This window comes from Tenrec ecaudatus, chromosome 12 (assembly GCF_050624435.1).
Source record: "Tenrec ecaudatus isolate mTenEca1 chromosome 12, mTenEca1.hap1, whole genome shotgun sequence".
Lineage (NCBI taxonomy): Eukaryota > Metazoa > Chordata > Mammalia > Afrosoricida > Tenrecidae > Tenrec > Tenrec ecaudatus.
In genome coordinates this window covers 128,276,938-128,340,327 of record NC_134541.1, presented here as the reverse complement: position 1 = coordinate 128,340,327, position 63,390 = coordinate 128,276,938, and the positions used below count along the sequence as shown (strand labels likewise).

The following is a 63,390-nucleotide window of genomic DNA, read 5'->3' as shown; positions in this document are numbered from 1 at the left end:
ATCAACACATCCACCTCTTTTGCTCAGCTACCGTGGCCTCTTCTGCCCTGCTGCTGGCTCTCTTGGTCTGAAGTCAGATCTGAGGGGATGAGGGCTCCATGCTTGACCCGGTCTTGGAAAAGCTGGTGTTGGATCCCATTAAGTTATCAAAGCAAATTGCCTTGCAGAAGCCCTTAGTTTCGAAACTACCGGTTTTAGGTATTCATTGGAAAACGAATTCCTTGTTGGCAGCATTGAGGCCCTGCCATGGGAAGCTCTCAACTTGTAGGTGGGAATTAGTTGAGTCTCGGGCTTTTGTCCCAGAGGTGATGGTCAAGAGATGAGCACTTCCTGTCTCCCTAGAGACTGTCCGGTTGCCCAACATCCAACAGTCCATCTCACTGCTGGGCCCAGCAGAGTACTGATTGTTGGGTTAGGCACTGGACTGCTGACTGCATGGTCAGAGGCTCGAACCACCAGGTGCTGTGCTGGAGTAAAATGAGGTTGGCTGCTCCCATAATGGTTGATAACCACGGAAACCCTATACAGAGTGGCATGGAATGGGGATGACCATGCCATTGGGTTTGATTGGGTGCCTGGTTTGGTATCCGAAAGAGATGGATTGAACCCTGCTTCGTCCACAGGAATGCATCAGCAACGACTGGCCAGGCCGCCCCTGTGGCCATTTACCTGACACACACTCACACTCTCTCTCTTCTTTCTCTCTCTCTCTCTCTCTACTGCAATCCGGGCCCAGGTCTAGCCCCCAGTCCCTGGCACTACTACCTAGCCAGGCGGCTGCCGCAGTACATCCTCTGCTGCCCCCAGGAGGGCACGGCCCACGCCTGCAGTTGTGCCCCATCAGTCAGCTGCATACGCTCTTGGGGGGAGGGTCGCGGTTTTCCGGGGCTCGGCTGGGTCAACCCTTCCAGCCTGCTCTGCTCTCGTTCGTCCTGGCGTCCCAGCGTGGGCTCCAGCGCCAGCCCATCAGCGAGCCCCCCTAGCTTCTCTCGGCCCCGGGGAAGGGTCCTCCTGTTAGCTGCGAGTCCCCTCGTGGGCCGCAGGCCGCAGTACTGCCCGGGCCACCGTTTTCACGCGCGTGTGTACTTCCACGCAGACGAGTCCACGGGTGTGCGCCGCGGGTGCCCGACGGCTGCAGCCACGCTGTGTAACCAGCCCCCCAACGGAAGAAGGCAGAGCTGACGATCCGGGTCTCCCAGGCCCAGGACCGGCCAGAGGCCCGGATGTGGCAGGGAGGGGATGCGGCGCAGAACGGCGCGGTGGGCCTCCCCCGTCTGGTGGCCTTCCATCCAATTACGGAGCAGTGATACGAGCCAATCACCGGCCAGTCTCCCCATATTCCTCCAATGGCCGGCCTGTTGCTAAGGTTTGGGTTTCTGCTCCAATATCTGGCTGCTCCGCGGCCGCCGCCCTTTCTCCCATCAGGAGGGGGGTGTGGGGGAGCGTTGTCCGCCCTCTGGATTCTGTCTCCGCCCTCGTTTTCCACGGCCCCTTTGTTACCTGCAGTAACCTGTCACAGCTGTAGAGGGCACTACAACGCCTTCCAGAACCTTAATGACAGCTATGGGTGTTGTCCGTTGCCCAGGTCAATGGAAGGAGCGGGGTGGGGGTGTTTTTGTTTTGTTTTTATTGGGAGGAGGTTGGGTGGGAGGCCAGACCCTCTGACTAGTGGTAGCCACAGGCACCTGCCCGTCTCTGCCCGTCAGTTTCCCCTCCTGAACAGTGACCCGATCACCAGTGTCCTGTCCAGTTTTGCAGTTCTCTGATACCCCAGAACCAAATTTAGCTACTGCCTTTGAGTGGATTTGAACTCACAGCGACCCCATAGGGCAGAGCGAAGTCACTCCATAGTGGTCCCAAGGCTGGGACTGTACAGAAGTCACCGCCATGCCATGTCTTTCTCTCACCCAGCTGCTGATGGGTGCCCAGCACGATTCAGGGTCAGCTGTCAGACACTTTAACCACTGCATCACCAGGACCACACACTCAAGGTCACGGAATCCACCCCAATGCACAGTGACCCTATGAAGGGTTTCAGAGCCATCTTCTGCGGAGCCGTTGGTGGGGTTGAACTTTCAACTTTGTCATTTAAACTTTCCCCACAGCTTCAGGGTTCAGTGATTGCAGATGGCTGAGGCAGAAACCGGGCTGCCTTACATACCTTGACCCAGCTTACAAGTTCTAAAGTTGGAGGCAGGGGGAAGAAAGGCCAACCCCTGCCTCTCTGGGGCATTCGAGTCTGGGCGCCAGCCCACTTGTCCAGCCTCAGCTGCCCACACACGCCCAGCGTTGCAGCCCCATCGCCCTCCGGTGTAAGCTGCACCTCTGCCTGCACGCCCTTCTGCCCCCAAGCTCCAGAGGACACTAGAGCTTCACTTCCCATCAACCAGTGGTCACTACAGGCCAGTGACCTTTTCACTGTCCACCATCTTCCTTGGTAGATGTCAGGGACATAAAGAGCTGCCCCCACCCCACCCCTGACCCCCAGTCTCCACTTTGCACTTCCCAGCACCCAGTTATGGAGTCCTGGTGGGTGGGGCAGTGGGCTGCACATTGGGCTGATAGCCACCAGGCCAGCAGTTCCAACCACAGCCGTTCCCAGGGAGAAAGCTGAGACTTTCTACTCCTGTGATGACTTACAATCTCAGAAGCCCATAGGGACACGTCTGCCCTGCGGCCTGGGGGGTCTAGGGACATGGACCCACCGGATGGCTGGGAGCTTTTGAGTGAGTGCATGTCTAGGTGATCGGAGAGACCCAGTGGAGGGAGGGGAGTTGCCCCAGTCGCCAGCCAAACATGGACTTAGAAAATGGGGCTTATCTTCAATATGACAGGACCTGCTGTCTTTCAGCAAAACCGAACCCACTGCCGTCGAATCATAGTGACCCTGTAGGACAGGGTAGAACTGCCCCTGCAGGTTTACCAGACTGTAACTCTCTAAGGGCCTCGCTCGGAGTAGCTGGTGGTTTCAAACTGCTGACCTTGCCAGTAGCAGCCCAAGGAGTAACCAGCACGCCACCAGGGAGGACTCCTCTCGCTCAGCAAGGTCTGTTGTTTTCCACATAAAGGACTGTCCAGTGGCAGAAAACTGAAGAGCCCAGGATTTCTCCCGAGTGCAGGTGTCACTTCCCATGGTGTGGAGTGAGGCTCGGCCCTGCCCTGTGACCTAGTGCTTACCTTTTGGGCTCCGTGGGAGAAAGAAGAGGCTTTCTCCTCTCAGGAAGAGTTAGCGTCTCACCTACCCACCAGGGACAGCAATCCCCGGCCTTACAGGGTCGCCGTGGGTGGGAAGGCAACAGTCGGAATGGCAGTGAGAAAGCGGGTGGGTTGTGCCATGACCAACACGACCGGCTTTGGCTGGGAGCTGATTTTGGCCGTGGTCAGTGACTCCATGTTCAAGTACTTCCTTCCATCACCTTCCTTTCGCAGGTGGGCAGACTGAGACCTCACGACTGGCCTGAGGACCCGCAGGTGGGAAGTGGTGAAGGGGCAGTTGAGCCCAGTCCATGCCCACCAGCATAACCTCTGCTGCCTGTCAGCTGTGGTGGGTGGCTGTGAGCATTCAGCAAGCCACCTTGTGGGGCCCGTCTGTGTTGTGATGGGCAGGTTAACAGGCTCTCGGTATGGGACAGACACGGACGGGCCTCTAAATGTACAGTCGGGTTTGGGCTGAATCCTCCAAGAGGGAATTTCCCAGAAGGCCAGAGGGTGCTCAGAAATAGACCCAGAACCACAAAAAACTTGTCCAATGCCACAGTAGGCCCTGGGTCAGGATGGGGGCCAGTGTTAGATTCTTAGACTGAGTTTCCTGCCCCACTTCCCACCCAGTACACGGCGCAGAGATTCTGGAAGGTTCTGGAGTGGGCAGGCATCAGGTGCCGGTGGAGTTCCTAGAAGAGCACCGGGACAGTGGGTCACGGACTGTCCCTTCTGGACCAGGGAGGCTGAGGGCGCCCTGCAGTGGGGCAGCCTCAGGGCCTGCTTGGTCATGGCTCCAGCCCTCCCAGGGCGGGGCTGGCACAGCATGGGTTCTGATCTGGGCCTGCCACCCCCTGTGGGGACCAGTGACTTGATAGTCCAGAGCCAATTATGTTCCCACCCAGCAGCCACCATCAGGCTGGTCAGGCCTGCACATGAGCTGGTCAGGCCTAGAGAAGAGGGTCTCGGGGGCCCTGACTAGAGCCATGGAAGACACTGGAGAGGAGTACTGTGGGCCCAGGATTCAGAGAGCAATGTGTGTGTGGGGGGGGGGGAGCAGGACTGCTCCAAGAAGGGAGGGGTCTTTTTTTTTTAAACAATTTATTAGGGGCTCATACAACTCTTATCACAGTCCATACATATACATACATCAATTATATAAAGCACATCTGTACATTCTTTTCCCAAAGGGAGGGGTCTTGAAGGGAGGTGCACAGAGGGAGAACTCAGAGAGGACGGGAGAGGGGAGGTCACTGTGGTGGAGGAAAGGGGGCTAAGAAAGGGGGTGAGTGGGACAGGGAGGGAGGGCCAGACAGTTCCAAAGGGGATGGGAGTGGGGAGAAGGCTGGGGAACCTGTGCTCAGAACATCTGTTCACCTGTTGAAGTTCTTGTGTCTCCCTGTCTCCCTGTCCCCCAGTCCCCACCCCAGCCATCTCCCAGAGGGCTTCATGGGCCCAGGGAGGCGGGGCATGTGGGAAGAAAACGGTCATTTAAGTCCACCCTGCGCCCTGGGGCAAGGGGCCAGCCTGTCCCTCATTGGTTCTGCATGGAGTCTTCACAGTGGGGTGCCCCTGGGCCTTGGGTCTCCCATTGTTAGGGGAGCTCTGGGGAGCCTCCAGTCTTGGTTCCCATCCTGCTCGGGACTGACAGCACTGCCTTCCAGTGCCTCTGAGGCCACCCGGGGCCCTCAGAATGGACACTGGGCCCAGAATGGTGCTGCCCTGCCAGGCCCCCACCAGGAGCAGAGTTGCTCCCACCCAGCACTTTCCACTCTTGCCACCTCCCTCCAAGCATCAAGCCGACTCCAGCAGTTTCCCAGACTTCCTCCCACCCACCAGAGCAGCCGTGGGCCACCATCTGGACTGCACAGGGTGGGGGCGTGCCAGACCCCAAGTGTGTCAGGCCAGATTGACTAGAGAAAACCCAAGACCTTCATAGATGTGTAGGAAAGAGCTTTATATCACGGAGGAGTTATATGTCAAGAAGACATCCCAGCCCAGTCCAACTGGAGTCCACAGAAGTCCGATGCTAGTGCGTAAAGCCCTCTTCACTCTCACGCAGCAACGGTGCAGAATGCAGGAAGATCCCAGGCAGTGGGTGCAGTCATGTGGATCCAATGACAACATATCCAGGGCTCTGGCAGCAACCAGGATCAGCCAGCAGGAAGGTGCAGGTAGAGAGAGGGTGGGAGGTTCCCAGGACCCACCTGTGAGAAGGCCACACCTACAAGGAGGCGCCATCAGACGGTGACCTGATTGACAGGTTGAATATCAACCTTACACTTCTGTCTTCAAGTTGACATGAAAGGATGTCATTACTACACCCAGTAAGGGCAGCAGAGGGGCCCAGTTTCCTAAAAGTCCCCGATCTGCCCTCTCCTCTCCGGACTGGGAGTTGGAACGAGCCCTGGCCATACACTGGCCTCGCCTTTGCCCTCAGTCTGACTCGCGAAGGGGAAGGAGGTGAGGGTCATTTGGCTGGTGTGCTTATCCCGCTCCATCCTCCCGCCTGAGGTATCTGCCAATTCTGTTACAGTCCAGAGCGGTCCCTCGCCAAGCCTGGGACTCCCAACCCCTCCCAGCTGTCACCTCTTCCAATGCCAACTAATGGCAGAGCCCACTCTCAGGAAGCCCATGAGAAGTTGACTGACTCATCCTCAGAGGCCTAATTAGATGTACACTCATAGGTACCAAATCACCTGGGATGTGGGGGATGGAGGGAGAAGGGCCCCAGAGCCACCCACTGAGGGTCCAGCCAGAGACAGAGCGCCCCATGGGGGTCTGATGGAGACACGGGAACCCCTGAGGCTGGTGCATGGTCTCAGCTAAAGAAGGGACCAGTATGCACGTTGGGGTTGGGGGCCCCCACTGAGGTCCCTCCACTCAGGGGACATGACCAGTCCTGCCCTGCCCCTGACCTGCTGGGTGACCTTGGAAAGGGCAGTTCCTGTGGGCCTTCCTGGTCCCTCTGCATGGAGAGAGGTTGGGCTGCGTGCCTCACCTCTGGGAGAGACGCCCACCCGGAGAGTCCCACCACAGTAGAACTCTCCAAGCCTGGTTGGCACCCTCTGGGACCCCGCACCTCTGGCTGCCTTACGGAGCCTCCCAAAGCTTAACCTTCAGTCAAAGAAGGTCAAAGAGTCCCCCGGCTTCTCACACCCCTTCTTGTTCCTGCTGGTCCTTCCTGGGCCACCACACAAGGGTCACTTCTGCAAGTCCCTCTGTCCCACCACCAGGAAGCCCCCAAAGATGTCCCTGCTGGTCCCTGGGCTTGTCCTCTGCCTGCCCCTGGCATGGTGGGTGCTGGCCCAGAGCAGCTCCCTGTGGTGAGGGCAGCCTTCACTTTGGGCAGGAAGGGGCTAAGGAGAGACCCAGGGACTAACCTGGGTCCGGGGACAACTTGTGTCCCCACAGGTCTCAGAGGGAGCTGGTTGGGAGAGGTGAGTAACAGTCTCAGGGATTTGCAGTCTTCAAGGGAGCTGACTGGTCAGCCTTCGCCAGGGCATTGCCAGGCCTCAGCAGTGGGCCCACATGCTGGAAGCATCCCGGTCTGGTGGATGACAGCAACCTCTAGGAATTGGATCCACTAAAAAGCAGGGGCAAAGCCTGGCAGGCCCAGAACTGCTCCTGCACCCCAGGAGATAGGCAGGAACATGTGTCTCCTCCCAACATATTTCCCTGAGCCCGGGCAGGCCAGCCAGCCTGCACCCACTGCCACCTTGGTGCTCTGCCCCAGGTCCTGGGCATAAGGTGAGCCCTGGCCTAGGCCAGCCTCCGCTGTCTCTTCGTCTCCTTTCCTAGGGCAGCCCGGGCATCTACCTTGGTGCCCAGCACCTGTTTCCTTGGCAGGGGCTGAGTCCCTCCCTCCCCTCTTCCCTGTGCCCCAGCTTTGGCCCAACTGATGGCCTGAAAGGCCCACATGGCCTCCAAGCTTCTGCCTCTGGATTTTTGCCCATAGGCTTTGCCCCCACGGTGGGCCCCAGGCTCTAGTTACGTCATGCAGTCTGGCCTCGCTGAAGGCCCAATAGGCTTCAGCAGGTAGCAGAGCAAGCTGTGGAACCCAACCCTCCCCCGCCCTCCCCCAACCCCACTTCTGGTTGAAGCACCTTCCCCCCACCACCACCTGGAGGACTTGGGCAGCCCCCTTCTCTTGGAGACTCATTGTTCGTAGCTGTTACTAACAACACCCCAAACTCCCTGCCGACTCGATTCCGACCCGTAGCAACCCGGCAGGACAGAGAAAAACTGCCCCTGTGGGTTTCCGACACTGTGACTATGTTTTAAATGAAAATTTCGTGTGTTTTCAGTGAAAGTTTAAGTCAGCAAATCCAATTTCTATACAACTTGTTCAATGATACGGGTTACAGTTTTGCTTTCAATCTAAAAGAAAGAAGACAACAATAACAGAAATAGAACAAAAAGGAAGAATGGGTCTCAGTTTGCAGGCTAAGACGGTGGAAGCCCCACAACCCATTTGCAGGGTCCCCATGTGGATTTTCAGCCTCCAGGGAACCCCTCTGAGTGCCGCAGAGGGGTGGGGGTATTGCTACCAGATGGAGAGCGTGAAGTGGATTCCGCAGATGTGATTAAGCTCAAATGTAACACCTTATCAGCTGATCCCCTCTTTTAAATACGATTTTCAATTTGGACATATCTTACACATTGCAATATATAGGGTCACATACAATCCTGCTGGTCAGTCCCATCCGGCGGGGTTATACAACCATCAGTGCTGTCCCCCACCCGCCCGCTTCTCCCCTACGGGATCTCCCTTTTGACCCATTGTAAAGTTGCTTCAGGTTTTGGTGTTTTTTCCATTGCGATTTTTCTTTATTTTTGTCTAGTCATTATTGTTTTCGTGCGTTTGTTTGCTTCCTGCTCAGGTTTTGTGTGGTTTTCTGTAAATGAACTACTCCGGGCCTATACCCTAGGTCTATAGAGAGAGTACTGGATTGATAATTACCTAGGGGCATGACAGGGGGGCTGGTGGGGGAAATGAGGAGTTAACAAGGAGTATGCGCAAGCAAAACAAGTTCTCAAATTGATTGTGGTAATGATTGCACAAATCTTTTTTTGGAATTTATGTATTTACTTGAGACATTTAAATATTAGTAAAATAAAATACACATATACGTACATCTAGCCAATAGTTAAGTAATCTACAATACTAAGTAGATATGTAAAAGTTATTTCGCCTCCTGTGAGCATCTAAATTAATAGCGTTTTCAAGAATGTGTTCTTCGACTTCTAACCTCTGCTCTTCTTTAGAATTACCTTTGCTGCAGCCAGGATATGTTCCTTTTTAATTAATCCACACTTAGTCTCACAAGCATTTTTCCTGGACTCCTCGGCTAACCGATGAACAAATACTAAGCAATTCAAACGAATCAGTAAGTCGCCATTCGTCTCCAGCCGTAGGTGAGGCTTCCGCAGCGCGAGGCGCTCTCCTCTTGATCTTTCTCGCCCGCCCACGGGACTGTGCTGGAGGACGCCATGCCTCCTTTCCGGGACGTGCCTGTGGGCAGAGAGCCGATCCTCCCGCCAGCCAAGGTGGGCAGAACGACCTGGGCCCCAGCCTCTTGTCCGGGCTCCAAGACGCGGACCAGACGTTTAAATCCCCAGCCAACGCAGAGTTCCGGGCGCTCTGCAGTCGCATAAATCTTCTTAACATGATGGATTAAATTGTGTGATATGTGACGTATATGCCGATATAACTGTTTGCTTTTATTTAAAGAATAGATGAAAAGGGAAGACATGTGAAATGCTAACCTCACGGTATCTACGTTGATTCACTCGGTCTGAGGGCAGGCCATTTCCCATCCCTGGTCAATGGACCCAGAGGTGCCGTGGAGGCTGAGCCCGGGTGGGATTTGGGGCGTTCACTCTCATCCACGAGGCTGTAAATCTTTTCTGTTCTTCCGGCTCAGATGAACTTTACTGAGAACATATGCAATGACATGCGGTTAAGAAATGTGTACCGGCGTGCTTGACTTCCTCCCCCTGCCTCTGAGAGGCTGTAAATCTATACAGGCGCAAGAAGCGCCCATCTCGCTCCCGCAGCGTAGCTAGCTAGTGGGTTCGAACCGCTGACCTTCGGTCATCAGCCCAAGATGTCACTCTGCACTATGATGCCAGGGCTGCATGTCACCCCTGTGAAGCGGGGATAATTACCCTTCTCCAGATTAACTTGTCGAAAGCTTGGCACCAGCCTCCACGCACTCTGAGGGCACAGGCAGGGAGCATGGGCAGGTGCAAGGTGGGGGCCCTCTGGCAGGTGCAAGGTGGGGCCCTGGGGCTGACAAGGAGAGATGGGGTGAAGGTTGTACGACTGAGTCTCTGGGTGCTGGCTATGGGAGTGGGGGGGGCATGTCTATGTATTTGGGAAGGGTTGGAGGGCATGTAGGGGAGGCAGACTCTGGGGTCTCAGGCCCTGGTGGGAGGAAGGAAGGGTGAGTCAGCTGGGCAGCACCCTGGCCGACAGGCCTAGACACATGCTGCCAGCTGGGCCGGCACAATCCTAGTTCTGCGTGTTTATTTTCCTGTTGGCTGCCTTCCAGGTCCAGTGGAGCCTCTGAAGGCTGAAACCTGCGCTGGCTAGTGCGTGCCCCTCCCAGTGGGGGCATCGCCTCATCAGGCAGCAGGGAGTAGCCAGTGAGAGAAGAGGCTGGCAGGAGTAGGTGTGTGTGTGTGTCTGCCCCTCTCTGGGAAAGCAGGGCTTTGAGAGAATGTGGGCGTGCCCGGCTGCTGCCAGCGCTGGGCCCTTTGTAGATTCAGGCAGAGCTGGGTCTCTCGGTTTCTTAGGGAACTTGAAAATGGTGCTCCTAAAGCCCCAAGCTCTTTTTGTTACCCTCAGCCCCACCCCCACCCCCACGGCCCTCTTGGGGGGTGTTAACAGGTGTCAATAGTGGAGGAAAACCAAACTCACTGCCTTGAAGATTCTGACCCATAGTGACCCCACAGGGCAGGGTAGAACTGCCCCTGTGGGTTTCCCAGGCTGTTAACTTTTTCTGGGAGTAGAAAGCCTCTTCTGTCTCCTGAGGAGTCGTTGGTGGTTTCAAACTGCTGACCTTGCGGTGAACAGCCCAGCATGAAACCCACCACCCCACCAGGGCTCCCCAGGAGGGCCAGGCAGGCAAGAGAAAAGACAGAGGTAAGGTCTCAGTCACGGCAAGCCCTCCTGGGCTGAGCACAAGCCCTGCCTCCTCCCCGGAACTGGAGCCCATTCCCCAGCCCTTCTCTGCAGACTCTCTCCTGTAGGCCTGGGCCTCGGGGGTGGGGTGCTTTGATCAGGCTCCACCCCACCCGATAAAACGTGCTCCTCTGGGAGAAAAGGCCTCTGAGTTCCAGGTCCAGCTCCGACCCCCTTCACTGACCCTAGGCCTGGTGGTTTGGCGGTTCTGTGGGCCTGCGTTTGGAAGCCTGGTCAGCTGGCCCCCTGGCGTCCCCTATCCCGTGCCTGGCAGTTGAGGTGGTAATTGTCTGGTTACAATCATCTGTTGTTAGGGGCCGTCCAGTGGGTTCAACCCCCTGGCGACGTGCACAGCGCCATGCACAGCAGAAGGAAGCCCGCTGGCCTTGAGCTGTCCTCACCATGGCAACCATCACTGCTTCTGAGAGCTGTCCTGGGGGGCTACTGGTTCCGAGTTGGGCTGCTAACCTTAAGGTGAGCGGTTCGAAACCACCAGCCACTCCTCAGGAGAAAGATGGGGCTTTCCACTCCCCCAGAGTCACAGTCTCAGAAACCCACAGGGGCAGTTCAACCCTGTCCTATGGGGTCGCTATGAGTCGGCATCGACTTGATGGCCGTGACTTTGGTTTTGGTGCTAAACGTCACCCTAGCTGGTGCAGGCAGGCAGAGAAGGCAGAGCTGGGTCCTCCCGAGTACCCCTGACGAACATGTGTGTGCGTGTGTGCATGTTTGCGTGTGTGTATGCTTGCGTGCATGTGTGTGTCTGAGTGTGTTGATTGCGCTGGAAGCACGCCCCCACCCCATGGCCAGGCCTCCACAACACCCAGCCAGGCCGCCCCAGGCAGTGAGTGACTTCAGATTTTATTGGAGAAAAACGGAAGGTACACGTATCAAAAGAGTAGATGTGTGGGCAGGGTCAGCTAGTAGCAGCTCCTGGGTCCAGGCGGGGGTGCGCAGCAGGGTAATGACCTTTACTTGGCTCCAGGCTGCTCTGACTTCTCTGCTTCTGGGCCCCGCAGCTGGGCGCGCGACTCGAAGGTGACCGGGATGGTGACCTCGGCCGACTGGATGGCTGGCTTGGGCATCGGGGCCTCCACGGTGAGGGTGCCCTCAGGGGACAGGGAGGAGGAGACCAGGGTGGGGTCCACACCGGGGGGCAGCCTGGACGAGCAGAGAGAGCGGGAGGGCAGGAGTGAGGGAGTGAGCTACGGTGGGCCCCACGTCCTCCCCCCACCCCGCCCCCTGCCCCTCCTGCCGCAGGACTCACGAGTATTTCCGGGTGAAGCACCTGGAGATGAAGCCGTGTTCGTCCTGCCGCTCTTCGTGCTTGCCTGGGGTCGGGGTAGGGGGGTAGGAAGGGACGGTCAGCGGCTGCGGGGGCTCTGGCCAGCCGCCTGCTCCTGAGTGACAGCGGTGGGGGGGGCCCCCTTCCCCAGACCCTTGGAGACCCTAGGAAATTCCCTTGGGGTCTTGGACAGAGGTAAGGGCAGGGGCGTGGTGCACCTGTGCACCTGCGTGTCCCCCCACCCCACCCCACTGCCCCGCACCAGGCCGGGCCAGGGCCAGGGGACGGTCCTCTCGCCCTGGGGTGAGGGTGGGGTACAGGAAGGTCTCCCTCGTTGGGGGGGCGGGGTCGGGAGGATCTCCCCTAACTCCAGCCAGGGCTGATGACCTCTTCCTTTCCATCCGCCCCGCCACCCCCCACCCCCGGACCCTCACCGGAGATCTCCACCACGCCGTCCTTGGTCTTGACCGTCAGCTCCTCGGGGGCGAAGTGGTTGACGTCCAGGGACACCCGCCAGCGGTCAGCCGTGTGGCGGATCTCGGAGACGCCGCTGCTGAGCTGCCGGCTGAGGGCGCGGCCGTAGGCGGGCGCGGCCACGGCCACCGGCGCGGCGCCCTCGAGCGGGGCCGCGGGCAGCGGCCGCACGTAGCCGGGCCAGCCGCTGTGGCCGAGCCACTGCGACCACTCCTCGGGCAGCCGGGGCATCCCGAAGGCCTGGTCGAAGAGGCGGCTGTGCGCCGGGTACCAGTCGCGGAAGGGGTCCCAGCTGGGGTTGCGCAGCAGCGAGAAGGGCACGCGGCGTTCCGTCATGCTGGCGGGCGGGTGCGGTGGCCGGGCGGGTGCGGTGGCCGGGGCGCAGGGAGCGAAGAGTGTGCGGCAGCCGAGCCGGCTCGCCCTTTTATGGGTCGCTGCCCGCGTATTTTTAGCAGGCGGCGTGTCAGGTCTCTATTCAAGGCCATGACGGCCTGGGGGGCTGTCCCTCCCCTTGCATTCCTCCAGCGGGGGCGGGGCGGGGGCCAGGCAAGGAATGCCCTGCCCACGTCTGTCGGTCTGGAACCTTCTCTCATTAAAGACAACAAATGGCTGAGCACCCAAGCTGGCCAGGGGGGGCCCCAAGCGCTGGGCGGCGACCGCAGGACAGCCTCACCATGTTCAGGAGGGCCCAGGCCCCCGAGGCTGGGTTACCTATGGGGCCACACCACTAGCCAGTGGCACTGGAAAAATGTGAACCGAGGCTGGTGTGGACTCTGGTTCTGCCTGAACTGCAAGGTCAGCAGTTTGAAACCACCAGCCGCTCTGCGAGAGAAAAAAACGGGGCTTTCTACTCCCATAGTCACAGTCTCAGAAACTCAAAGGGACAGTTCTACCCTGTCCTCTAGTGTTGGCCTGGACTGGATGCAGTGACTTTATTTTGGGTTGTTTTGGTGGGGTGGGTTTTTTTGGGGCATCAGGCTGCTGCCCTGAATCCAATCAATGGGTGTGAGTTAGGCTCTGGGGCATGTTGATGATGCACCATAAGGGAAGGGGGGCTCAGAATGAGGAACTGATACCAAGGGCTCAAGTAGAAAGAAAATGTTTTGAGAATGATGATGGCAACCAATGTACAAATGTGCTTGATGCAATGGATGGACGGATGGATTGTGATAAGAGCTGTATGAGCCCCCAATAAAATGATTTTTTAAAAATGAGAATGCAAAAAAAATTTAAGAAAGAGAATGCTTATATGAGTGGATTGGAGGAAGGATTCAGTGTTTTAATGCAGATAAAGACTTTAGCCCAGGGCTGGTATGGAATGATAAACCAGAGAGAAACAAGCCCTATTGCCACCAATCATCATCATCGGTGTGGAATGGGAAAAAGGGAAAAGGACAGAGGTTGTGTACAAATCTCTGTTGTTGTTGTAAGGTGTCCTCTGGGTCGGTTCCGAACCATCACAACAGAACAAAACACTGCCCAGGCCTGAGCCGTCCTCCCAAGCGTGCTGATGTTCGAGCCCGTCGATGCTGTCACCGCACTAATCCATCTCGGGGAGCGCCTTCGTTTCCTCTGTCCCCTACGTCACCAAGCACGATGCCCTTCTCCAGGGGACTGCTATCTCCTGACAAGCCCAAAGTACGTGAGATGAGGTCCCACCATCCCTGCCGCTAAGGAACATTTTGTCTGTACCCCTATAAGCCCCAAACACTGTTGGGGAGGGAGCACTGTGGATTTGGCATTCCCCTGTCTCCATAATGGGGCTGCCCAGTTTGCTCTTGGAGAACCATCGCAGAGATGCCTGTCTTTTTAGCCCAGCTGCCCCCCTTCAGGATCTGCAGGAGGGGCACTGACCACAGGGCATCTGGTTAGGTGGTGGACACACTTTGCTCCATCTTCCTCACCCCTCTATCTGACTACTTATGGGGTCCAGGCCCCTTCATACAAGTCTGGGGGAGGGTGCTGCCCCTCCCATCTGAGGTCCAGCCTGGATTCCTGCTTCCCTGACTGACCGTGTCACAGCAACTGAGTGACTGGTCCAGGTGTCCTTGGTGAGAGACAAACCTCTTGTCTCCCTGGGACCCAAGACTCTTAATTTGTGGGGGTGTTTATGCCTTGGGGTCCTCAGAGGCTTCTCTCCTTCTGCCAGTTCTACAGGGTGGGACTCCACCAAGGTCCCTGAGGCTGACCTGACCCTGGCGCCAGCAGGACCTGAGGGGCTGGACGCCAGAACTCCAGCAACACATTTCCAGTCCTCAGATGCCTGTCTGTCTGGCCCAGCTGCCCCCTTTCAGGGAAGAGCCAGGCCGGGGCTCCAAACCCGGAAAGGCCTCTGAGCTCCTAGGATCTGGGGGGCCCAGAGTGAGAGGTGAGCAGGACCCCTCTGCCCCATGTCTCTTGCAGGGACCCTCTCATGAGCCTGTTTGATTTTCGTTGGGAGCACCTTGGACATCCCCAAGGGGCCTCGTCATTCCCAGCCCCACCCAGCCCCTAGCTCTATAAAATCCAGATGAGGTCAGGAGCCAGGGCCGGCCCTTCTCTGCCCCAGCCTGTCTGCCACCCCACCCTCCTGGGAACTGTCAGGTGTGGTCAGGGTGCTGCCTCACCAAACCCAGGCACACCAGGTGGGGGCAGCCTGCTGGCCGCCAGCCCTCTGTTCACACAGTTCCCTTCATCTTCTTGAAAGCAGGGTCCAAGGCGTAGGGGCTCCACCCTGGCTGACCCCGCCAGAGGAAGTTGTGCACCCCACTCTGGGGGCTGAGCAGTCACCCGCTGGCACCACAGAGTCCGTTCACAATCCTCATGTCAATATTCATAACGCCCAGTAGGTCACATGCTGGCTCTCGGTGCTGGGTGAGATGGGGTGGAGGTTAAGAAACTGGGTTTGGGGAGTCAGACAGGACTGGGCTTGATTATGGGCTCTGAAGAGCTCTCAGGGCCCACGCTGCAAAATTGGGGGTGTGGGGGCCGGCGGCAGTACATTTTGCTCTGTGAGGGAGTCTGGTGCCCAGTAAGTGCTCCCAGAAAGGAAAAATCCATACCAAACCCACCCACCGCCCTTGAGTCAATTCCAATTCAGCCACCCGCTCCAGGGTTTCTGAGACTGTGAGCACACCTCTGGCTGGTGGGTTGGGACCACCCTGACCTGGTGGTTAGCAGTCATGGACAGTCCACTGTGCCACTGGGCTTCTGCTACTCAGGAAAGAGGGTCTTTCCGGTTGGATATTTGGATGTAGACGAATTGTCCAAAGGGTTTCCAAAACTCCATGGAAACGTGGGATATGAAGCTGGATAGACAGTGGCTGCCTCAGAGGCTGAGACTTGAGAACTGGGTGAGGCTGGGGCAGCACTGGGCAGCGTTTCCTGCTGGTGAGCCGAGGGTCACTACATCGTTCCTAACAACAGCCAACCTGTGTGCTTCCAGCATCCAGGTAGCTTCCCAGAGTTCCACTGCTGAGAGGAGAAACCTGAGAGTCGAGTAGGACGGGCCCTTGTGTGAGTCCGGGTTCTTTAAGAAACAGATCCACAGAAACTCATGCATAAGAGAGAGTTTTATAGAAAGGGTAAGTGCGCATCAAGAAAACATCCCAATCTAGTGCCGCCCAAGCCCACAAGTCCAACATTAACACATTAACTCCTATGTCCAAAACCAATCCACAAAGTCCTCCTCCATCTCACAAAACAGACACAATGACACTGACTGTAGGAGGAAAGCTGAGTCAGTGAGGGTGTAAGAATCTCAGCACTGGCAGGGGTCTCCACACGGCTGTTCCAGCACCCAGGGCTGCATCGGGGTAGGTCCATGTGGCTTCTCCTCAGGGATGTCTTGCAGGAAGTGAGCCCTGCCAGCTAAAGCAGGGAACTGGCTAAAGCAGCTGCACTCTGATCCGACCATCAGAAAGCAAGAAACCCGAGAACTCAAAAGGCGAGGCTCATTGAGCCATTTATCCCTCCGCCCTTCAATTAACCCCACATGTGTTTATCGGCCAGGTTGGCACAATAAACTAAATACCTCAATTTACCCCTTGCCAACCTGGCACCTTCAGGATTGCAATTAAGCAACATCTACACCTTAATTCTATAATCCTGTGAATATGTTCCCCCACCTATGAAAGCTTGTAAGCCAACCACTTCATGCCTTTATGCCCCCGGTTTTGAGTATCCAATTTAGCCTCCAAGGTGACAGGTGCTAGGGGTAGGGAGGGATTGGAAGTCAGGCCTCTTAGTTCTCCAGTGGAGGGAGTAGTGGGAGGGGGTGGTTTGTGAGTATCCGGAGGCACAGCACAGAGTTTCCTGTGGGCCAGGCTATCTCCCCAGCCTGGCCAAGCCCCCTTCCTTCAGGAGCTTCCATGCCAGCCACGCCTGGCACAGGGCATGGTGGGCAGAACAAGAGCCAAAGGTCCTCTTTTAATTCCCCATCTGCCCAGGAGTTCTCAGATAAGTGGGCACCTCAAATTCCTGAGTCACTTGGCTGCCAGGGGGGGATAAAGACTCCCCCACCCCAGGTCAGAGCCCCCCCCCACTATTGTCTACTGTGTGGGGTCTGGAGAGCAGAGGAACTCCTGCAGCTCTGGGCACGTTTGTCACACCCCCGGCAGGCCTTGGCTGACCGCTCTGAGCCCGCCCCTCCATCCCTCCTTTCCTCCCTCCCTGGCTCAGGTTCAGAGAAAGCTCTGGAGTTATGAGAGGATTCAAGCTATCGGAGCTCCCAGGAGAGACCTGACAGCTGAAGACTGCACACCCACATGCCTGCCAGGAACTAGAGTGCCCGGGGGGTGGGGGTGGGGGAGTGGCAGGCACAGGGCCTTTCTGGAAGCTTCTAGACACTGACCCTCTGAGAGTGTATTTCCCCAAACCCATCTGACCTGCCTCACCGGTAGGCTTCTGGCTTACCTGGGGGGGGGGGGGTCATCCCTCCCCAGCAAGGGGCTGAAGCAGACTTGGGGGTGGGAAGCAGATGGAAGGGCTGGAGAGTCTTCCTCCAGCCTGTCTCCCTGCCCCCCTCCAGACTGGGAGTCTGGGGACTTGAGCTGTCTCCCTGACCTTGGCTGGGGGCCCGCTGCTGTGACTCATTCTCTTCATCCGCAGAATGAGACCATGGGACTGGATGTTCCTTTCCGCAACAACAAGCCGCCTGGGGCCGCCCCCCTGCCCTGCCCTGTCCTGCCCTCCCACAGACTGCCCGGTGCAGGAGGGGAGGGAGGAGACCCGCCCTGGACCTGACAAGCTAGCTGAGCCTGGTGGCTAGCTGGTTCAGGGCGGCTGTGTCTTTAAATCAATGTCAGGCAAGGAAAGGGGGGCTAAGAGCAGAGCTCACCCCCTGAGCCCCAAAGAGAAAGGGTTTAGGCTGAGGTGGGTTTGAGCCTAGGTGAGTTTGTCCGTCCAGCAGCAGGGTGTAAGACCCTGGAGCAGAGGTAGGCAGCCCTGAGGCAGGGACACCTCCATTCCTCAAGCCGCTCCCTAAAAAACCCCTCCTCAGATGGCGGGGTGGTGTGGAGAAGGGAGGGCCCTGCTTATAGACCAGTGTGCTGAATATTTCCTAACTATTCCCGAAGTTAGCAAAGGGCAGGAGGCAGGGACCCTTCCCCTAGGGATGTGGGGGTGGGGGTGGGGGCGGGGGCGGGTGACTCAGAAGCAGAATGATGGCACCTAGTTGGTTGACCTGCCATCTTGCCGCAGGCTGATCTCAGGGCTGGCAGGTGCCTGGTCTCTTTAATCATGCCCCCGCCCCCACATCCTTTTGTGCTTTGGAAGCTGAGCCTTATTTTCTGCTGGAGACAATCAGATCCCAGACCCTTAAGTCAGGTGTTTCCTGGCCTGAGCTGCGGCCTGACCCATTGCCTGGTGGGTCACTGGTGGCCGTGTCTCTACTCCCTCCCACCCCAGTGCACATGAGGAGCAGACCACACCCCCTACCTCACGAAATGTATAGATCACTTATTACCAGCCTGTCAGGATGATGCCTTTGTTTACAAAGGGTAAACAAAGTGTACAGAACATGTGGAAATATCGGACCTGGGGCTCCAAAGGTCCCCGTCCCCCACAGCACGGAAGGACTCTGCCGTCTACCCACTGCGAGCCTGGGAGGGTCCCTTCACTTCTATGAGCCTCGGTTTGTCCCCCTGAGAAGTGGGGAGGTAAGTGGAAGGACCAACCTGCCAGAATGACCCGTCAGACCCCACAGGACATGTGATGGCAGGAGTGTACACGACGCCTGGCTCTGTAGCAGTGGCTGCTGGGAGCGTGGGCTGCTTACCTGTTTGACTTCTCCAAGAAGCAGCTGACGGCCCCACCCCTCATTGACAGCCTGCCCTTGAGAAAACCCATCTCTCAGGTGTAACATGAAGGTGGGACAACATCTAGTTGGGTCTCCTTCTTGCTGTTGCCTGAACAAGTGTCCCCAGGGGCTGACTGCAGGGCCCCAGGACTTAGGAGCTCATGGGAGAAGGTGCTCGTTAGATTCATTCACTCAACCAGCTAGTCTGCTGGTACAGGCACTGTTCTAGGCACTTAGCACCACTCAGTGAACAAGCAGGCAGGAAGCCCTGCCCTCGGGGGCCTCCATTCTAGTCGGAGAGTCAGGCAGGAGCATCAGCCTTCTTGAGCAGGTAGTGTTCATGTGATGGCCTGGTGCCTCCTCTAGATATGGGTGCAAGAGGGAGGATTCTGAAGGTGCTACTGCGGGAAGACAGCAGAAGCAGGGGAAGAGTGAGTGGATTTGGGGAAGGGGAGGAAGGGCTCTTGTCTGCACACAGGGGTGGGGGTCTGCATCTTGGCTGGGGAGACCCAGGCTGCCCCTGGAGGAATCCACTCAGGGGTGCCCCCTGCAGGAGGACAGCCATCACAGAGAGCTGCAGGCAGAGCCTGGGTGTCCTGGGGAGCAGAGGGGAGTCTGGGGGCTCAGAGCAGCCCCAGAGAGAATCAGTGTCCCCACAGCTCTGCTGGCTCCTCCCCTTTGAAAGGCTGCAAGCAGGAGTTGTGGGCAGAAACCTGCTCTGAACACTCCTGTGGACCCTTGTCCCGCAGGAGAACAGCGTCCGTGGGAGAAGGGGCCTTCTTTCTGTGTGTACTGAGAATCAGGGAGCTGGCTGGGTCAGCTGGGGGCGGGGGGGACAGACGTGGAGTGCCCCTCAGCATCAGTATTCACAGAGCATCCTTGGACAGGGTGGGTCCAGGGCACAGGCAGGGTTATAGTTCAGCCTTCCCGAGGAAGGAGCGTTGGTCGGACCATGGAGGGAGATCTTTGGGACCGAGGCTCTGTGCTAGCCCCTGCTTGGTGACCAGACCTGCCACCATGTGGACAGCCAAAGGAAGTGGGCACGAGACTGGCCTGCAGAAGGCCTGGGCAGCGGGCTCAGAATCCCGAGCAGGGGTGCCTAGGGAGGGAAAGGCTGGGCTTCCACCCCAGGGCCATGTAGATGGAGGGTCACCTTGAGGACTTTTGCCAACCCCCAGAATTTTCTAACATGAAGCTCTCCATGGCGTGTCTGAGTATCACTTATTCCAGGTGCCACACACCGCACCACACCCGGCTCCTCTTGGCCACGCCTTCTGACCGGGAGGCTGCCGAGACCAAGCTCAGTGCCTGAGGAGGATTGGACATGTGAGACTGTGCGGGGGTACGGGACAGGTCACCCAGAGAAGCCCCAGAGCTGGGTGGGGCCAGAGCTGAGTCACCTCAGACATCTTTCCTGGTGGACAGCTTTCTGGGAGGACTTCCTGGGATGGGAGCACGGGGATGGACTGCATGGGGGTGGGCTTTTGCTGCCATTGGAAAGACCCCAGGAGAAGTGGTCATGTTGGTAAACTCGTCTCCTCATGCAGATCCACAGCCAGGGCTGACTCTTGGCCCACCTGGTGACAGCACTCCTGCTCAGGTAACATCCCAGGAGCAGGAGCCACACCCCCAATCCCACCCCCCACACCAGCAGAAACCAACCCAATCTAGCCATTTCTCTGATGAGAAGGCTGACTAACCAGTCTATCAAAGGACGTCTCCACGTGGCTGTCCTGCTCCCAAGAGATGTAGACACTGTGGAAAAGCTCCCTTACTTTTTGCTGGGTCTGAATCCTGCCTCTGCCTCAGGAGCTTCGGACTTGAGCCTGCAGCCTGACATTTTTTTAACCTGTGACCCTTGGAATCATTAGCCTCTGCTGCCTGTCATGGAGCTATGGACAGCTTAGTGCTCTTGGAGGGGAGGTGGAGAGGCCCTCACTGGGCCTGTAGTTGAACCTAGGCCTGACTTGGGGCTGCTGTCCCTTTAAATCAAAGTAAGGTATGGAAAGGGGGGGTAGGAGATGGGGGGACCCCAAAGAGAAAAGACTTAGGCTGAGGTGAGTTTGGGCTACCAGCAGAAATGAGAGGTCTTAGAAAGTGGGCAGGTGGCCAGGGAGATAGGAGGCCCTGAGGCAGTGCCCACTATATTTAGAGTGCCCCCCCCCAAGCCCTCCGAGGGTGGAAGGGTGTGGAGAAGACAGGGCCCTGGTGTGGGCTGGGGTGCTGAATATTCCCATATTCAGCAAAGGGCAGGAGGCAGGGGAGCTTCCCATGGGGCTATGGGGATGATTCAGAGTGGGAACACCTAAATTGGGCATATACACTTGTGACTGATGGTCCTGGGTCTGGGGGGGTCAGGAAAACAGAGAGAGGAGAAGATATGGGAAAACAGTGCCAGGGAAATAGTAAAGCCATGCTCAGTCTCCCAGGGACTGCGTGGGGTGGGAGGGGAAGGAGGCAGGGTCCCCACTAGCCCCCATCTGGAGACAGAGACCTAGGGTACCCCCAAACCAGAGGACACATTCCATGTTCATGACACACCCTAGGGAAGGTGCCTGTCCCCTCCCCCACCCCCTTCATCACCCCACTCCCTCTTCCACTGGAGGCAAAAGGGCAGTTTCCTGTGTTCCCTCACACCTTCCGGACAGTATTTTGCCCTTTCCTGACTTTTCCAGAGTAGGGAGCAGGCCCAGCCCCTGGCCTGTTGTTCCTCTTCCTGGGGGTGGGGATGGGAGCACCCCTTCCCCCAAGTGACCAGGAGGGTGCCAAGGACAAGATCAGCCTTCCAGCCTGGGAAGACCCTTCCCCCCCCCCCCCCCCCCCCCCCCCCCCCGCCCTGAGCTCACTCGCCATTTGTGCAGGTCCTGGCAGGCTACCAATGGCATCTTCCGCCTCTCTGTCTCCCTCTAGTGTCTTCCTGATGCCATTGCACCTCACCTCTAAGCCAGTCTTGTTCATTGGATTCTGGACCAGTTCATTCCCTGGTAGCTCTGGGGTTCTCTCATTCATTTATTCAACAAACATTTCAAGGGTGCCTATTTTGGGGGTGTAGAGACCAAGAAGACATGTTCTGGTATTTAGTGTGAACAGCTTTTTTTGTGTGTGTGTCGGGGCGGTGCGGAGTTAGAAACCCCAACAAACAGACAGAACAAAAGCCATAGAATCGATCTTCCTCAGAGAGACCTTAGGGGTTCTGAGGTTGTACGGGAGCAGACAGCCTCATCATTGTCCCATGAAAGGTCTGGTAAGTAAGCAGGAGCCCACCCAGAGCTACAGGGATCCAGAGGAGGGCATGGCTTTATCAAGAACTCTCCCAGGAGGAGGAGGCCGCTGGGTCCAGGGTTCTCATGAGAGCTGAGGCTGGAGGACTGGCAGAAGAGGATGCCCGCTTCCAGGTGCCGCCATTTGAAGGTCTACAAGCTGCGAGCCGCAGGAGATGTGGTCTGAGGATGTGGGGTCCAGAGGGCAGGGGGTTCTGATTGGTCAGCTCCATGACCGGCTATGGCCAGCACGGAGAAGGCGCTCCTTTGCAGAATGAGCCAACAGAAGGGTCAATTCTGAATTATGGAAACAGCGGGATGGATCAGAGAGGGCAAGATGGAGGGAGGCTGGCAGGAATCCTGGGAGGGGGGGTAAGACTGCCAGGGCTGTCTATCTGTTGGGAGGATGGTGGGTGGTCAGGCTGGGCAGGGAGGGGATGAAGTGGGGGTGGGGGAGGAGCAAGCGGAGCACCAGGGATTCTGGACCAGGATGGGGTCCATGTGGGTCAAGTTGAATTTTTATTGCCATGTTTGGGTGTGTTCCGTGCCCCCCACCCCTGGAAGGCGCTGCGTCCAGGGATCAGGCGGCGTCTCCAAGCCTGCTTTTCCTGTTGCCCCAGCCCCTCTCCTGAACTTGACTGAAGCCTGAGGGATGGCACTGGGGCTTCTTTGAACAGCTTCTTCAGATCTGAAGGGGAGCCAATGACCGATGGCCGCCTCTGGCACCCCCTTCCAGAATGTGTGTGTGTGGGGGGGAGGGGGAACTGCTGACACAGCGGAGGCATTGAGGACGAAGTGGCTCCCTGTGGGATCAAGGGTATCTCCTGTGTCTGGGCTCAGGTTCAAGCCCAGTGTGGCCAGGGCTTTCTACCCCATTAAGAGTGACAGTCTCAGAAATCTACCAGGCAGTTCTACCCTGTCCTGTAGAGTTGCTCTGAGTTAGCATTGACTCGATGGCAGTGAGGGGGTTTTGTTTGGGTTTGGGAATTCTTCACCAGGTCTTGAAGGGGCACTTGACTCAAAGTCACTACTCTGCCCGACCTCTCCCGTGCTCACACTGGCTATTGCCTGCAGGGTCAGGTGCAGTGTCCCCTCACAGGTGGCTCAGCAATCTTTGTGCAGCCCGGTGACAGGGCACTGTCGGGACAATGGTGCATGAGTGTCAGCTCAGCTATGTGAGTCCCCCCGCCAGGAGGCGTCAGGCAGAGTCTCTGACTGGCTGCGTGGTGACCATGCTGACCACCACATCTCCTAAGGGTCCCTATGCATCGGGGCCTGCTGGCCCATCCCTGGGACCCTGCTGATGCGAGGCTAGGGGCAGGAGGGGGGCAGGCAGGGGTGGGCATTCAGCATCCACAGGGCCCCCAGGCTGAGAGGTCTTCTTGGGCCCCTCTCGACCTCCCCACCTCTTCTGCAGGAAGGTTCTTTAGACTTAGGCTGGGGGGGGCGGTGCTGGACGTTGGGGAGCCTGGTCTCTTGGAGTCAGACTTTCTCTCTGTGGCCCCTCTCATGACTCAGAAGCCAGCCCTCCCCATACTCCTCAAGCCCACCGACCCCCACACACCCCCAAATTCATATAGGCCAGCTCTCACCACCTGCCATCCGGGCACCGAGTGTTTATTTGGGTCCCATTCTTATCCGCACCGCGGAGAAAGGGGGCGAGAGATATGGAACAGAACCCAAGGAGACCCCAACCCCTCCCCCCACTGGAGCCCAGGGCATCTGCCCCATTGGGCCAAGGAAGACTTTGTGAGTTCCCTGAGGGCACCAGGAGGAGGGGGCATGGGCAGCAGAAGAGGGCCAGCGGGTAGGGGCCACAGCTGTCCAGTACTTGTCCCAGGTGGAGGTCCTCGGCCCAGGCCCAGCCCTGCCCTTCTGGGGTGGGGAGAACCTTGGCTGGCCACCTCCCCGCCAAGCACTGAGGAGGGACCCCCTTGGGCAGATCCTGCAGTGCCTGTTCCCTTTGCCCTTGACCTTATATGGTCATCTGGCCCATGTCCTGGACCCGTTCCCCACCGTCCCTCAGGCAGGGCAGGGGCACTGCCCACAGGCTTCCCTGCCCTCCTGCCTCCCCTGGCTCGGCTGCTTCACCTCCCTCCCAGGCTTCCTCTCGGGTTCCTCCTCCATCTGCTTTTTCTCTGTCCACCTTCTGATGGGAGTCCTGCGGGAGCCCGGCTAGGTGTAGCTGTGGTCTGTGAACCTCACCCCCGTCATGCAGGCCTGGCTGCTGTGACTTGGGCCTGTGGCCTGGGCCGAGAGCTCTCTAGAGAGACTAGCCTGCCAACGTGGGCACTTTGGCCCACTGGCCAGGACTAAGTGTCCTATCCTTTGGGCCCAGCACAGTGGCGAGAGGGCTTGCAGGGGGGCTGCAGGCCCAGCCCCTGGCTTTGGCTCTCAGCCAGGCAGGACCTCTACAGTCAGCTCCACAGCTCAGAGTGTCCCTGGAAGGGACAGGCCACTCTTTCTCCTGACCACCTCCAGGTCTGCCCAGAGAGGAGCTGAGGGTGCCCAGTGGGAGGTGACTTGCAGACCGACCATGGTGGTGGGCGGGGGCGGGGTGGGGCTCCCCCTAAAGCTCAGCCTGGGCAGCTGGCCTCAAGCCAGAGGAGTCTCTGTGTTTGCATCGGCTCTTTGTTCCCTGGACCCGGTGGGTGGGCAAGAGGTGGGGGTGGGCACCCTCTAGAAGCACCAGAATCCAGCTCATCCCTGGCTGTTGGGCATCCACCCTCTAGGCCTTCCTTGGTCCCATCTGCCCACGTGCTGGCCCCTGGGCCCTCCTGGTAGCCGTGGGAGTGGAGTCCCCTGCATGGTCCTGGGGCCTGGCCCCTCTCTCCTCTCATGGATAGAGGGCTCCAAGATGGGTGGGTCTGGCTCAGAAGCCCCCACTCTCTGAGCTGCTCCGACTGTGGTAGCTGGGGCTGGGGGTCCGGGAGGGGCTGTGCGAGCGACTGCGGGTCCCGCGGCTCCGGCTGCTGTAACTTCCGTGGCTGGGGCTCCGGCTGGAGTAGTCACTGCTCAGGCAGCTGGAGGAGGAGGAGGAGGGGCTGGGCCGGTAGTAGGGGATGGGGCGCTTGCGGGCACTGCCAGGAAGAAAGAGTGAGCTCAGCAGGAGTGTAGGGCCCGAGCTCTGCCCGTCCTGGAACCCCCAGGCCCGGGCCGCTCCAGCAGTGGCCAGGGGTCTCCTTGTCTCCATTCCCCTTGGACCTGGGACTTTAAGAGTGCCCCAACGGGGGCAGCTGTTAGCGGCCACTGTCAAATCCGTGTAGGTCATGCCAAGCTCGCCTGCAGGGAAGGGGGGCAAGGCGGTGGCCGGTGCAGAGGAGCTCAGTGAATGAATGAGGCTCTTGCGGCTGCACAAAGTCGGCTCACCAAGCTAAGCGAGGACAGCTGGGCCCCACTGTGGCCACTGGGCAAGCTCCTGTCTCTAACGGAATGAAGACTTTTGGTTCCAAGTCATTGGATGGGAGCAAGAAGACAAACCCCTGGCCTCTGCTGCCCAAGGCCCTCCCCCCCCCCACTGCCGGGCCTCACTCCTCACTGGGCGACCCTGCCCCCCTCCCCCTGGAGTTAGTTTGAAGCCCAGAGGCTGTGACTAAGAGAAAAGATAAGGCAGCAGTTAGGGGGCAGCCATGTCCTGTCCCGTGGAGTTAATTCTGAGGAAGAAAAAGAGGCCATGGTTAGTGGGAGGAGGAGGCCGCCTGCATGAGACTGAGCAGGTGGGAGTTGGGTGTGGGGATGGGCTAGGGGGGGGATGTGTGAGCATCTTAGGACCTCCAGACTGGGGCCAGGGGCTGGGAGGGCAGGCAATGTCCTCTTCTGCTGGGGTCAAGTTTCTCTCCAAGGACGAAGACGGGTGACTTGGCTACCGTTTCAGAGCTGAGGGGCCCCTGCCTATGTCCAGGTGGGGCCACCAGAGTCCAGAAAGGCACAGTTCCCAGCTGCCCAGACGGGCTGTGGCTCCAAAGGGCGTCTAGGGCTTGCGACCATAAAGGCACCTGGCCCCCTAGGCCCACACCTTCCAGGTCTGGCAGAGATGGGCTATTGGTGGCTCCTGTCACCCCAGCCACACCCTGGGCATAGCCTCATCTGCAGAGTCTCGGACAGACTAGGCTGCAGGGCCCCCTCCTCCAGAGGTCCCCGGAGCAGAGAGCAGAACTGTGAGGTTAGTGAGGAAAGGAGAAGCGGACAGACGGACACAGTGAAACAGCCACAGCAGCTCACATGGCATCTCCCGCAGGCCTGTGGGGAGGGGGGTCCACCTGGCCCCCAGCCTGGCCACAGGCCACTCTGCAGGCTCGACCTTGAGACGAAGGAGAAAAGGCAACATCATTGCGGGGCGATGTCAGGGGCTCAGGGCAGAGGGGCTCGGGAGGGATCAGCCGGGCGGCCCTTTGCCGCGGATCCAAGTCTGTCTGTGCCCACCCGGGCAGACCCTGGCCCTCTCTGGACCTTCAGACTCTCACTGGGAACTCTTCTCTTCCTGGGGACACCTGCCCTGTCCCGAACCCCCTTCCACGGCGCGGAGTCTGTCCCCCGCGCTCGTCGCCTCCAGTCCGGAGGGCGCGCATCCCGGGAGTCTGCGGTCGCCGCCGGCGCCGTACCTGGTGATGCGCCTCGGCTCCATGAAGCTGGGCGAGTCCCGGCGCCGCTTGCGGATGGGCGAGTAGCTGCGGGAGCGGCGCCGGGCGCGGGCGGCCTCGGCCTCGGCTTGCCTGGCGCGGCCCTCGGCGTCCTTGTCCCTGCAGGCCGGCAGAGGTGAGCGTGCGCCGGGCTCGAGCCCCACGCGCCCCGGGCCTGGGCTGGCCGCCCGCCTGGTCCGCGCCACTCACCGGCCGGGCGCCTTCTTGGGAGACGGCGAACGGCTGGGGCTGCGCGCCCGCTTCTCGGCAGAGCGCGAGCGGGACTTGGAGGGCGAGCGGCTGGAGCTCCAGGAGCGCGGGTGGCCGTCCGGGCTGCGTGACGAGCTCTGGCCCTCGGGGCCGCCGTGCCGGCCGTGCGCACACGGGGACGGCGAGGGGCTGGCGGGCCGGGCGCGCGCCGGCCGCTCCTTGGCCCTGGAGGAAGGGGCGCTGTCAGGGCACCGGCGCCGGGCGGTGGGGAGTGGGGGGAGGACGGGGTGGGGGCTCGGTGGGGAGACTGGGATCACTCAGTGAGGAGGGGAGTAAGAGGAGGGGGAGGAGCTCTGTGGAGCAGAAGGTGGGCCCCAGGAGGGAGGGGGCGATGTAGGGGTCCTTCGGAGCAGAGGGAGGCTCTTTGGCATGGAGAGCTGAGGGTGGGGGCCCTGGGAGAGGGGTGAGGATGGGTGATCTGTAGAGGCAGGGGGGAAGGGTTAGGGCAGAGGCGCAGGGGTGAGGCAGAGGGGTAGAGGGTGCCATGGAGCAGAGAGCGCAGCGGGAGTGAGGGTCCTGGGAGAGGGGGCCCTGGGGAGGGGGGGCCCTAGGGGGAGGAGGCGGGATAGGGGGCTGGGCCCGGAGGCTCACCGCTTCCCGTGGCCGCCGTGGCCGCGCTCGGAGCTGGGCTCGGGCCCGGGTCCCGGGGCGCCGCCGCCCGACGCGCTGCTGGAGCGCGCCCTGCTGAGCGAGCGCGATGAGTCCCGGGCTGGCGCGGGCCGGGCGCGCCGGCGGCCCCTGCGGCGGGGCGCGGAGCCGGAGGAGCGGGAGCGCCGCCGCCGCCGCCGCCGCCGTCGCCGCCGCCGCTTGGTGGGCCCGCCGGCCGCGCGGCCTCCTCGGCCCGGCGACGACTGCGGGCTCGGGCTGTCCTGGCCCCGCGCGGGCGGCGTGGGTGCGGCGGCCTCCTCCGTGTCGCGGGCCCTGAGCGAGGGCGAGCCGGGCTTCTGACGGGGAGAGAGGCAGAGAGGGCACGGAGGGGGTGGGGAGGCCGGAGAGGGGGACAGAGGAGGCAGTGGGGGGCCGAGCCCCGAAAGGTCAGGAGAGCAGGGCCCGGAGAGAAGAGAGGAGGGGGCGGAGGGGGGGGGCGGACAGAGGAAGCAAAGAGCGGGGAGAGAGCGAAGGGCGGGCGGGTGGAGGGGAGAGAGAAGGAGATGGGGCTGTCACCGGGCCCGGACGGGAGCTGCCGGTCCCGGAGCATCGCACACACGTTCCCGCCTGCCCTGCCTCTGCCTCTCCTGAATGTCCACCTTCTGGCCTCAACAGTGCAGCTCATGCAAGGCTCTCGGCATGCAAAACACAAGAGGGACGGAGCGGTGGGGGGTGGGTCTGGAAGGGAGGGGGGAACCAGGATGGGCACCCGGGATGCCATCACCCCCTGAGGGGGCAGGTGACTCCAGGCCGGCCCACAGGAGCGCCGGGAGGTCTGGCCAGGGCCAGCCCACCAGGCCTGGCCCCCCAGCGCTGGGGGTGGTGGTGGTGGTGGTGGTGGTGGTGGGGTGTTGGGGTGGAGGGCACACGGCACACAGATGGGGGTGGGGGAGGGTGGGACAACTGAACCGAAGAAAGGGAGGAAAAACAGAATTCGAAAACAAAATCCACAAATGTCAGTAGATACCGCAATCAAAAACAAAGTCTGATCTCCAAGGGGAGGCTGACATTTTTTTTTTCCTGTTAAACGTTTTTCTCTTTCTTTGCCGGCCCTGCAGAGAGCTGTGGGGCTGTCAGTAGCACACTGTCTTTCTGTTTCTCTCTTTTCTTTTTCTTTTCTCTTTTTTTTTTCCTTTTAAAAGTTCTGATTTTTTTTAAGTCCCTCTTGGTTAATGTCCACTTACCAATAAAGTGGCACTTCCTCCTTTAGTAGGTAAGGTGTGTAAGAGAAGGGAAAAGTGTGGTAGCATAAGTTCATCATTAGATTCACAAAAATGCAAGAGAGATAGAGAGAGAGAGAGAAAAACGCGACCACCCCATTCTAGGCCTGAGAGGAGGCCACGCCCCTCTGCACGAAGGACTGGCCACCTGGCTCCGCGGGCCTGAGACGGGTGCCTCTCGCGTGACCGCTGTCTAGAGATAGCAACTGTTTCTTTCCTTCTTGTTTGTTTGCATGTTTCCCAAAGCGGTGTTAGGACACAAGGAATGAGATCCAGAAAACCGGAAAGGGCACGGGGTCCCTTCCAAAAGGCCCTGGCTGAATCCAGGAGATGGGGCTGAGGCTGCCACTAGGACCTCACTGAGCGACCTGGCCAAGGCACATCTTCCTTCCGGAGCTCAGTTTCCCCATCCACAAATGAGAAGACTGGGCTGTGCTTCCTACAGTCTCTTCCAGATCAAATGTTCCAGAATTCTCTGCATGTCCTCCCCACACCCCCACTGAGCACCCTCTCCCACCCCGTTTCCTCCACAGAGCTGACCCAGTTGCTTGAACTTGTTACCCCCCACCCCCACCCCATGCCCCAACTTGGCTTGGAGCACCACCAGTACAGCTCTGGTTCAGATCCAGTTCTAAACTCAGTTTCAAGCACGGAGGCTGGCTCCCCGAAGGCGTCAACACCATTCGCTAAGGCAAGAAGAAGCCTCCTTAGGAGAACCAGTACTGAAGCAAGTCTTAGAAAAGTGGCTGACTCCAGCACCGAGTCTTGGGAATAACACTTTTTGGAATGAGAGGACAGGACTAGCCAGGAACGGAGAAGGAGCATGGTCTCCTTGGCCTGACTCTGAGTGCTTCCTGCCAGGGCAGAGGGATGGGCGCACCTCTCTCTGTAAACCGGGATGCAGCCTGGGCAAGGAGAGCTAGAGCCAGGAGGTCAATTCCATCACAGCCAGTTCGTGATTGGTGGCTGGAGTAGCCAATGGACACTAGCCGTATGGGGTAAGAGACCAGCTGCCCAAAGCACAGGAGATGCTGTGTCTCTGCTTGGGGGAGAGGAGGCTGGGTGGGCAGAACGGCTCGAGACTCTGAGCCTTCTATCCCTGACTCTCCTGACCCCAGGTTAGGAGAGATGGAGGGGGGCCTTAGTAGCCATGGTAACCCAGAGATAGCAGTTTCATCCTCAATTGACGCCCCCCACCATGCCCTTTCCCCAAGCAGGTGGTCACTACCTCACAGCTCCCGTGCCCCCAGTTCGAGGCCCTGCCCTTCTGCATCCCTTTCCCTCTAGAACAGTGGTTCTCGAACGACCCTTTCACAGGGATCGCCTGATTCATCACAGTAGCAAAATTAGTTATGAACTAGCAACGAAAATAATGTTATGGTTGGGGATCACCACACATGAGGAACTGTCTGAAAGGGTTGCGGCATTAGGAAGTTTGGAGAACCGCTGCTCTAGAGGGAAGAAAGAAGTCACATAACTCCTCAAATGCCAAGTTCCTGCCATCTCCCTGGGGCTGTCAGATAGGGTTCAGGGTACTAGGTGGGTGAGGGGGTGCCTTGGGAACCAGTACGTAGTAGCTGTCCCACCTCCAAGAATCCTCTGCTTGATTCTTTGGTCAGCAGCGAAAGCCAGGCGTGTGCGTGGCCTTCAGAGTGCTGGAGGTGGGAGCCAGGCCCTAGACATGAATCCCAGCTGAAGCCCAGAATCTGGATCTGAAGCAGCCCCTTCTGTCTCAGGGAAAAGGGCCAGCCACGTAAGAGGAAGACCAAGGGCGATGAGGTTCCCCAGGCCCTGAACCACCACACTTCCTCCCTTCTTGGGCTAGGAGTGGGGTGGGTTAGGAACAAAGAGGCTCTGGGTGGGATGGGTGCCTATCCCTGTCAGATGCCCCCGCAGATCCCCTGTTCTGCCCTGGGCGCCCCCTAGCGAGCACGTGTGGAGGTCCAAGCCTGTCCTTTCCTTCTTAACCTCTTTGCCAAGCCAACTGACCTGCCACAGCCTGAGGTGAGAGTGATGGACCAAGTGGGCACCCTGGAATCAATCCCGATGCCAGTTTGCTGTGGGACCTTTGGGAGAGGATCTGACTTTGGAGACTACAGTCTCCCAATCGGTAAAATGGGAACTAAGGGGCTCTTGGGGGATAGGTCTGTGTAGGGCTTGGGAGGGTCTTTACAGAATAGTGTCAATGGTGCTCTGTTGGCCAGCAGGGCTGAAGCAGTGCCGGGAGGCCCCAGGAAGGGTTTCTCCAAGTGCCAGGGGGGCAGTGGAGGGGAGGAGGGTGCTTCAGGGGGAGAGGCAGAGAACATCCCCCGAGGAGCCAGGAGGGAGATGCCTAGATGCAATTTCCTGTCTTCCTCCACCCAGGTGTTCTCCAGAAAGGGTCCCTATGAGCCCAGCAGAGGGACCAGACCTGTTCTCCACTTGGCAGGGTCCCATTCCTCCCAGGAACGACAAAAAGAGCCAAACCTAGAAGCCATGAGATTTCCTAGCCGGACAGTACTGGTGGCCACAGATCTGCAGACACTCTCCCCCGCCCCCTCACCCCCCTGCACCTCCCAAGGAAGCCTGCTCTGTGATGCTCTCTCTTCTTGTCTGGCTTGCCTCCTCTGGGGGGTTGTCCAAGGGTGTGAAGGGGACTAGGTGGGCAAAGTGGGCACCTGGGGAGGCAATGCGTAGTGACCCAGAACTCCAGGGATCACTGGTACCCTCCACCAAGGAGGATTTGCTTGCTTCTTTGGTCAGGGAAGGCCACAAGGTAAGAAGGAGTGCTAGAACTGGGGACCAGGACCTGGAGGTGAACCCTGGCTAATGCAGATTGCACTTCTACCAGCAGCTGGGAGACTGCCTCCTCCAGGAAGCTTCCCCTGGCCCCTTGGCCAAGTCAGGGAGACTCCTCCAGGATCCCACAAAATGTGGCTTTCCTTCATTCACTGTGGACTCTGGGAGAGGCCCAAGGAGGAGGTCAGGGCTAAAGCTCTGGTGAGGGGCGGGGCTGCTCATATTTACACTGGGGGCTCTTGGCTGTCTTCACCCTGAGGGATCTTGGTCCAGCCTGAAAGGAGCAGGACTGTGGACCTCTCTGCTGGTGGGGATGTCCAGGTGGCCTGGCCTGAGGAAGTACTCCACGAAGGCTTGTTCACGGGTGCAGGAAGGAGTGAAGGAGGCTCTCCCCTGCATAGACCTGCTCCTAGAAGCCCCTACGCTCCGCGAGGCCATTTGCTACCTTCCATCCTTTGGCCCGCTAGGGACTTGCGGAGAGTCCAGGGGAAAGGAGTGTTGGAGAGGTGTGTACTTGCCTCCGAAGGGCAGGAGCTCAGGAATTGTCTGGGACTCGCTACTTTTGCTTCTCTCAGGGCTTAGGCCACTAGCTCAGCATTCAGGGGTCCTGCCCACTCTGGCGCCTGGGGTGGCTCAGGCGCTTCTGCAGGGCGGAGCCCCTGCTCCCCATCAGGCCGGGACAGTCTCCCCCATCAGACCTGCTCCCTCCTTGCCTGCCCTCCCAACACCATCCAGGCTGAGGAGAACATTCTGAGGAGACAATTCCTCAGGACCTGGGGAGGGAAGGTCCCAGAAGGCCTGCCCCTGATATTGACTGGTGGCTTCCGTGTGGTCAGACGACTAGGCCTGCCTCTGCCATGGTATCCTGGGAGACCCGGGCTCCTGCTAACTGTCCCTTCTGTCTCCTTTTGCCCTGAGGATCATATCAAGCTGCTCAAATTCAAAAGCTGGGAAGGCAGTTAGGGGTGGGTTGGCTGTGGGAGCCCCTATCTGGGCTGGGCAGTAGGGGGCAATTCAGCCTTTGCTAAATCTGCCCCCTACTCCTGGCCAGCTCCCGCCCTCCCCCCACTGTTCAATATCATCATTTTCAAAAAAAAGTAACAGGGTGGGCCCATGCCCTGCTTCTGGGACTGGACATCACTGTCACGTGGCCAGTGGGAAGCTCATCGCTCAGCCTGACCTGGCTAGTCCAAAGCCAGCGAGACCGGGGTTCTGACCCCCTCTGCGTCACCCAGTCAAAACGTCCTTCTGGCCCTGAGAACCCAGAGACACCTCTGCTGCTGCAGGGCCTGGGGGGGGGGGCGGGGTCAGTGGGGTGACCAAAGATCAGGGGCTCTGGAGAGGGAGGGGTTTAGCAGTTCCTCTGAAAACAGAAAGCCAATGGGCTCAACACAGCAGACCTTTGGGGAAGGGGACCTGGGAGAGGGCACAGAAATGCATTCAAATGAGGGATGTCAGGAGAAGAGGGAGGAGGAGGGGCAGGGCAGGTGGAAAAAGGAGGGAAGAATGAACCCGGAAGGGAAGTGTGTGTGTGTGTGTGTGTGTGTGTGTGTGTGTGTGTGTGTGTAGCAAGTCAAGAGACCCAAAGGACAAACCAGAAAGCACAGCTCTGTAGTTCACTGAGAAAATGCAAGTGACAGTGATGCGTTGTTGTCGCTAAGAAGAAAGAGAACAAGGGGGAGGGGGCAGTAAAAACAACCAGAGAGAGCTGAGAGAGAACACCACATTCAAACCAAGCGGGTGGGGGATGGGGGCAGGGGCGGGGGGCCGAGGGGGGGCATTATCTGGAGATGGAAGGGGCAGTGAGCAGCTGGGCTGGAGGTGGTACCTACCTTCTCAGAGGTCAGAGACAGGAGTGCAAGAATATAAAAGAAAAGCAGGTCTCCGCATGGGGGATGCAGAAGCAGGGGGGTGGGGGGAGGGGACAGACAGAGCCGGCAACCCTTGAGGGTCTTCCCGTCGCCCCAGGGATTGGAGGGGACACTTGCCCAGCCATTTCTAGCAGCTTTTTTTTTTCCTGGTTTGTTTTAAATCCACCGGTTCTGATAGCCAAGCTTTCTGTACTTCTTTCACCAACAGGGGGACATGCAGGAAGCAGTGGGTGGAAGCCGAAGACCAGGGTGGGGTGAATGGGGGGGGGTGCTGGCAGCGTGGGGAGAAAGGCCCAGGTCAGCAGAGAGAGATGATCAGGGAGCAAGAGACAGAGAGAGAGAGAGACAGGGCCACAGGGGAGCAGAGGCCAACAGGCCGAGACAGGAAGATGGCGAGGCAGGCAGGTCCCAGACAGAAAGAGGACGAGTGGTCACTGGGCCAAGCTTGAGTGGACAGATGGGGTGAAGGGTGGGGGTGGGGGGACAGGCTATGACTTTAAAAGGGAAGGCAGCCTCTGACTCAATTTGAAGCTGATCTTGGCTAACCTTCCTACCCTCCCCAGCTCCAGACATATTTAAATAAAATCTCCCTCTGGGTTTTTTTGGCTTTGGCTTTGCATTGGGGAATAAGAGGAGTAGATGAAAGGACAGGGTGTCCCTCACCCCTCGATTCTGACTCCCCTGTTCCCCTGCTGCAGGGGCTGCTTCCCTTGTCTGTGGGTGGGGGTAGGGGGAGCGCCCAGGAGGGGAAGAGATCTGGCCTTCAGAAGCCCTCTCTGCTACTCTGGTCCAACAGCTGATGCCACCCCCCAGGGAGGCTTCTCTTGACACTTCTAATCCTAGGGGCAGGTGGTGCCAGGGCAGGCAGCCCCGTTGCTAAGGTTACACATCTTGCACTGCCCTCCCTGTCCACTGTGCTGGCCCCCTGGGAAGGGCATCTGCTCTGAGGGGCTAGAGTGTGGTCAGTGAGCATGCTAGGGGGACCTGGACAGCAGGACTTGTCCCATGAGGTCTCCTCCCTGCCCTCTACTCTCCCACCCTGCGCTGTGACCCTGAGCACACGACTCCCCTCTCTGCGCCTCCTCCTTTCCTCATGTCCGCATAGGCCCAGAGGACTTCAGGTTCTCGAGGCGAAGCAGCAATTGCACTGGGTAGGCTTGTGGAGTGAGCGTGGGGTGCATCTGTGCCCTTGCCTCCCTACGTAAACAGGCTCAGTGCCAGCGAGCTGGCAGTGCTGGGAGCAGGCCATGGGCACCTGGAGGGGAGCCCAGCGGGACCTGAGATAGCTGGCACCCACCTTGCAGATACTCCTCCCCCCATTTGGATCCCTGTGGTATATCTTCAAGTCCATGCCACCCTCCCTGGGGTGGGGACTTTAAGGCTAGAGAGCCGGAGTCTACTGTGAAAGTGATTTGTCAATAGTCATGTGACCTTATGCCAGGCATTTGACCTCTTTGGCAAGCCCCGGTTTTGTCATCTGAAAGCATCAGAAGAACCTTTTGAGGGTTAGCCTTGGCCTGGGACTCCCAGAAGAGCACTGAAGAGGTGCAGAGCACCCCCTATTGCTCACAGTCCCAGCAGCAGGCTGGGACTTTTCTGTTGCCTGGAGTCTGGCTTTGCCTCAGCTACACTCTCTCAGCTGCCTCCAGCCCCCGCCTGCAGGATGTCCTGGGGCTATCTGGCTGGTCACTGAAGGGGTTATGCAACCTCCCCATCCCTGTCCTCATGGTACCCTGATTCCTGGGTCTGCCCCAGCAGTACCACGCTAGACTGTTATCCCCGGAGATGCGGAAGGAAGCTCTCGCCCCTGCCCATCCTTCACCATGGGACTCTCAGCTTCCCTCTAGACTTCATCAAAAATGGGACCAAAGAAGTGCTGGCAACACCGCTTTTGCAACTTTGCGAGCTGCCGCGGTGCCAGTCCTGCCCTGGGCAGTTGGCGTGGTGGGTTTGGCAGGAGCTGTTGGTGGGGGAGTCTCTGTAGAGTTATCTTCCCTTTTAAATTCTGACCACAGAGGAGAAAAATAAGCACAGGGAGAGAGATGTATATGATGAATGTTCACTTGGAATCCAAAAAACCAGCTCTGCATGTACAAGGAAAGGCCCCACAGAGACACACGCACAAAAGCAAAATCCCAGGACAACACAGGAGATAAGAGGGGGGGAAACAACAACCACAACCACAACCCACACAACTCAAACAGTGTGCATTTCTGCCCAGTACACAGAGGGTGGGGGTGGGGGAGACAAAAACAAGAACGAAAAAGAAGACACAAACAAGAAGAAAGTAAGGAAGAAGTGGCATCACTTTCCCACCCGCCCCCTCATCTGCTAAACAAGAAATGGCATCACAATATTACCAACGTTTCAAATGGGAGGCTAAAAAACAAACAAAAACATAGACCGGGTTAAAAAAGGTTGAGTTTTGCTGTTCTTCTTTTTTTTTTATCTTTCCGTTTGTTTTTTTGCGCTCTTTCCCTCTTAAAGGCAGCATCCAAGAATACCACCCCCCAGCACCTGTTCCCAGACACACTTGAGGTGACCCCAGTTCTCGCCTCCCTTCCCTGGGTCTAAGTGGGACTGGCTTCAGCCATTGCACACACACAGTCTTCCTAAGAGGAGAGTGACAGAGGTGGCAGGGAGGGCAGGCAGAGTGCAGGAGAGAGACTCGGGGTGGCTCCTGGCTTTAGGGGTTATACTTAGGGAAGTTGCTTTATCAACGGTAGAGCATTTCCCAGGGCAATGTCACAATAGAGTCACACTTTGGGAGGACACAAGGCTTCCTTCCTGAAGGTACCAGGTCCCCTTATCTGACTGTTCCTCTCTCCAAGGGGTGGGGTGGGGTGGCGTGTATGTGGGTGGGTGGGGGGTGTCTAGCTAGTCACAGAGGCCATTTTGTCTGCATGTACCCAGGTCCCGGGAGGGGTGGGGGCAGGGGGTTGCTCAGTTGCACCCTGGAGTGGGAAGGGGCCTCCATTAGGCCCTGGCTTGATGAGGACCTGGGGTTCTGTACCTTCAGGAGGATGTGCAAGAAGGTGTTCCGGCCACTGCACCTTTAGGGCTCTGTGTCTCTGGGGTGGGGGCCGGTGCACCTTCTTCCTGGGGTTGGCCAGGCCAGGCCTGCATCTCTGGGTCCCAGGATCCAGCTCAGCCCCAGCTACACCCGCAGTGTGCCCTCTGCCACCTCTAGAGAGCCAAGCACCTGTGGTGTTCCCCCACGTGACCCAGCCAGACCCCACAAAGCCCAGCAGCCTGATGCCTGTCCAGGAGGGACAGTCCTTAAATAAAAATGACCCTTGAGGCCAAAAGCCTCTGCCAACTGCCCTTGACTTTCCCTCTCTGAGGCCTTGGGGTGGGGGTGGGGGTGGGGGAGAGTGTTTGAGAAAAGGAAAGACGTGAAAGGAAACAGCCAAAAATCAAAATAAAACTGACCAACACGTGGGTGTTTGCTGCTGAAACCGGAGGTCTGGGGGAAAGCCAGTCCCCCCTCCCCTCTAAGCCAGTGGGACAGAGGGGTCTTGGGAGGAACCTGTAGACCACGCTACTCAAGGCCCCTGTGCCCAGCCAGTGACCCTGCCAATCCTGAAACACCTCCTCTCTGAGGGGGCTCCACCCTACACTCTGTGACCAACAAATACAAGCATTGTGGAGCTTGCCCTGGAGGTTGGGAGAGCCCATTCTCTTGGTTCAAACTACCTGCACCTGGTGGGAGGGCGGAGAGGTCAGATGGGGACAGTTTCAGGGGCCAGGTAGGAGCCCTGATGGCATAGGGGGTTGGTTACATGTTGGGCTGCTACCTGCAAGGTCAGCGGTTTGAGACCACCAATGCTCTGCAGGAGAAAGAGAGGCTTTCTGCTCCTGTAAAGAGTTACGGTCTCAGAAAACCAGCAGGGGCAGTTCTAGCCTGCCCTTGTGGTTCATTGAACCGGCATCGAGTCCACGGCAGTGGGTTTGGTTTTGATGTGGTTGGTGTGAACTCTCAGAGGGCGCTATGGGCTTGGGGAGGGCTGTATAACAGTCATGGGCCATGGGTGACTTGAGACATCGGTAGGCTGGGTCCCTCCGATCCCGCTCAGTGGTGGCAAATGACTGAGACGAGGGAGGAGGTCCAGCCTAGGGACAAGGACTCCCAGAGTTAGTGGCTTGGTGCAAAGAGGAGGACTGGAGCCCAGGTGCCCCACCCCGGGGAAAAGTCCCTGTCATAGTCCTGGGAGAGGGGGGCGGCGGGAGCCCCGGATTCCTCTCCCTGCGGTTATCCAACCTTGCTGGACAGTGGTCAACCCTTCTCTGGCCTTCCGCTTGCCCAGCTCAGGTGCTCTAGCACTAGTGTTAGCCAGGCCTCTCCCCCACGGAGTGAGGGGGCGCGGGGAGGGAGGCGTGCACGCCCTGCCCACCGCGCCCCGTCACCGCGCGCCCCGCCCCTGCCCGCTGGCTGCACCACAACGCTGGGGACAGCGGAGCGTACGTACATCGGGCGGGGTATGCGCCGGGCCGGGGCGGCCCCCGGGCGCTCCGCTGCGCTGCCCGCTGCCGCCGTTCTGCTGGGGCGACCCCCATCCGCTGCCGCCGGACTGGGAAGGCGACCGGCTCCCGCTGGACCGCTGGCTTCCCGTCCTCCGTCCGTCTTCTCGGTGCCTGGGGCTGAGCCTGCGGGATGGGGAGGGGGGCGGGCGGGGATGGGAAGGAGGGTGGCGTGGGGCGCCTACTCTGCCAGCGGCCGCTCCCCGTTCAGAGGGACCACCCGTTGAGCTAGCCTTGCACTCCACTCGCTGCCGTGGAGTTAGTTCTCGTGGAGTGGTGGGTTATGCACGGGGCTGCTAGCGACAATGTCAGCAGTTCGAACCCACCCTCCCGAAGGAAGTAGAGTTACAGTCGCAGAAGCACACAGGGCCGGCTCTACTCTGCACTGTAGGGTCGCCAAGAAAGCCAGACCTGCTCTTGTTGATTTCCAACTCAGGGAGGGGTAGTCCTCCCGTTGTGGACACCCCCTCCTCCCAAACCTGCTTCGTGGGGGTCTGTCTGGTCACCCCCTGCCGCCCTGTCCCCGCCCCCTCGCAACAACAACAAAAAAAACGAAACCAAAAAACCTGGCACCGGCTTACCTGCTAGGTGACCGGGAATCACTGCAGTGGGAGGAGTGGGTGGGGCTATGGGAACTGCCGCTGCTGTGCCGGTGGGACCGCCGGCCTGGGGACTCCCCGTGCAGCCTGACATAGGGGAGAGAAGTCAGCTGGTCCCTGCTTTCTGCCCACCCTGGACTCAAAGTTGTCAGCAACACCCCACCCGCACCGCCAAGGGATTCCAGTCACAGGCCAGAGAAGGGCTTTTCAGCCACATGGCCTGGAAAGAAGCCTGCTGGGAGCTGGGGGAACATCACTCTGACATTGACCCTCTGGAGACTCTTGGCTTCTTCTCCAGGCCTCAGTGACTCCATCTGGGAGGCCTGGCTGCCCGTTCTTTCTAGAGGCTCCGGGTGGGTGGCTGGAGAGGGAGACAGAAGCCAGGGAGCCGCTCACCTCTTCCTTGCTCTGTTCTCCTTCCTTTTGCTCTTGGGGCTTCGGGATCTGCAGAGCAGACATTTCAGTGAGCCTGGAGTCTGAGCAGGGCCAGGGAAGTTGGGCCTTTGAGCCCTGGCACCCCGCTGTCCCCTCTTAGGGCTCCTTTCCTCTCCCTCTCCTCCCCTTTCACTCTGTCAGGCCTCAACTTGCCTTCTTTGTCTCCCCCCTCCCTCCCCCCACCAGATCCAGCACTTCCTGCCTGGGTCCCAGTCACCGCTCCTCCGCAAGGTGCTGCCACCCCACAAGGAGGAGGCTGTGGCTAGCAGGTCTGGCTGGGCCAGGTAGACAGGGAGACCACCTTATACTCATGTAATCTTGGAAGCCCCCAGGGGCAGTTCTATCCTGTCCTATGGGGTCACTGTGAGCCAGCATCGACTCAAGGGCAGAGTTTGGTTTTCCCGTTTGGTCCTTTGGGCAGGGGTCTTGGGACAGGTTCTAAAGCACAGCGGTGGTGGCGGGGCCCCTCCGTACCTCATTGCTGTCTCCCTGGTCCCCTCAGTTGGGGCCTCTCAGAGCCTTGGGCCAGTTCGCTCCTAGGATGTCCTCTTCTGGATCTCTATCCTCTGCTGCCCTAAACTATCCCCCACCTCTCACCCCCACCCCTCGCCAGCAGCTCCTTCTGGCTTAAACAAAAGCTTTGAGAAGGTTCTGATGAGGTCTCTCTCAGGTCTCCGCCCCTCCTCTCCAAGGCCACCCCAGGCCAGCCCCTCCAGTGCAGAGCCTCCTTCTGACCCCAAGACCCCCAAAGGTGATGCAAAGAAACCCAAAGATGTGCTTCCTACAGGACTGGGGCGAGGGTGGGGGTGGGCAGACCAGAAGGACAGAGGCTTGGCATCTGGGACTGAGTTTTCCTGCTTTGAATCTCACATTCCCCATGTGGCTCTAGCCCATCTCTGGATTCCTTCCAGAATGGTGGAAGCTGGCCCGCAGGACTGAGTCAGCTCTAAGTGACCACTGGGAGGCAGCAGGGGCCCACATGGCCCACACGGGAGGAGGCTGGACTTAGGACAGTGGTTCTCAACCTTAATAATGCCGCAGCCCTTTCATACAGTTCCTCATGTGGTGATGACGCCAACCATAAAATTATTTTCGTTGCTACGTCATAACTGTCATTTTGCTACTGTTATGAATCGTAATGTATGGTAAATATTTGATATGCAAGATGTATTTTCATTGTAACATATTGAACATAATTAAACATCATAAAAGCATAGTGATTAATCACAAAACATTATGTAATTATCTATTGTGAAATATTCATGTGTTTTCCTTTGGTCTTAGGGGACCCCTGTGAAAAGGTCATTTGACCCCCCAAGGGGTAGTGACCCACAGGTTGAGAACCACTGACTTAGGGGAAGTCAGAAGGGACCACATTAGGCCCCTCCCCTACCAAGCAAATTTTGGGGGGGGCAGCTTCCCACCAATGAGATGGGACTGGCTGCCAGGGAGAGGGTCAACTGGCACATCACCCCGAGATTCGACTGTCCCAGAACAGGCAACCCTTCATATCTTCTCAGCTTCCTTTATTCATCTCTGTCCTCCCTGGCCACCTTGCCTGGGTTAGGACAACTGCCTCCGCCTCACCTCCCCACTCCAACACCCCCCCCACCCCAACACACACACCATCCATCTGGAGTAAGTCACTGCCCTGCTCAGAGCCCTCCACTGGCATCCAGTCCCACCTGGATGGAGGCCAGTTCCATGACCTTGGCACCTAGGCCTGTATGTGTGCGCGCGCAGGGTGGGGTGTGTGTGTGCTGGCACTTGCCCGCTACAAATTCTACCTCTAGTCACAGCTGACCCTCTGGCTCTCCTATCCACTGGGCCTTCTCATTTCCTTAGGCCCTCTAACTGACAGCTCCCCCTCCTCCTTGGGCACGCCCCTGGACACCTGCTGGGTGGTCTGGAAAGTCTGGTGACCACAAGTCAGCTCCAAAGAGGTAAAGGCAGCTGTGGCCACTGGTTGGCCTTCCTCCCCTCTCTCACCCCCCTCCCAGGCCTAGTGCTGGGGCAGGAGTTCATACCTGGGGTGGGAACACACCCCTCCCCACTGCCTCTCCCTCAGTGCCCTCCCTTCCCTGCTTCCTTCCAACCTTGGCCCCCTGAGGGGAGCTCTAGCTGCTGTCCACTTCCTCCCTGTCACCCCTCCACAGGGCCCCCTTACCTGTGCCGTCTCTTCCGCTGGGACCCAGAATCAGACCTGTAGGGTGATGAAGAGGGTCTCCTGAGCCCACCTGGGGTGGCCTGGCCCACAGCATGCCTATGCCATCCTCAGCTCCATCCAAGAGGGAGGCTGCCCCCACAGAAGGGGAGTGAGGGGTGCTTGCTGGGGTGGAGGGGAGGGGGCAGGTTCCTGTCTCTGAGGGGAGGGAGAGTTGGGTACCTGTCTCTGCGGTGCTTCCTCACACTCCTCTTCTTTTTGCGCATGGGGGAGACACTCCCATAGCTGGGGGCACAGAGAGAGCGGGCTCGTTGAGGCTGGGAGTGGTGGGGACCTGGGGCCTGGTGTACTGAAGCTCGAAACAGGACTCCAGCCAGGACGCCACCTGCCCCTTGTATAGCAGGGACCTGAGGTCCCAAGGATGGGGAAGGGCCCCAACAATGGTGGATGGTGCTTGTCCCCCAGTCACCCTTCCAGCCCCCTAACTGTAACAAAAGGGCCAACCACACTCAAAGGGTGGGGAACCCCCTGGGGTCTCCTGACATCTAGGGGGAGGGGGAGGTGGCACCTTGGCAGGCACCCAGACTCTCAGGGGCCACACCTCCTGCACCTGGGGGAGGGGCCTGGAGTCTCTGCCACCCACTCGTAGTGCCCCAGTACCAGGGCCCTGCCCCACTGACCTGCACTCTGAGTCTAGTCTCCTCTTTTTGCTGAGGGTGGATGGCCAGGCAGAAGGAGAGTCAGACAGACAGACAGGCAAACAGACAGACAGGTGGACAGGGTTAGTTAGGCAGCTCACCCCGGGCTTGAGGCAGGGAGGTGGCTCAGGCAAATGTCTGCCCCTCAAGCCACTCCCATTGTGGTGGTGGACTCAAGATGCCTGGAGGACCGAGGAACCTGACAGCCAGTGAATGGCGATCTGGGGGGGGATCTATGAGTTGGGTGTCCAATTCTGAGGCCAGGTCTGTAGAAGGGGGATTACTCAAGGAGGGGCGGGGTTCACAGGTCAACCGGTTGTCCCCTGCTGCCCCTCCAGGCTCCTCACCGGCTTCGGCGGTGGCCTCCTTTCTTCTTCTTCTTCTTCTTGGGAGGGGGTGACGCCGAGCTGCTGGACCAGTGCTTGGTCCTGGGCGAGAAGGGCCAGGGGAAGGGTGAGGGGCGCCCGCAAGCCCGCCCCCCGGCTCCCGCACCTGGCCGCCGCTGACCTGTAGCCCCGAGGGCCGCGGTAGCAGGCGGCCGGGCAGTCGCAGTCCACCGGGCCGCCGTCCTCCTCGAAGGGCCCGCAGTCAAGGCCTGGCTCGCTGCCCTCTGTCAGCCGCGGGGTCTCAGCCATGCTGCAGGCGACAGCACCGTTCACCGTCCCCCCCCCCTCCGCCTTCCCCCCTCCCCGCGCCCCCAGCCCTCCTCGCGGCTGCGAGGCCCCTCCCCCGAGCCTCCCCCCTCCCCCCCATCCCGCAGGGCCCAGGTGTAGACAGGCCTGAACTGACAGCAGGACCATCAGACAAAGAGAAGCGAAAGCAAGCAGTACCCTAGCCCCTTTCTAAGACCTCACATTGAGACCCATTCTCCTTCATGAGGCCCTGCCCCTCGGGTAGACCCTCCTGTCACTGAGCCTTTTCCTTCAGCCCCACCCATGAGCACCCGAGTCCCCCACCCCTGGGCCCTTCCCCCACCTAGCTCTTCCCTTGCGGAGTCTCCCCCCAGGTCTGTCCTTCCCTAACCCTGTTGTCTCCTCCTGTGCCCCTCCCCCTGTGGGGACACCTCCCTTCCCCCATGCCCCTCCCTATCACCCACAACCCCCCACCCCGCCCCCCCGCGGTCTGAAATATTGCTAGCCCTAGCTTCTCGCCCTCCCCAGCGGCCCCCAGAGGCCTGGCTGCTCGGCCGTTGCTGCCTGGATGTCCCCATCAATCACTGCCGGCCTTCTTGGCCCACTGCCCATTTCGGATGCGTCCATCCATCTTGTGAAGAGCTCCCTCCACGCCTGTCGGTGTGCTGGACTCAGGCGCCCCAGCCACCCTGGGCCACAGATGGCAGCCTCTATACACACACCCCTTTCCCACAGGCCACTGGCCTTAGGGCAAAAGCATGCCTGGAAGCCAGTAGGTCCATTGGCCTTTCTCACTCAGTGTCCCTCACGGCCCTCTTTCTGAGTTTCCCCTCCAGGATGAGGCTGATTAGCAGGCTGTTGGAAGGACACTCAATGGGCAGTGCTGGGAGTCCCTGGTGCTGCCAGTAGTGAATTCATGGGCTAACCCAAATGATGGGGCTTCGTGTCCACGGAGAGCTACACTAGAAGCAAGGACCGGTGACCTACTGCTGAAGAACAGGCTGTTGAGTCACACAGAGTCCAGTTCTACTCTGACTCCCAGGGGGTCCTTCCCTATGTGAGACCTGTAGGTCCACTTCCCAGCCAACACCCCCCCTGGCCCAGCCACCCCCCTCCCCCCCACCTGTGTGGTGCTAAGATCTGGAACGGGTATCAGCAGAGCTTCTGGACTTAGATGGGCTTGGAAGGAAGGCCTGGTGACCAACTTCCAAAGACTGGCCAATGAAAACCTCAGGGAGTAAGATGGACCGGTCCACAGTTGATGGTGGGGCGGGGCAGGCCCGATGAGCATCTGGTCCCATGAGCAGGGGCCAGTCGTCAGCAGCCAGTACAGGTAGCTTCTTATTCCAGGGGTCCAGCCCCGGGGACACAGGCTCCAGAGTGGTGACCTCTGAAGCTTCATTTGTCATCGACACTGGCTCAGACAGGGCCCCTCAGTCAGCCCTGGCACCTACATCTGCTCAGAGCCAGGGAAGTCAGACGTGATGCAAGGTGTGGGTGGTCATGAGAAAGGTCTGACCACAGGCCTGCCCACCCTCCTCATCTACAGAAAGAGAGCCCAGGTGGGAGGGGCGGATTCAGAATGACTCTGTCTGCGAAGCCACTGGCACTAGGCCTAGCTCCCAACTTGGGTCTCATAATTGTAGCCACTACTAGACTTGGGGTTCTCTGTGGGACACTAGGGAGAAAGATGGGACCCCCTGAAGAGTTACAGTCTCAAAAAGGCACAGGGGCTGTTCTACCCTGTTCCTGTACTCCCTGCCAGAAAGTCCATGCTGACTCCCAGCGACCCCCTGTGGGTTTCTGAGACTATAACTGTTTGCGGGAGTAGAAAGCAGTCTTTCTCCTGTGGTTTCAAACTGCCAGCCACGAGGATCAAAGTCCAGTGCATAATCACTACACCGCCAGGGCTCCACAGCGTCCCTATGAGTCAGCATCAACTCGGTGGCAGTGACATTCAGACACCTTCTCTGCAGGGAGAAGGGAGGCTTCTGTTTTGTGTGAAAAAGAGCCAGTGTGAATGGGTGCTGGCTGGCCCCTGGGTCTGAGAAGGGACAAAGCTCTGGTGGGGGACCCACAGGTGAATCTTTGAAGACAGTAGCTGAAGCCTGACAGGGTTAGCTACCTTGAGGGCAGTCTCAACAAGGGCATTCTGTTCCTGCCCTCCAAGCTGGCCCTGGCAGCCCTGATGGCAGGCTTTGCAGGGGTGATGGAGGAGAGCAATATGGCATGCCCTGCCCACCCAGAGTCCACCTACATCCCTTTAGTTCAGCCTCTGCTCTTCCCCACGGGCCCCTCTGCCCCTGAATCTAGTGGCCTTCTACCTCCTGTCCTGGAGAACCCTCAGTCTGCCCCTCAGCCTGCCCCACCTCCTGTGGCCACCCCAGGGTCAGAAACAACACACACAAAAACCAACCAAACAAAATCCCTCCAGATTCCTTATCCCCCAAAGCTTAATCATGGTTTGAGTGGTTTAGAAGGGGTTAAAAAAAGAAGAAGAAGAAAAGTTCAACTGAAATGGACTCGAGTCTTTAATGGCAAATAATCTGAAAAAAAATTAATCCAAACAATATTCCCCACCCTCCTTCCAACCATCAAGTCAGTTCCTACGCAGGGTAACCCTGCCGGGTGGGGTAAAACTGCTCATAGGACTTCTGAGATGAAATCTTTCCATGACAGTGTGTGGGCTTCACAATCTGTTGTCAATTTGAGACTTAACGAGTGAAGGGGTGGAGTTTAGCCTGTCAGTCAGGTGGCAGCTTGATGACCTCATTTGGACTTGCTAAGGAGATAAATAGCTTGCTTGGGGGTGGGGAGAACTCAGGCTGACTCCATGGGAGACATTCCAGCTGACAAGACACAAGAAGACAGGCTGATGGGAGCCAGAGCCTCGGAGATGGAGAATAAGGCTCCCCCTTTCTCTGACACCCCATGTGGAGACCCTTCAGTCTGGGTCTCTTAAGAGTCTAAGAGGAGGTTGAATTTCTCTGTGTTTTAAAGTACTGGTCGGTTGGGGGTGGGCCGGGGGATCAGGATCAGGAGACCAAAGGCACAAACCCCAGGGATGCCTGAGCGGACTCCACCACAGTTGTCAGAGAGGATGGGAACCAGCCCGGCTGTGCAGGAGAACGTGAGTCCATCCTCTGGCCAACATGAGGGTGGTTGTGGGGGCCAGCGGCTGGCAGGGTGTTGTCTATTTCTCACGCCTATGTTCATCTCACCAACCATCCTAGGAGGTAGGTCATAGATCCATAGATCCAGAAACTGAGGTCCGGAATAGTCAAGAACTAGCCCAGATCACACAGCTGGGGTGTAGTGTAGCTAGGACCCAGGGTATGAGCCTTGATGTGGAGGTTTGGACAATTGGGGTGTCTGATACTAGAGATATCTCTCTACTACCCACATTCTCAGGTCAGGCGTGCAGACCTGGTCAGATGCCAGGCACACAAGCCCCACAAGCCACCTGTTAGCAGTCAGACCTTTCCCTGCGCCTCCCCTCTCTACCTCAGACCAAGGCAACTGTGGGTTCAGCACCACAAACAGCTCCCTGGACTCCCACCAGCCTCTTGAGCTAGCTGCTGTGAGGAATGGTGCCACTATTTGAATACAATTTGAGGCTGTTCCGGCTAGGAGAAGCCTTCTGGTCCAGTCTCGCGGTGTAAAGGAGGAAACGGGCTTTGTGGGAAAACTGAGCAAGATACTGGGTTTTCAGCACCAGGGATACAGCAGCAAACAAACCCATCAGGATCCTTGTTTGGTGTCTCATTCACTGCCATACAGTCTGTTCCGACTCATGGCCACCTGTGGGACAGGACAGAACTGTCCCTGTGGGCTTCCGAGTCGTAATTCTTTGTGGGAGTGGAAAGCCTTATCTTTGCTCCACAGTGGGATCCCAGGATCCTGTCCGTCTCTCGTGTCCCTGCCTCTGGGAGATCTCAGGCTTCCAGAGGTGGAGGTCCCCTACTCAGCCTTTCAGGGTGACCCCTCCAAGGAGTCCTTCCTGGTGGCCACCCTCATCTGTCCCCATCTCTTGTCCCACTGAACACCCAGGAAACAGTTCAAACGGACGCATGGTCTCTTCTTGAGGGCCAGTTGGTAATTCCTGGCTGTAGGTTGGAAGTTTGTCTTGCCACTCAGGGAGGAAGGATCGCAGGTCCTTCTCCTGCACCCCAACCTCAGGACACCAGCACAGACACTCGAGGACAAGTTCCACGAAGGTTAAATTTAACATCTTATCATTTGTTTTCCCTTTTGACCCATTTTAATTTGCTCAAGGGTGTTTTTTTTCTGATTTCTTTTGGATTGAGATTTTTCTGTGTTTTATTTTGTTATGGTTTGTGAGTTTTTAATTATTAAAATTTTTTGTTTTTATTTTTGTATGGTTTTCTTTTTTTAAAAAAAAAATCATTGTATTGGGGCTCATACAACTCTTATCACAATCCATACATACATCAATTGAGTAAAGCACCCTTATACATTTGTTGCCCTCGTCATTCTCAAAGTTCACCTTCCGCTTGGGTTCCTGGAATCAGCTCTTTTTTTTCCAGCTCATTTTTTGTATGGTTTTCTTTACATGAAATCCAGGAGAGGTAAATCTACAGAGGCGGTGGACAAATTAATGGGGTTCTTGGGGGGAAATGGGGAGCTAATGCCAGTGAGTGTCAAAATGAAGGAAGTGTTCTAAAATGGATTGTGGTGGTGATTGCATATTCAAATCACTGAATTGTATGGTATGCAAATTATATGTCAATGAAATGTTAAACAAACCTACAAACATGGGAAAGATTTGGGGTCCATCCAGTACAGAAAAAATTCAAGTACTCAAGTTGGGTGAGTGAGGAGTCCTCTCCCTCTACCTGCCCCCCTCAAAGAAGCAGGGAGAAGGCAGACACAGGGAAGACAGGTGACATGAGGACATGCCAAAACCTTGGGGGATATGCAGTACTCCATTGCGTGAATGTGCCAGAGTTTTCTAATCCAATCGTCTATCGATGGAAATTTAGGTTGCTTCCAATGGCTTGCAATTGTGAATTGCGCTGCAATAAACATTGGAGTGCAGACGACTGGCCGTGGTCCATTTGTTACCTCTTCTGGGTATATGCCCAGTATCAAGGGGTCATGAGGGTGGGAGAAGGGGGTGAGGTGGTAGGAGGGAGGGAAAAAAGAGGAGCTGATACCAAGGGCTCAAGTAGAAAGAAAATGTTTAGAAAATGATGATGTACAAATACGCTTGATACATGGATGTCTGGATTATTATAAGAGCTCTAAGAGCCTCCAATAAAATGATCTTTATAAAAAGAAGAAGAAAAAAACACCTTAGGGGAAAACCAACGTCTGGAAGGAGGCAGGAGAAGAGTGGACAGCAGAAGCTGTGTGTTGGGAGCGGCGGGGCGGGGGGCAGGCTTCTGGAAGGGAAAGCGCATTCAGGGAACTTCTGGAAGAGAAATCATGGACTGTGGTGAGTGGAACCCAGGTGGCCAGGGTACAAACAAGGACCTGGAGTTGTGGGGCAGAAGGCGGAGGAACACGCCTTAGGGAACAGAGATGACGGGTGAAGCTCACTCCCTCATCGTGGAAATGTGGTTGAAAAGGAAGGACAAAATGGAAGTTGGTCGCCAGAGGAGAAAGCAGACCGGAGGGAGGGCCACTGGGCGAGGAGGAAGGAGCCAGGGAGAGAAGATGGGCTTAAGATGGAGGTGTGGCTCAGAGCCAGTGCGGAGGCTCTGGAGACCGTAACTCGATGACTAGTTTCTTAGGGTTATGGCGTGGGAGGCTGGGGGCGGGTTAATAACAGTGAGTTAAAAAATGAAGAAAAATGGAGCCCCGAGCAGGTCGATTGCCTTGGTGCTGCGTGGAGGGGGCCGGGGCAAGCGGTTCTCAGAGAACTCCAGGGTAATTTGAGTGGGTGTGTGGGCAGAAGCTGAGAACAACTTTCTGGCTGTAAGGACATTTGAGAAAGGCGGAATAGCTAGGATGTCAGCTAGGGGGGATGATTCCCAGGAGCACTGGGGAGGCTAAAGAGAAGGAGGTGGTGGTAGAGAGTGGGCAGGATAAACTTGATACCCACAGATTCCCTAGGAGTTGCTCCCACCAGCCTGAGGCTGCTTCTGACCCTGCCTGGGTCAGAGGTGGGGATTAAGGGAGTATGGTGGGGAATTCCCGTCCCTGATCCTCTGAGAAGCCTATAAAGACCTCCCCACCCACCATAGAGGGTTCATCTGGTCCCTCCAGGCACCCACCCATCCAATGACTGCCACGGACACTGCCACTGACTTCCTTTCGTGTGAGTGAAAACGGACAGAACCTCATCATGCTAGGTCCCCCCAAGACCAGCCCCGCGCCACAGGAAATGGCCAGCAACTCGGACCCTAGTCCCTCACCCAGCCTCAGCTTTGCTTCCGGCCAGAGGAGGCCAGAGTGTCTTTGCTGGAGAGGGACCCAGGCTGGGCCAGGGGAAGGCCAGCAACCTTGCTCCCCGTGTGCACACGAGGTGACCGACGTGCCATCAGCCTCGACACCTGCGTGGACAGACTGCCCCTGCCGCCTGCCCCAGCGACAGCATCCGGTTCCGTTAGTTGTACAGTTTTCGTGGCCCATCCATTGCTGTTGGGTCAACTCTGACTTAGGGTGACCCCTGCGGGTTGGGAGTGGAACTGGGGTTTCAAGGGCTTCGATCTTTTTGGTTGAAACCTCTAACTCCTCCTTTATTCTCCTTTTCATAGCCAGTATGTAACCCTGTCGTAGCCAGGTGTCTCTGTCACTTCCCTGTTGGATCGCTTTATCTGCCCAGCCTTTGGCCACAGTTGATGCCTATTTGCCGCCGGAGCCCCTGCTTACTCTGGAGCCTGCTTGGCAAGTTGTATTCACAGGGGATGAAGGGAGCTTGCGTTTCTAGTGCAGCCCAGGATTCTGAAGCCCAGGGCTGGGCTACCTCCCCTGCTCCTCCTGCTGCTGAGCTACAGATAGACCCAGAGGCAGGCAAGGGAGGCCCTCAATGCTGCCCAGGCGCCTTTGTAAGCCCACAACTCCCGGTGGGTAGAGCTCACGCCCACTTCTCCTCCCTCCTCCCCCTTCTCATCCTTGGCCCTCCTCCATCACCTGAAAGGGAGCGCTTGGCAAGGCTCCAGGGACTCCCGGTTGCCACTGGAGCCAGCATGCTCCCTCCCTTTCCTCCCCCACCTGCTAGGGTGAGCACTTACATGTGGCCCCCAGGCCGGTCCTCCCTGGTGAGCACGCCCTCCTTCTCCATCAGCATCTGCCGGAAAGTCCCAACCTTCTGCCGGATCTCCTCCTCTGAGTACCTACAGCAGCACAGGGAGGTAAGGGCTATGACCTTGGCTGCCATTATCTCCCCACCGGCCCCCCACCCAGCCCATCACCCAGTCCATTGTCACAAGGGCATGTTCCAGGTTGCAGTCACTCATGTGAAGTCACAGAACCAAGTCAACCTCTACCCACTGAGGAAAATCTCCCCTAAACCAAACTCACTGCCATCGAGTTGATTCCAACTCATAGCGATCCTACAGGACAGGGTGGAGCTGCCCCCTGCGAGTCTATGAGACTGTTACTTTTTCCAGGAGTAGAAAGCCTCATTTTTCTCCCACACAGCAGCGGGTGTTTTTGAACTGCTGACCTTGTGGTTGGCAGCCCACTGCTTGCAACCCATTAAGTCACTAGGGTGCCTCAAGGAAGCCCTAGGCCTACTCATCCTGCATTAAACCCAAACAAGCAGCCAACATAAAGGAAGACTTATTCCCAGAGGAAACCCGCCTTTCTCGACCCTTCCCCACCCCAGGGCAGCCCTCTCTCTGACACAGAGGCCAGAGTCACTCTGTGACTCTCAAGGTGAGAAGTGAGTGGCCTGGTCGCTTTTGCTTTTCCAGCTTCATCACTCATTTGGTCTATGCAATCTTGGAAAACGTGATGGGTCAAGCTGCTTCTCCCAGTTACGTGGCTGTTAACGTGACCTTGTATGGAAGGAGGAGGGTTTCCCTGGTTATGGGGGTGAGGTGGAGGATGATTCCCATACCTAATCCCTTCTAAGAGGAATCTTATAAACAGAGCAGGAGATGAAGACCCACACAGATACCATACAAAACTACACCTGCAAGTAGCCGAGGAGCACCCAGAAACACACCAGGCTCCAGAAGATAATAGTCAAGGAAGACCCTGCCCTAGAGCCAATATCCTGATTTTGGATTTGTAGCTCTTTGACGCAGTGGTGTAGTGGTTACTCGTTGGGCTGCCAAGCTCAAGGTCAGCAGTTTGAAACCACCAGCTGTTCCATGGGAGAAGGACGAGGCTTTCTAGTCCTGTAAGGAGTTACATGCTCAGATAATCATAGGGTACGAGAGAAAGAAAATGCCATGAGAGGCATTTGATTTTGCACATTGTGGTTAGGTGCTGTTGAGTTGGTTCTGACTCATAGCTTTGGCAAGTAGAGTAGCTAAGTCAGGTGGAGAGTAGCTAAGTCAGGTGGAGAGTAGGTAAGTCAGGTGGAGAGTAGTTAAGTCAAGTGGAGAGTAGCTAAGTCAAGTGGAGAGTAGCTAAGTCAGATGGCGAGTAGGTAAGTCAGGTGGAGAGTAGCTAAGTCAAGTGGAGAGTATTTAAGTCAGGTGGAGAGTAGGTAAGTCAGGTGGAGAGTAGGTAAGTCAAGAAATGATAAAGTGAAAGAGCTTAAACAAAAATGCCAAAGGGTGACCCAAAGTAAAGTCTTCTAACAAAATGTTTAGATACATGAGTAAGAAAACTGAAAATGAAGAACAGGCTTAGCATTTCTAGAGCTGAGCAAACTGAAGAAAAATTCAAGCTTCAAGCTGCAATGTTAAGGGATTCAATGGATCAAATAGTCAGTGTAGTAGAAAGCATCAGAAAAAGGTGGGAGGAATACACAGAGTCACTGTACCAAGAAAAAAACAAGTTGATGTTTAGTAATTTGGGGAGGTAGCATATGAACAAGAACAGATGATATTGGAGGAAGAAGTTCAAGCTGCACTGAAGGCCATGGTGAAAAACAAAACCAGAAACAAACAAGGCTCCAGGAGAAGACAGAAGTCCAGTTGAGAGGTTTCAACAAAGGGATGTAATGCTTGAACCTCTCACTTATCTATGTCAAGAAATTTGGAAGACAGGTACTCGATCGACCAACCAGAAGGGGTCCATATTTGTGCCCATTCCAAAGATCCCTGATTCAACAGATGTAGAAATTACTGAACTGTACCATTAATAACACACAAGTAAAATTGTGCTGAAGATAAATTTTAAAGGGTTGCAGCCGTTCATCAACAGGAAGAGATGAGAAACCCAAGGTGGATTCAGAAGTGAACTTGGAATAAGGGAGCTCATCGGTGATGTCAGAAGAGCCTTGGCTAAAAGTAGGGAACGCCAAGAGGCAGGTTACTTGTGATGTATTGACTACGCATAGGCGTTCCGCTGTGTGGATCGGAATGGAGTATAGACAGCATCTCAAAGACTTGGGGTTCCAGCACACTTCGTTGCAGGTTCCTGTGGAATCTCAGGAAGAGACAGTCATTTTAACAGAACCATTTGCTTTAAAATCAGGAAAGGTGTTGTAGCCTTTCACCATGCTTATTCATCTCTATGCTAAGCAAATAGCCCGAGAACCTGAACTACAGGAAAGAGAATGTGGCAACAGGACTGGAGCAAGACTCACCAGCACCCTGCCAGATGCAGACGCCGCTAGCTTGCTTGCTGAAAGAGAAGAGGCTTTGAAGCACTTCCTGATGAAGAGCAGAGAACACAGGTTCACCATAAAGAAAACCAAAATCGTACAACTGCATCAATAAGCGACAGCATGATGAACATCGAAAAGACCGAAGCTTTCAAGGATTGATTTCATTTTACTTGGATCCACAATCAACCCTCAAGGCAGCAAGCGGTCCAAGAAGTAAATGACATATCGCACCGGTGAGCTCTGCTGTCCAACTCTCTCAAAAGGGTTAAAGAGTAAAGCTATCAGTTTGGTAAGGAAGATGCACCTAACCCAAGCCATAGTGTTCTTAATCACCCTCTATGCGGGAGAGCGCTGAACACTGAACTGGGAAGCCTGAGGGAACGGTGCGAGGGTGTTGGGGAAGGGTACTGAATATAACAAGGATTGCCAGAAGAACACGCACAGCTGTCTTGGAAGACGTGAGGATGGTAAGACTTTGTCTCGTGCACGATGGCTCTGTGACCAGCTGAAGACGTCATGCTTGGTCAAGTCGAGGGTCAGGGAAAAAGAGAAAGAGCCTTACGGAGAGAGATGGCTTGACACCGTGGCTGCACCCAGGGACCCAAAGCTAACAATGATGGGGGCAGCGGTGCCGGCTCGGGCAGTGTCTGGTTCCGCTGTGCATGGGGCAGCTTTGAGTCGAAACCGGAACTGGTTCCAAGGCACCTTGCCAACAACAGCGTCCTGAACAAGGAGACATCGCTTTCGGTTCTTTAACTGACCCACCTGTGACTTTCTGTGTGGCAGCCCCAGGAGGCTAAAACGGAATTTAATCGAAGCATGTTCACCTCTGCGAGGTCAGGGTGCTGAGTGACTTGCCTGGGGTCCGGGTGGTGGGTCCACTGTTGACCCTGCCCTTGGCTTAGTGTGGGGGCATGAATGATGTGTGGTTCTTGAATGGAAGTTCATGACCTTCTTCCTCTCCCTCCTTCCCGGAGTCCTGCAGTATTATTTCCTCTCATCTCTGTTCCTTCACCCCAGAATCAGGCCTTGTCTCCTCTCACGGCATCACAGTGACAGCTGCTGTCCCAGCCTCCCAAGCGCCCTGGCAACTCTCCCTCCAGATTGACCTTGAAGGCTTTGCCCCTTCCCTTGCCCCATGCCCTGCATAGAGCTGTTGTCCTGTGGCTACTGCCCTATGCGCCTCCTTCTCCCCTTCCTGGGTGGTAGGTCAGTATCCTTGTTAGAAGACGTGATGACCAGAGCCAACAATGAGAGTAGAGATACCAGGAGGATTAGGGGCGGGGGGAGAGAAAGGGGGAATCAATCATAAGGCTCGACCTATAACCCCTCCCAGGGGGACAAACAATGGAAAAGTGGGTGAAGGGTGACAGAGGACGATGTAAGATATGAAAATGATAATCTATAACTTGTCAAGGGTTCGTGAGGGAGGGTGGGTGGTAGAAGGAGGGGGGAAAATGAGGAGCTGACATCAAAAGCTCAAGTAGAAAGAAAATGCTTTGAAAATGATGATGGCAGCATACGTGCAAATGGGCTCGACACAATGGATGGATGGACGGATTGTGGTAAGAGATGTAAGAGCCCCCAAGAAAAGCATTTTAAAAAAGGAAAAGGAAAAAAAAAAGACGTGCTGGCAAACAGGGACAGGGGTGTTGTCTTGCCTCTGTCAGCTGCTCACCAAGGTGTACCATCCTCAGGGCAGGCCCAGCCCAGCCCACGCTGCAAGGTGCCCTCCGGGGTCCCATACCCCTTCTTCCTCCCTCCCTCCTCCTCTCCCATCCTTCAACAAGCGCTCACAGTGTGACACATCCTTTCTGGAGGGCAGTGTGGCGATTCCTGTCCAGAGCCTTAAGGACAGAAACAGCTCTGATTCTGAAATTAACTTCTCAGTTGAGTCTTATGCATGTTGCCAGGACCAAGCACAAAGGTTTCACTCCTGGGGCGTTTACAGTGGGCCTGAGATAGACATCACATCCACTTCCAGGACCACCAGGTTAGGCGCTCCTGTTTGTGTTCCCATAGCAACCCCTCCCTCCTGGATCCTGATGAGCAAGGTCATGCTCTAGTGCTGACGGGCCTGTATTGTGGACTGGCCGAGGGGTCCCTGTGGGAACTGGTCTGCTTATTGTCGCATCCCGGCACCTGGCACCAAGCTGGCCACCTGCTGAGTGACTGAGTGAGTGACAAGTGTTCAAGTTGGAAGGATGGATGTTCACTTGAGGTGGAGGGGCTGGAAGCAGGGAGGTCTGCCCTGGGCTACTGCAAAGGTCCCTTGAGAAGAGGGTGCGGACAGAATTGCCTGGGTGTCCTGACGGCGGGCGGCACACAGAGATTCCTTGGTAAGATGACTCCAAGGGCAATATCCGTCCCAGTGGATTAGCTGCCATCCATCAATATTAAGGGGCGGGACTGCTTTCTAATGGGCCCAGAAGGGTGGGCGCTCCTGTGAGGGTGCGGAGGCTTGTCAAATGCTGGACAATCTGGCGAATAATCACAAATGAGCCGGTGTTTCTAGAAAAGGGTATTCATGACTGGATTGCACAACTGAACACTTCCTGGGGCCTGGCTGGGGGCTGGGGACTAGCAACATGTGCTTCCTTCCCAGGACGCTCAGGACACCAGAACACAGGGGTTACTGTCCCAAGTTCACAGGTGACTCCCAAGTGACTGTGCCTTCCACTGACCTGATGGCTGCTAAAAGGCAAAAAGTGTGTGTGTGTGTACACACGCGCGCGCATGTGTGTGTAATGGTAGCTTAGGGGCCAGCTTTCAGGGTGTCTGAGGGCCACCTGAAGGGCCCTGACTGAACACAAAGATTTAGTGGGGTTTTCCCATGGAAGGAGGGATCCTTGATGCCCAGGGCCTTGATTTGGTGGTTGGGAGAGACAAAAGAGGTTGATATCAAGGACATGGTCCAATGCCCTCCCCCGATAATGATGCTAATGGATCCTAATAATGGGCACAGGGCTGAGGGGTCACAGCAGAGGTCACGACCCAGCCAGGGGGAGGGACCCCCTGAGGGAGGGGCTCTTGGGGGGTGGTCAGTGAAAGGATGCAGGCTGTTGGAATGGAGAGGTTCAGGGAGGAGGTGGGGGTTCTGGAAGGGCCGGCCTTGGAGAGGAGTGGGACTCTGTGAGGGGGCTGGGCAGTTTCCCAGAATAAAATTCAGAAGGTTGGCCCTTGTCTGTCCCTGCCAGGCTTCTCATACCCTGGCCACACCCCCAGCCCACACTCATGGCACTGCTGGGGCCCCCCCAGTAAGCAGGCCTGGAAGGCTTAATGAGGGGCCTGTGGTTCCAAGTGGGTGGATACTCCCCACCCCACCCCTACCCAGGCCTGCCCTGGGGGCCTAATTTCCTCTCTTCACACCCACAGCTCACCAAACCCAGCTCATCCACAGCTGGGGGCCTCCTTGCCAGCTCTCCCATCCATCCCTCTCTGGTCTTACCCCCCAACCCCCTGCTGCTTCTTCACCCTCCCATGGTGCCCGGTTCCAGGCTCAGCTCTGTCCTGGCCTTCTTGGTGGCCTGGAACACAGGGTTGTCTCTAAGTGGGCCTCCGTGGCCTCTGGGCACCATGGGAGAGTGGGCCAGGGCTTGGCTGCCTCGGTCCACCCTCGGCTGCCTGGGTACTATGCACTGGACAGGGACCTCCAGACTGGCAGCGTCTGGTGCAGCTGTGGCTCCGGGAACAAACCCAGGTTCAGAGGGTTGCCAGTTCCTCAGCCAGCCTGACAGTGCAGGTGTCATGGGTGGCCTGGCTCCCCTCTGCCCTTTCAGCACTCAACCCGTTAGTTTCCAAGTATTTTCCCAAGCCAACCCACTGTGATCGAGGCAGTCGATTCTGACTCTTAGTGATCCTATGGGACAGACCAGACCTGCCCCTGTGGGTTTCTGAGACTGTCCGGGTCGGGTGGGGGAGGGGGAAGGATGAGGCCGTCTGCCTCGTCAAGGTTTCCAGTCCCAGAAATCCGAGGGAGCGGTTCAACTCCATCCTGCAGGGTCAGGATGAGTCGGAATGAGCCCACGCTGTGGGCAGGTTCAGATTTTACAGACCCTTGCCCAGACTTTACTGGAGCCCAGTTGGGGGGGGGGGTAGTTATGCACTTGGCTGCTAACTTCAAGGTCAGCAGTTCGAATCCACAGGTGCTATGCAGGAGAAAGAGGAGGCTTTCTGCTCCCGTAAAGCGTTACAGTCTAGGAAACCCACAGGGCCCGTCTCCTTTGTCTCCAAGAGTCAGAATGGACTCCGTGGCTATGGCCCTGAGTTTTGAAGTTTGGCCGCACTCTGCTGCTGGGCTCCCACCCCATCCCAGCTCCGCCTGGGCCCCGCCCACCACCCCTGGCTCCGCCCCAGGTCCCGTGGATCCGCCCCTCCCTCCGCGCTCACCCCTGCTCCTCCATCATCTCCTGCAGCTCCATGCACTTGAGCTCCACGCGCCGCTTGCGCTCGTGGTCCAGGATCTCGCGGTGCGCGCGCTTCCCCAGGCCCGGCTCGGCGGCGCGCAGCTCGTCCTCGGCCCGCGGCCAGGCCGCGGAAGAAGCGGCGGCCTGCGGAAAGCCGTTGGAGGCGTCGGGCGGGGCGGGCATGTTGGCTGCCCCGTTATTCACCGTGGAGGACATGGCGCTGGGCCTCAGTCGCAGACCCTGTGGGGCACACAGAGATGGGGCGGGCTGGTCACTTCTCAGCCTCCTGCTAAACTCCCGTGGGCGCGAGTTAATCCTGGGGATTTTAGGGTCCATCCACAGCGCTAATCCGTTTCCCCAGCACTGCTGGGGGGTGGGAGGGGTGGACAGCGGCTCAGCACCTTGGGGTTCTACCTCAGGGTCGAAGGAGGGATCCGATATCTGCTCCCCTTCTCTGAAAGGTGACGTCTGGGGGGCCTCTCAAGGGTCTGGAGCGACAGCTAGGGGCCTTCTCTGCCTGACACAAACGTGGAGACGGCCCAGTCCTGCTGGCAAGCCTCCCTCACCCCTAGTCACCCAAGTGGGTCCCTGATAATCATGGTTGTTTTAGCTTGGTTTAAACCTGGCTCCCCTCACACCACCCGCAAGCAGGCCTAAGGCTCACAGACTGTGAGTTTGTCCTGGCATCCTCCCTGGCGCCCAGATGTCCTAGTTCTGGCCTCTGGAGTCAGGGCACATTTGCCTGGGGGCTGCCCTGGGGCAATAACAAGCTCACCCTTTCCAGATGCAGTTCCATCCCCACCCCTAAGCCAGACCCAGGCCCGCAAGACCGCCCCCTTCTTTGTTCTGGAAAAAGCAGTTTCTGACCATGTGGCCAATGGTGATACTGGCTTAGTTTTGGGGGTGGCCACATCTACATGGAGGCTTGAGGTGGCGTGCCCACCCCACGGCTTGGGCGGTAAGAAGCCCTGGCCCCCGCCCCAGGCTTGCAATTGAGAAGCAGGACACACACGCATAGCAGGACCTTCACGGGAGGAGGCATCTCCAGAACTATTTCTGTTTCCTTTCTCCAAGGCTCTGCCGGTTGCTAAGCAACAAGGAGGCCTCCTTCCCAGAGAGTGGGCAGGGAAGGAGGGCAGGGGTGGATGGGGGGAAGAGAAGCAGGAGGGGACCTATCTGGGTACCCTGGGTGGGTCCTTCTCTGCCACCCTTGACCACACTGCCCCTCCCCACCCCCACCTCCCATCTCAGAGTGATGGGGTGGGGCTGAAAAGCAGAGTGAGAGAGAGAGAGAGAGAGAGAGAGAGAGAGAGAGAGAGAGAGAGAGAGAGTGTCTCGGGAATGGATAGAGTAAGACGAGAACATTAGTTTTGGTTCTTTGCTCGTGATCTTCCCCAAGAGCCCCAAGTCCCTGGGATCTAGGCCAGGCTCCTCTGCTGCTTGATCTGTGGCCCTGGGCAAGTCACTGCCCCTCTCAGGGTCTGCATCACCCAGGGTCTTCAGGAGACGGGGCATCAGTGCCTGGGGGCTTACAGACAAAGCTACCCTTCTACCCTCTCCACTTCCAACCACAGTGGGCTTGCTACCTCTTCCCCGAGCCAGTCCTGCACCCCCAGCTCTCCAGGGCTGCCCCACTCGCCAAGCCCTGCCTTGGGGCCTGGCTCAGAGAGCCTGAGATACGTGTGGGCTATTGAAGACCCTCTATGCCCATCACAGATCATTTGTCACAAAGTTTGGCCTCTTCTCTTCTCTTTTCAACCCCATTCATGTTTGTCCACATCCTCCTCTCTCATCTGTCACCACTTTAATCCAAGCCCTGACCTCCCCCCCTCTGGTCCATTCCCTGCCCCCAGACCTCTTTCTGTCCAGCCTCCATCAGCAATCTGGCAGGCTGGTTCTAGAACAAATCAGCCTGTGTCCTGCCCTGTCTCCAGTGGCTGGCTGTCGCCATGCCCCGAACTGGTGACCCTGTCTCCCAGCCTCCCCTCTTCCCCCAAGACTCACCCCACCCCACCCCCACCTTCTTCATCTCTCTCGCCCCCAGGCCTTTCTGCCGGCTGCTTCATTTCCCTGGAGCATGTGTCCTCCAAACCCCAAACCAAACCCACTGCCATCGGGTGGATGCAGACTCAGAGTGACCCTATGGGACAGGTTAGAACTGCCCCCATGAGTTTCTGAGACGGTCACTCTTTACAGCTGGTGGTCTTGAACTGCAGACCCTTCAGGTCACAGTCCAACATGTAACCACTACGCCACCAGGGCTCCTCACCTGGCTCTTATTTGTCTGCCAAGCCAAATAGGTATCCTCACCTTCCAGAAGCTTCCCCGACCCGTCCGGTTGGTCCTACCCTCCCAGAGCTCCGGCTACTGGCTGTTAGTCATTGTGGGTTTGCAATTTGGCTCTGCCTTGGCCAAGGGCAATTTAGTATTTGGCCTTGAGGGCCAGCAAAGTGCCTGCAACCTGTGCTTGTGGACCACAGGGAAGACCATTAAAGAGAAGAAGGGCAGGGAGAACACATGACCTGGTCCGAAAGAGAGCCTGCAAGGCCCCTCACCAGCTCCGCCTTCTGTTCTCACACCCTGCCCCCTCAGCCTTGGTCATTGCGCTGGGCTGAATTGCGTCCCAAGCTAAAGGTATGTTGACATCTTCACTCTGAACCAGTGAACGTGACCTTATTTGGAAACGAGTCATTGCCAATATAATCAGTTAAGATGAGCTTATTAGGCTAGGTCCTAATCTCTTCACAGCTGGCCCTAAGGAGGAGAGAGAGACATGCAGGGATGCTGGCCTGCAGGAAGATGCAGGCAGAGATGGTCTTGATGCTGCCCCAAGCCAAGGAATGCCGGGAGCTAGAATGGACAAGGAAGGATTTCCCTCTAGAGGCCTCTGACGGAACATGGCTCTGGGGACACCCTAAATGGACTTAAGCTTCTGGCGCTGTGAGAGAGTGAATTTCTGTTTCTAGCCACCACCTTGGTGGGCACTCCTTGCAGAAGCCTGCGGAGATTCCTTGCTCTCCAGACAGGACCCTTCGCATCTCACGCCCTCACTGATCCTCTTCTCCTTGGCTGGAGGTCAGGTTCCCTTGTTCGCCACCCAGTGCCCTCAGTTGTACTCCTTAAAATGTGCACTTGGCCTCGGGAGCCCAGCCGGAATGGCGCCTCTCCCGGGAGGCCTTCCTCTCGCTCTGGCGGTCCAGATTTCTTTGATAGGCCATTCAGAGATTCCATTTGCTGTTCATAAGTGAGTCTGCTTCCCTGTTGAGCTATTTGAAGGGAGGGGGATCACCCCTTCCCCTCTGGCTCCCCAGAGTCTACCTTAGCACCTGGCCCTGCTGGAGGCAGGCAGAGGGGCGGGGAGAAAATGCTCCCAGGAGTGTTTGGAGCCAGGTGCTTCTTTCTGACCTGGCCCAGGAGACGCACTGGATGCACTCAGATCTCCAGACTTCCCAGAAAGTCTCCTTCCAGCACTGGGGTGAGGGTGGGGGAGGGGTGGGGGAATGAATGGCTGGATTAGGCTGCTGGACTGCCGAGGGCAAGGCTTGCAGAAAGGACTGTGGGTGTGTGGGGGAATGGGGGTGGGGTGGGGAAGGTTGTAAAGACAGGAGGGTACAGATGCAGCCTGGGGTTTCAGGAGGACAGATGGTGGATCACAGCAACATCACTTGGTGGGTAGAAAGGGGCAAGGCTGGCCTCTGGGGCAGGGTATTGAGAGGAGGCCCTCTGGATCCCTAGAGGAGAGCGCAGTAACCACAAGGCAAGCACAGTACCAGTCCCCTAGGAGTGAACCATTGCACACTAAGGCCACTTCCTTCCAAGGCAGGGTGGTAGGGCCAGCAGATCAAGAGGGCTGCTTGGGGCACAGGGGCTGCCGATTAGGCATTTCACATCTTTTATGATTTTCCTGTGACGGTTCCGAAGAAGAAGCCACTGTGCTGGTGGCCACTCTTGTTCTGCTCTTGCAATTGGCTGATGGGTTGACCTGTGTCCACAGGGGACTGAGTGATGGTGGGTCAATGTCACATTAGATGGAGGACCACATGGCTCTGCCGTCAGTCATGTCTGGCCCAGTATGTCCACCAGTGACTGGACAGGAAGACTGGGAGCTTGATGATCAGATTCACCCAGGACACAACCTAGAAAGGTTCAGAATGAGAGATTCAGGATCCAAAGCCACAGACTAGAAAGACGGATGGAATCTAAGGCGAGGCGGGCGAGTGAGAGATGATGCATTGGGAAGCCAGTCCAAACCAGCTTTCTAAAATCGGAACAGGGTCGACATAGTTAGAAGGCTTCTAAGGCCGCTAAGTGATCATGGGCTCAATTTGAGTCAGTGTCATGGTGTGATGCCCACAGCGCGGGTGTCAGCCACAGAATGGCGAGCAGGAATACCCACAGCGACTCATATGCCAGCATGCGTCACAGCCGTCTGCCCAGCAGCTCAAAGGTAGGAGCACCCCCATGCCCCCCGCAGATGAATGGATGGATGCACGGACTGTAGTGTGTCCACACAATGGAAGATTACTCAGCCATAAAGAGAGGCCAACTCCTAATACGTGCTACACCCGGGATGAACCTTGAAAAAGTTAGACTGACGGAAGTAGCTGAGTCACAAAAGGACCAACATCACATGATCCCACTCATAGGAAGAGTTTAGGAGTGGTTACCCGGATGGGCAAGAGGGTGGATGGGGGAAGCAGAGCCCTGGCTGAGCGGTCACTGCCTTTCCGCTAAGGCGGATGAGAAATTTTGGAATTGGAAATGGAGAATTGTGATGAATGAAGGGAGCTGATGTCACTGAATTGCACAGGTAAAAAATGTTGAAACGACAAATATTTTCTTCCATATATATTGACCTCAATAAAAGATGTGATCCCCCACAAAAAAGATGTGATCCCACCCCCACACCAACCCACAGCTGGATGAATGTAATTGATGTCACTGAATTAAACCACACACAAAACCAAATTCACTACCATCGAGTCAATTACAACTCACAGTCACTCTGAATCAGGTTCCCCAGGCTCTAAATCCATATGGAAGCAGACAACCTCATCTTTCTCTCAAGGAGTGACTGGTGGGTTTGAACCACTGACCTTTTGCTTAACAGTCCAATGCTTATTCAACAGTGCTGTCCAATAGGAGATGGACATCATATTCACTTGTGTACTCCACAAACATTCCCGCAGCATCTGCTCTGGGGAGTGGGTGGGCTACAAAAGGCTGGGGATTTCTAGGTGAACAAGATCCTATCCTGGACCATGGGGAGTTCAGGGGGTGTAAAGCAGTGGGGTGAGATGGAAGAGAACTTGAGCTCCCTGGGTCTCGGGGTGGGGCATGGTGGTGATAAAATAAAAAGGTTTGGAAATAGGTAAAAGTGATGGTTACACATTATTAGGAACACAGCGAATGCTGCTGAGGAGCACACTGAAACGTGGCCACAATGACATTTTATGTTATGAATCTTTTACCACCAAACAATGTCCTAAGAAAAGAGTGAGGGAACTGAGGATGTATAAAAGCCCAGGCAGGCGTGTCTGTGTCTGTAGCCCTGCCTGGTTGGCCAGGGCAGGCTTCCCAGCAGCGGCATGAGTCAGGGTGGGGTTAGAAGGCAGGGAGCCCAGAGCTTGTGAGCTCCTGCCCAGGATTCAAGAGCGACATGATCAGACTTGGCAAGACTTGTCTGTCCCCCTAAAGAGTTGAAGCCTCCGAGACTCAGAGGGCCAATTCCACTCTGTTCTGTAGGGACTTGGAGTTCTCACGGACTCCGTGACAGTGAGCTTGGGTTTGGTGTTCTGGTCACAGTGCGTTGGCATCAACTGGATGGCAGTGAGTGAGTGAGTGAGTGAGTGAGTGAGTGAGTGAGTGAGTGAGTGAGTGAGTATTGTTGGACAAATGTCGAACTGCTAAGCACCAGGTCGGTGGTTCAAACCCACTGGCCACTTCGAGGGAGCAAGCTGAGGCTGTCTGCTCCCCTAAAATTTTCCGGAGCCTTGGAAAGCCTGAGTTGAATCTGACTTGATGGCAGTGGGTGGGGTGGGGTCGGATCGGGTTGGGGTGCCTGTGGTCATAATCTCATTTGATAGGGGGTTTTCTTGGTGAGGTCACCGAGGTCGTGTTAGTGTAGAGTGTATCTGAAGGCCAGCTCTCGAGATGTAAAAGGAAGCCAGCAGTGAGAAGCCACCTGAGGGGAGACAGACGCCCCGTCACATGAAGACGAATGGGGAACAGGCCCAACAAGGGCCTTCTTGGGGGCCGGCAGAGACGAAGCTCCATTCCCTAGAGCCAGAGCACTGATGTTCAGCTACTTTTCTGTTTAGCCACCCAAACTCACCACCGTGGAGTTAATACTGACCCATCATGACCCTCCAGGACAGGGCAGACCTTCCCATGAGTTTCCGAGACTGTAACTCTTGATGGGAGTAGAAAGCCTGTCTTTCTCCCGAGGAACAGCTGGTGGTTTCGAACTGCTGACCTCTGGGATCGCAGCCCAACCAGTCACCACTATGCCGTCAGTGCCCTGCACTACTAAAGTCACCCACTTAGGGCATTTCTGTTACAGCTGCACGGATTACTAAGAGGAAGGTGGATTGGGAGCATGGCGGCATCCAGGCGGACAGGGGTCGAGAGACGCAATCCTTACCCTGACTGTCACCATGTTCTAGACCTTGGGTTTTGATGGCTAAGTCTTCCCTCCACTGCTGATGGGCTGTGAGACCCAGAGCAAGTCCCTCTTCCTCTCTGGGACCTGGTTTCTCCAGGAACAAGGCGGGAGTGGTAGTCAGTGACCTCCTGGGTCCTTATCCCTTCTGCAAAGGAAACCTCTAGCTCCCCCTCTTTCCTGGGGGTGTCACCAGTGGCTGAACCCACACCTGCCACCACCAGGGCTCAGGGACCAGATCAGGTCCAGAGGGCAAGCCCAGAGGCTGGAGTCAGCTGAACACAAGTGCAGGTTGAGTCCCGGAGTTCTAATTCAATGCCTGCTGATAGGGGACACGCTCTTTCCTGACAGGCACCCAATAGTTGAAGCACTGGAGTCCTGCCCCTAGGGTGTTGTGCTGGGCCCTAGACTAGCGAGGGCTTGGGTCTCTGAGCAGGCCTAGCTAGGGGCAGGGTGGACCAGAGGTCCACCAGGATCTGCAGGTCCAGCTG

At 57.1% G+C, this 63,390-nt stretch overlaps 2 protein-coding genes and 1 pseudogene across 2 annotated transcripts; all 3 read right to left on the bottom strand.

The window, feature by feature from the left end:
- Window positions 1–7,669: 7,669 nt before the first annotated feature.
- On the bottom strand, window positions 7,670–8,808 carry LOC142422930 (centromere protein W pseudogene; annotated as a pseudogene).
- Window positions 8,809–11,231: 2,423 nt separating this feature from the next.
- On the bottom strand, window positions 11,232–12,637 carry HSPB1 (heat shock protein family B (small) member 1). The gene is made up of 3 exons (XM_075564888.1): window positions 12,107–12,637; window positions 11,655–11,718; window positions 11,232–11,548 (listed from the first exon to the last, which is right to left on the bottom strand). Exons 1-3 carry the CDS (start codon window positions 12,480–12,482, stop codon window positions 11,359–11,361), a joined length of 630 nt encoding a protein of 209 aa, XP_075421003.1. The 5' UTR covers window positions 12,483–12,637; the 3' UTR covers window positions 11,232–11,358.
- A 10,655-nt stretch (window positions 12,638–23,292) lies between these two features.
- SRRM3 (serine/arginine repetitive matrix 3) lies at window positions 23,293–56,454 on the bottom strand. Its single transcript, XM_075528504.1, has 14 exons — window positions 56,222–56,454; window positions 49,338–49,439; window positions 42,014–42,142; window positions 41,854–41,934; window positions 41,489–41,518; window positions 41,031–41,093; window positions 40,812–40,847; window positions 38,606–38,653; window positions 38,192–38,296; window positions 37,559–37,736; window positions 27,164–27,516; window positions 26,513–26,737; window positions 26,285–26,422; window positions 23,293–24,763 (listed from the first exon to the last, which is right to left on the bottom strand). The coding sequence occupies exons 1-14, from the start codon at window positions 56,452–56,454 to the stop codon at window positions 24,556–24,558; spliced, it is 1,929 nt and encodes a 642-aa protein (XP_075384619.1). The 3' UTR covers window positions 23,293–24,555.
- Between the last annotated feature and the right edge of the window lie 6,936 nt (window positions 56,455–63,390).

Bases quoted from the DNA above. Each gene is read 5' to 3' on its own strand.
- HSPB1 (XM_075564888.1), bottom strand. From the start codon at position 12,482: ATGACGGAACGCCGCGTGCCCTTCTCGCTGCTGCGCAACCCCAGCTGG. The intron at 11,719-12,106 runs GTGAGGGTCCGG...CCCCGACCCCAG, and splicing joins CGGCGTGGTGGAGATCTCCG to GCAAGCACGAAGAGCGGCAG. The intron at 11,549-11,654 runs GTGAGTCCTGCG...CTGCTCGTCCAG, and splicing joins TGCTTCACCCGGAAATACTC to GCTGCCCCCCGGTGTGGACC.
- SRRM3 (XM_075528504.1), bottom strand. From the start codon at position 56,454: ATGTCCTCCACGGTGAATAACGGGGCAGCCAACATGCCCGCCCCGCCC. The intron at 41,935-42,013 runs GTCAGCGGCGGC...CTTCTCGCCCAG, and splicing joins CGCGGCCCTCGGGGCTACAG to GACCAAGCACTGGTCCAGCA. The intron at 26,738-27,163 runs GTGAGCCTCCGG...CCCTTCCTCCAG, and splicing joins CACGGCGGCCACGGGAAGCG to GGCCAAGGAGCGGCCGGCGC.